General features: G+C 36.9%; 1 long non-coding RNA gene and 1 other non-coding gene across 2 annotated transcripts; one reads left to right on the top strand and one right to left on the bottom strand.

The window, feature by feature from the left end:
* Positions 1-33,630: 33,630 nt before the first annotated feature.
* Positions 33,631-34,620, bottom strand: LOC150031752 (uncharacterized). Its single transcript, XR_016525626.1, has 2 exons — positions 34,433-34,620; positions 33,631-34,287 (listed from the first exon to the last, which is right to left on the bottom strand). It is a non-coding gene; the product is annotated as an uncharacterized LOC150031752 (long non-coding RNA).
* Positions 34,621-67,762: 33,142 nt separating this feature from the next.
* On the top strand, positions 67,763-67,869 carry LOC120068605 (small nucleolar RNA R71). The gene has a single exon (XR_005479243.1). It is a non-coding gene; the product is annotated as a small nucleolar RNA R71 (small nucleolar RNA).
* Positions 67,870-72,089: the final 4,220 nt, after the last annotated feature.

The following is a 72,089-nucleotide window of genomic DNA, read 5'->3' on the forward strand; positions in this document are numbered from 1 at the left end:
AATCTTAATAGTAAGTTTCAAACATCAAAATTGAAAGTTGAGAAAAACATGAAAAGAAATCTAAATCTCATGAGCGGAAGTATAAAACTAGTCCCAGTGGCTCGATCACGAATTCTGCTTGTTCATCGCCGGTGCATCTCTACCCTTACCTGAAATAACAACAAGAGAAAGAATGAGTATAAAATACTGAGTAAGTAACCCTACTACTGGGGTCAGGTTAGGCATCTATGTCTTCTAGATGCCTACCTCTTGTGGAGCATATAAACTGTCCTAGTCCTCATAGGACACATTCATACATGAAAAACTGAGTTTTATCCTACTGTAGCTAAATATGCCCACTATCTCTCGTGCATTCCGAAGGAAACACAAACTGGTGAATCTCAAAGGAAATACAAACTGGTGAATCCCAAAGGAAACACAATATCTGGTGAATCCCGAAGGAAACACAAAATTGGTGAATCTCGAAGGAAACACAATATTTGGTGAATCTCAAAGGAAACACAAATTGGTGAATCCCAAATGAAACAAAAACTGGTGAATCCCGAAGGAAACATAATATCTGGTGAATCCCGAAGGAAACACAAACTGGTGAATCCCGAAGGAAACACAATATCTGGTGAATCTTGAAGGAAACACAAACTAGTGAATCCCGAAGGAAACACAATATCTGGTGGGCATTATAACTAATCAGTAAAATCACTATCACAATCTCGACATCACAATCTCAACATGGTTCTATAACATACATATACATCTCATCATCATGATTCTAAAATAGACATATAAATTTCTTCATCATAGCTTTACAATATATGTATGCATCTCATCCTCCTCAAATTCAGCAGGATCTCCAATAAAAATAATATACTCAAATCATACTGGTATTCAAACATCTCTATGCTCAACTAGCCTTTTAAACTCTCATATCAGCAAGACATACATAAACATCAAACTATCAATATATCCTCAGTAAATCATATTTGTCAATTCCTAACTCCAGTCATTTCAAACCTCAGTCAATGAAGGAAGACATAAATATCAAGCTAACTAATAATCCTCAATAAATCATAATTATCATTGTCGAGCACTAGGGCAATTCCAGTAGTAAGATTACTTACCTCAACTTGGTAAAAAACATAAAACAAAATCTCCTTAGAACTTCTTTAGCACACTTGAATCAACCTAAAGTTGTGGCTTGGTCCAAGACAAATTCCAATACTCGATTTAATTAGTCAATCGATCTTCACCAATTTTTTGCAAAACAAAATGGTATCTAGCTTGATGGTCAATGCCTCAAAACTTTCAAACATTGAATCTAAGTTTCAAACCAAAGAGAGGTTACTAATTTAACCCAAAATCAAAAGGGTGAACTTCACCTCCCAAATTATAAGGAAAAATAAGTCCTACCCAAGGTTTTCCTCAAAATTCTGGCAAAGATCGGGGCAATGGCAGCCGACGACACATCGACTTGTGGCTGCCATAGATAGGCAGTGTGTTGCTGTCGGACGACATAAATTGTTTAGGCTAGCGGCTGGTAGTGAGGGTCTTGTATGAGGAGGGTTTGCGAGAGTGGGAGAGAAGGGGAATTTCTAGTTTACAGATTTTATTCAGCAGTGATTACGAACAAATCATAGTTTCAAACAACGATCCAACCGTTCAAAATGAAATTCTATATGTCTTGAACAGACTGACCAAATTTAAGCATGATCCAACGGTTCAAACTTTGGTAATCGACAATTTTATAGAAGCTGTCGCTGAAAAATCGAATTGTTTTCTCCCTAATTTTTTACCTCTTTTCACTCTCTTCGAAAAAATTCTCAATTCTTTTATTTTTTTTCCAAATTTTGAAAAGATAAATAAAATCTTTTATCACAATATCTCCAAAATCTTCAAAGATTCTATTAAATATATAAATCAATTAACTTTTCAAATTATCTTAATTTAGGTTTCAAAAACTAAAATTAAAGGCATAAGATCCATCAATTTATTACAAATTAAATCCTTCTAAATATTTAAATCAATTCAAAACCACATGAAATTAATTATCTCTTTTTTTTTTTAAGTTGGCCCTAAAATCCAAAATCAAAAGGAAGCAAAATTCAATATTTTCAAGATAATCAGTTCGAATATCTAATCAATTAAATTCAATTTAACCAATAAAAGTTTTTCAATTATTTCAATTTAACCCCAATTTTCCAAATGAAAGGAAAATTTAAACTCAATAATTTTAGATAATTAACTTAAATTTTCCTGAAATTCGGGATGTTACATTCCGAGGATAGTGTTTGGCCAAAAATGTTTGTTTTAACGAAGGAGTATATGACTGCCCCTCGGTAGCATATATTCTGACTCACTAAAATATCGTTGCAAATCAATAATATGGGTACATTATTACTTTTGCTAAAATTTGATTTTGGATTTAGTTACAATTTGCTACTTAGAATTTGTTTGAATTTTATCAGCATGTCGAATTCTAGAATACTCGCTTCCGACATACATAACAGTAAAATCAAATCAACAAACAAATTACTAGTGGTTGATTATACAAAAAGAGTTTTAACATAGTATTGTCCTCTATCTCCCAACTCATCTAAAATTATGAATTATGTAGATGAGAAAGCTGAATTCGAACAACAAGATAAATATGATTTACTTGTTATCGAAGCATGTTTAGTGGAAAACGATAAAATCTGGATAATTGATTCAGGTGCCGTTAATCATGTATGTACTATCTCACAGGAAACAAGTTCCTGGAGACGGTTGACAGAAGGTGAAACAATCTTTAAGCTAAAGCAGTTGGAGATATGAAGTTATTTATAGGAGATAAGTATATTTATTTGAAAAATGTATATTATATTCCTTCTATGAAAAGGAATCTAATATCTATCTCCTGTTTGCTAGAACAAAATTATAAAGTTTATTTCGAAAATGGTGAAGTGTTCATCAATATGGAAAATAAACAGATCTGCTCTGCAAAATTAAAAAATAACTTGTACATGTTAAAACCAACTGAGATCAAAGCTGTTTTGAACATAGAGATGTTTAAGACTGCTGGGACTCATAAAAAAAAGGAAGATTTCTCTAAATGCCTATCTTTGGCACTTGAGACTGGGACACATAACAGGATTGAGAGATTGGTTAAGAACGGTTTTTTAAATAAGTTGGAAGACAGTTCATTACCACCATGTGAGTCCTGTCTTGAGGGTAAAATGACAAAAAGATCTTTTTATGGAAAAGGTCTTAGAGCCAAAGAACCCCTAGAGCTAATTCATTCAGAACTTTGTGGGCCTCTAAATGTTAGAGCAAAAGGAGGCTATGAAAATTTCATTACTTTTATAGATGATTATTCCAGGTATGGGCATGTTTACCTAATACACCAAAAGTCTGAAACTTTTGAAAATCTTAAAGAGTATAAGGTTGAGGTTGAAAATCAATTAGGTAAAAAGATTAAAACGCTTCGATCAGATTGAGGCGGTGAGTATATAGACATAGAATTCCATAACTATTTGATAGAACATGGAATTCAATATCAACTCACAGTCCCTGGCACACCTCAGCAGAACAGTGTGGTAGAGAAGAGAAACAGAACCTTGTTGGACATGGTTCGTTCCATGATGAGTTACGCTCAGTTACCAGATTCATTTTGGGGACACGCAGTTGGGACTGCAATATATATTTTGAACATAGTTCCCTCGAAAAGTGTTTTTGAAACACCTTACGAGCTCTGGAGAGGATGTAATGGAAATTTATATCACTTCAGAATTTGGGGTTATCCAGCACATATGTTGATGCAAAATTCTAAAAAGCTGGAACACCATTCAAAAGTATGTCTATTTGTAGGCTACCCAAAAGAAACTAAAGGTGGTCTCTTTTATGATCGTCAGGAAGATAAAGTATTTGTATCGAAAAATGCAACCTTCCTGGAGGAAGATTATATAAAGAACCATCAACCTCGCATTAAGCTAGTAATAGAAGAAATGTCCAGAGAAATGACAAATGTATCAATAAGAGTTATTGATCGAGCAGGTCCTTCAACAAGAGTTGTTGATAGAGAAGGTCCATCAACAAGAGTTTTTGATGAAACTGATACTTCACATCCTTCTCAAGAGTTGAGAATGCCTCGTCGTAGTGGGAGGGTTGTGCAATAGCCTGACTGGTACATGGGTTTAACAGAAACTCAAGTCATCATACCAGATGATGGTTTAGAGGATCCGTTGTCTTTTAATCAAGCAATGAACGATGTGGACAAAGACCAATGGATTAAAGCCATGGACCTTGAAATGGAATCTATGTATTTCAATTTTGTCTGGGATCTTGTAGATCAACCGAAAGGGGTAAAACCCATCGGTCGCAAGTGGATCTACAAGAGAAAATAAGACCAAGCTGGTAAGGTACGAACCTACAAAGTTAGACTTGTGGCAAAAGGGTTTACCCAAATAGATGGGTTAGATTTTGAAGAAACCTTCTCTCCAGTTGCCGTGATAAATTTGACTTCAATGACCAATGCCTCAACGCATTTATGATTTTGAAGAACGAATTAACAACTGCACTTATGTTGATCGCACTGGACTGGACACATCCCTTTGAATTAATGTGCGACGCAGGCGGTTATGCGATGGGAGCAGTGCTGGCACAAAATAAGAAAACAATACTACATCCCATTGCATATGCGAGTAAAACCTTTAACCTTGCTCAAACAAACTACATGACCACAGAAAAAGAATTGATTGCGGTGATATTTGCGTTGGAGAAATTAAGAGCTTATTTGCTGGGAACTAAAGTTCTCATTCACACTGACCACTCGGTGATAAAATATTTGATGATAAAGAAAGATGCGAAGCCGAGATTGATTAGATGGGTTCTCCTCCTCCAGGAATTCGATATGGAAATCATTGATTGCAAGAGGATGGAGAACTAGGTTGCGGACCATTTATCCATATTAGAAAATCCAGAAGTTGACTGCAATCAGCCAGAGGTGAGTGCAACGTTCCCAAATGACCAGCTATTTAAGATTGAAGAATTACCATGGTACACAGACGTGGTAAATTTTCTGGTTAGTGAGCAATTTTTCGAAGATTATACCGATCACCAAAAGATGCGGCTCAGACATGAATGCAAATCATATTATTGGGATGAGCCAAATCTTTATAAGAGGGGGTCAGACCAGATTCTATGGCTATGTGTACCAGATGCTGCTCACCAATGCATATTATCACAATGTCATGACTCGCCATATGGAGGGCACTTTGGAGGCCAGCGCACAATAATGAAAGTATTACAAAGTGGGTATTATTGGCCAACATTATTCAAGGATGCAAAAGACTACACGATGAAGTGTGACCGTTGCCAACGCACGGGTAATATTTCATGGAAGCATGCGATGCCCATGAATATCATTTTAGAACTGGAATTGTTCGACGTTTGGGGTATTGACTTCATGGGACCATTTCCACCATCGAATGGTCACAAATATATTCTATTAGCCATCAACTACGTTTCCAAGTGGGTAGAAGCGATAGCATGCACCGCAAGCGATGTGGTGATAGTCTCCAAATTCCTGAAGAAAAATATTTTCACTCGTTTTGGCACTCCACGTGCCATAATAAGTGAAGAAGGTTCCCATTTTGTCAATCACATCGTCAAAAATTTGCTGCTCAAATATAATATCCTCCATAAAGTGAACACCACATACCATCCACAGACAAATGGTCAAGCTGAAGTGTCCAACCGGGAAATCAAGCAGATATTGGAGAAGGTGGTAAAACCTTCACGAAAAGATTGGGCAACAAAGCTGGACGATGCACTATGGGCATACAAGACCGCCTATAAAACACCTATAGGCATGTCTCCATATGCGCTGGTGTTTGATAAGGCATGCCATTTACCACTTGAGCTGGAGCACAAAGCACTGTGGGCGGTGAAAAAGCTTAACTTCGACTTAAAGGCAGTAGGGGAAGCAAGGAAACTCCAGTTGGTCGAGCTTGATGAATGGAGAACGCAAGCTTATGAGAATGCCAAAATTTACAAAGAACGAGCAAAACGTTGGCATGACAAACAGCTATACGGGAAGAATCTCCACGTCGGACAAAAGGTCTTACTTTTTAATTCGCGACTACGACTCTTTCCCTACAAATTAAAGTCACGTTGGTCCAGACCCTTTTTAATAAAAAAAGTATGCCCGCATGGCACGGTCGAACTGATTAATAAGGAAGGGACCTGCACGTTCAAGGTTAATGAGCAAAGAGTCAAGATATATTGTGGAAGTGATTTTTATCGGGAAAAGACCTTTGTAGACCTGAGAAATCTGGAATGAGAAAAATCGAGTGGCCCCTATGCTGGCATGCGACAGAAAATCATCAAGGGCGCAAGTCTTTTGGAATATCCTTTTCTTACCAATGATTAATGACCTCTCACTACTCTTCTTTTATTTCGATTATCATTTATTTATCTTTAAAAAAAAGAGAAAAATTTTGTTAACTTTGTTTTTTTTATTATTATTATTTGACCCTCTCAATGTTTTCTTTACAACGATCGAGGTGAACGATTGCGGAGGCGCTATACGAAAGACGCAACTACTTTATTCTATCACCGCAATCAAAGAAAGAAATTTGGCGCAAAGAAGGATGCGTTCAGAAGTAATGCAGACGACAGAACAAATTTGGGGGTTGTATTTTTCCTTGATTTTATTTATTCGAAATTTTGCTTTATCGCATATCATTTTAACTTTGATAATTTTATCATCGCATCCTCTTTAGTAGACGCAATCATTACACATTGATTAGTTTGGTAAGTCACCGCATTATTTCTCTTTGCCAATTATGCTTTCAATGATGAAATGCATGCCTCTATTTTTTCGTTTATACTAGAGTCAACTTAATTTTAGGATAGTCATCTCGTGAAATATTTCGAGAAGTTAGTGGTTTGCCAGCTTTCTTTCAAACTGACTATTTTACGAAACTTCCTAAGAGCATCGCATGACTTCTTTCAATCTTTCAGCAATGAGGACATTGCTGCATTTTAAATTTGGGGGTATAATATTCGTTTTCGACCTTGCTATTTTTAGGTAAAAAAAAAAAAGGTTGCGATCGGATCTTACTCATAGTTGGATGTCCGCATGACACCCATGGGGGTAAGCCAAAATGAAGGTAGGAATCGTGATAAATGCATAAATAAATGATCACAACTCTGCTGCCAAATGGGCATGAGTTTAGACGTAGAAAGAGTGCCTTGCTCGTAGTTGGATGTCCGCATGACACCCATAGAGGCAAACCAAAACGAAGGCTAGGCACTTAGATCAGCGCAAGGTCTAATATATATATATATATATATATATATATATATATATATATATATATATATATATATATATGTCTAAAATACGTAAGGATAAAAATCATTTGAAAACACCCCAGTTGGAAAAGTTTTTTTTTTATGAAATAAATCATGCAATTCCCTGGAATCTAGTAAAGTCTTTTTGAAGGTTAAATCTGCGGTCCCTAAATTTTAGAAATATGCCTGGATAAAAATTAAGGAGATTTTGGTGCATAAGATTTAAATAAGGCATCCTTGAGAAATCTAGGAAAGAAAAGACGGTTGACTTTCTAAAGAAAATCTTTAGTTTATGCTTGGGGACAAACATTGTTTAAATTTGGGGGTGTGATAACGAGCAGAAATGCACGTTATTACAGCACTAAGTTAGAAAATAATGTTGGATTGTGATGGTAAAAATACACAATATTGCATTCAAAAGCACTAAGTTCACAACATTGCAATCACATGCGTCCATCGCATTAAACAGCTAACTTACGAATTTTTGTGCAAAAAATGCATTGGCGCAAGGCGAAAACGCGATCCAAAGAAATTAATGTCTGAGCACATTAAGAGATTGCGACCGCAAGACTATACAATCATTTACGCTTGTGAAAATTTGCTCAAGAAGGTGGTCGCATAGAGTTGGCGCATCAAGATGTGAGCATCTGGGTAAAAGCTTAATAAATCACGATGGGACAGAAAACTAATGACGGTTGGTTCCTAATTAAGTTGACAAGCCGTTAACGACATACTGTAGTAAGTACACTCAACTTTTTGGTGACAATTATTCGGCCCATCAGACAGAGAATTAATGTCATCCCATCAGTGCAATCATAAGAGAGAGAAGTTCTATAAATACTAAAGGCCACCTTCATTGAAGGAGTTCGCCCACTTTACAGAGTTCACCATATAGATAGAAGTTAGCCTTGTTCATAGTTTTTCTTTTACTTAGAAAGTGAGTGAAGGAAGATTACACCGAGAGATCGTCCCGATGAACTTGGAAGAGTGTCGGAAAGCGTTGAAACCAAAGAGAGGGCCAACTCTTGCGGAAGCAAGAACATCTTTTGGACAGAATAGAGATAACACAGTGTAAAAGCATTGGAAAGCAAGGAATTGCTACCAGGCTCTCTACCCTTATTTTCCATTGTCATTTTGTACTCTGAACCTATTTATAAAATGGAAATTGCATCTTCTGTCCACTCTCTTTACATTACGCATGACTAGCTAAATCTGTTGAATGGTTTGAGAAGCACTTAGCTAGCATAACCTGGGATCTTCATTCTATGTGATCATCTTGTATTATGTATGCGTCATTCGTCCATTAGAAATACTCACGAGGGTAGTCTAAGGATAGAATCTAGGTTTGGAAAAGTCATATTAGAATCTAGGCTCGGGAGAGTCAGATTAGAATTGCATAATCAAGAGATTGAAGCTTAGGAATAAGCTCTGTTTACTATTAACGCATGGCATGCACCCTAGAGATAGGATATGATTGTATGCGGTTACCTTGTCCTTGTGTGCATCTTTCATCATCGCATGGGCAAGAAGTAGAGACTTAGGAATAAGTTCTATAGACACTATCGCATTCATCGCATGCGTCCTAGAACTAGGAGCTATCGCATTTGCATTGGAAAATGATTTGCTATAGCATGAGTGTAGTATGATCGCATAGCTTGAACGCATTCTCGGGAAACGCTAGCTAAAGACCTTCTCAAACGTTCCTCCGCATACTCAGTGTATCTGTCGCATAATTACTCTTTTCTTAAATTCACCGCATTCATTTTATACCTTAAACAATAAACCAACCAACACTTTGATTTATTTGTTACCGCAAAGTAATCTAATTTTACCATCGCAAACTGTTTTCCTTAGTCCCTGTGTTTGACCCCGAGCTTACCAGGCAACTCAATAGGATTTATACTTGGGTCTTTCTGAGAAAACTTGCATGCACAACGCATATTCCACCATCGCATTCTACACCATTATTTCATCGCATAAAATAGTGCATCGATGGGCATGACACGGTGCTGGTAGATCGCGCGCACAAGGGCGGGGTGGTGTGATGCGTGCAAGCGTGCACTAGGGCACTCAGTCGCATAGTCGTGCATGCTGACGGGCATCCACACGTGCCTGGCAGTAGGCATTCATGCGTGCCTGGCGATAGGCGTCCGTGCGTGCCTGGCAATGGGCGTCTGTGCACACTTGGCGATGCGATCAGTTGGGCCTCCTGTCTTCCAACGCCAATTATTCATTCTTCACAACTCCAATCCGAATGGCAGCCTAGGGTCACTTTCCACACTCCCTTCTGGACACTCTCACACTAATTTTTCTTAATTTGCATGAGTAACTTGTGAAAACCAACACCCCAAAGTTGTCCTATTTATAGGCGTCCAAACTTACCCAAGTCTTAACACCTCCACCTCCTTGCATGTACAAGTGCTTCTTCTTTGTGTTTCCAATGGTTCCTCTTGACATCTCTTCCCTGAAGTGTCTGTATCTCTCTTGGCCAATGCAAAACCTTCACTTTGCATGTCTGCTTGTGCATCCACCTCACCTTTGTTCAAGCCTAAATCAGTTTAGTTAGCCACTTGTCCGGATTAGCTGTTAATCTAATCTTGTTCTCCAAGTCACTTTTTGTCAATGCATAACCCACCCTATGGCCGCATACCCCTTTTGATCGCATGGCATCGTCCAACGCTCGGCTCCTCCTTGTTCCTACACTAACCTCAAGACCATCGCATGCTCCCCCTTGGCCGCACATTTCTTCCTATGCATGGCTCTCCTTGGTGCATACCCTCTTCAACCAACGCATCTCCTCATGCATTTATCATCCACATTTATTAGGTCATTGCAAGGTCTCTTCATCGCATGCCAACTCAATCCAATGCCAAATCTCCTTGCCTAGGCCATCATTGTCGCATGCATCCATGAGGTTTCTCAAACTCAAGATGGCTTAGGCATCACATTACTTCAACACAAGGAACTAGCCTCGCCCCACTATTCTGCTCAACTAACCTCGAGTCACTTGGTTGCCGCACATCCTACCATTTCTAGTTCTTGACAAGGGCTCGGCCAGATAACCCCAAAGAATCCTTGGTGATCGCATACCTCATGCGTCCACTAACCTCCACGCCTTCCTCCTCCACCCTTAACCAACAAACTTAACTCCTCTAATGACAAGGTCATCGCCAAACCTCCAAATGACAAAGTCATTGCTTTCCATGTCCTCATACAACGCATGGTTCCCACACTTAACCAAATTTTTGTCCTCTTTACTCCACTTACCTACAACTTTTGTTTTAGACCTTAAAGTCTAGTTTCAACACTTAAGGCCTTTTTCTCCTCTTTTATTCCTCTCCAAATGTCCTTACTATCCAAGTTCTAACCTAATTTACATCGGTGAAATTACGAGGGTTTACACTTTAGGACACAAATCTCCACATATAAGGAAATTTCTTTTACCGATACTTTTACCCGTAAACAAGAAGATGAAGAAGAATACTTGTTATATCTGTAACGTTCTATGCTACCAACTCTGTTACCGAGAGAACAGATCACTATGCTATTAACTCTGACTATTGTAATGATTGTACCTATAAAGAAGAATATTTGTTAAACAAAGTCAAATACTATTAGACCTTCATTTTACCGAGGTGGAAAAATAAATGAAATAAGAAGTAATGCTCCATGTTACAGAGATGTTACGGTTATAACAAGTAATAGTAACTCTTCCATATACCAGGAAATCATCATAAAAGTTCTAGCTGTAATGCTCCATGTGCCAACTCTCTTACCGAGAGTGAACATACCTGGAAATAAGATGTAATGTTCTATTGCGAAATGCTCTAGGTGCAATCCCTATTACCGTTGGAACAAGTCACTCTGATTTTCTTGGATTAACAACTATTACCTACATGTATGTATAGTATATATATGTCTGGCGATATAGAAAGTAAAAAAATTTAATCTCTAATCTCAAAGTTGATAGTATAAGTATTTTGTCAATTGATATCTATTTGATCTCTGAAGTTTTAAAAATTATATTTTTATTCTTTAAACTTTGGAAAATAGTTTCAAGTGATATTTAAATGCTGTTTGGGGTGTCGAGTTGAGTCATAAAGTCTAGAGTTAATATGTCTGCAGAGTCAATATGTTTATGAAGTTAGGAAGTACGTATTTAGGATACAGAGTTGCTTAGTCTATGTTTGGAATACAAAGTTGAGTTATTAAGTTAAGGGATATTTTGTGTAGTTTCTTTCTTTCTTCATTATTTTTTTTGTAATCTAAAATGTATTTTTTGTTTGCTTAATTTTTTTAACCATTCAATTGGAAAAATTGTAAAAAATAACTCCAAATGTTTCTCCTTTTTACAACTAGCACAACTTTTTTTAACTCATTGAAGTAATTTTTCATGGTCCTTCTCGGCCGAGATCGAGACCAAGATTTAAATAAAAAAATAATATTTCCATCTTATATCCAAACTATTGATTCATTTGGGCTTTCTCAATGAAATTTTACCTGGTATAATCACCTAGATCTACATAATATTTCTAGATATTTTGCAATTTTTTAAAATCTTGTACCAATTCTTACCTCTTTTCAAATTCTCTTGCAGTCTTTCACAAATCTTATATCAATTATTATATAATCTTGTAAACTTCAAATAGTAAACACGATTCAAGTTGGTGAAATTGAGTTATATAACACCAACTTGTGAAACATGTGTGCGAAACACCCCCTTAGAGTTAGTTGGCTAATAGAACTGTGATGCAACTATAATTGGGTTTTTTTAAGGAAAAGATAAGTGATGGTTTCGAAGGTAGCCAACAATGTCTGAGTTGTTGAAGATGGTAGTCTTCGGTAGAGATAGTTATCAATGGTGGATTTTGGCAGCGGTAGCCATGGGCAGATTTATGAAAGCGCTAATGTCTCCCCTCACTTCGCGATGTTTTAAAAATAAATATATTGATTTTCACTAAATATTAAAGATTTGTCGATATGTTGAAGGTACTGTTTTTCTCAAGGATAGCGAAAAGTCCACAGTTCCAATTGGGAGTAGAGATATCCATTTACCTTACAGGGCTGGAACCCTACGAGAACTTGTCCAAAAAAAGGGGGAAATTCCCGATTTGACAGGAAATGGGGAGAAGTGTTTCCTGAATGACTAAACGGGGACGGGGACAAGCCGCTCCAATGGAAAAAGATGTATATATATAAAATATTACATACTCACATCCTGTGGATTTATATATAAACTCTTAGGGCCTGTTTGTTTAACAATTATTCTCATGGGATTTCAGATAAATATTTAATATATATGTTTGTTTCACAATATTTCACTTTTTAAAACCATTTAGGGAACTTTAAACCTATCTAATGTATGTTTTTTAAATACTTGTAGGTTTTTTATTCCTGGGAGATTAATCAAGTTTGATAAATTAATAAATTAACTATTACTATTAATTTTAATTTATTACTAAATATAAATATATATTTACATTTAATCAATTTCAACTATCACATTTATCATTCATATTTTATGTTATCTTAACTATTTAATATAAAATTTTATTATTAATTCTTAATATTCTAATTAATTAATATTTATTTGATTATTTTTATTAATTAAATAAAGTAATTCATACCATGCTTAATTAAAAAATATTCATTTATTGATATTCTAAGTAATTAAATAATTAATTAATTTAACTATATATTAAATAACTAAATTTAATTATGATTACATTACTTCTTCTCTTACATTTGATTAAATAATTGTTTAGTTTTAGTTTCTATATACAAAATTAGTAAATCAAATACATTCACCAGATATTAATTATCTCACAAATTTCAACCAAAGAAATTAATTATAGATATTTAAAATTCTGATATTTAAATTCTAGATATTTAATATTCATACCCATGAAACAATATCTACGATTGGTTATAAACTTAAACTCAAATAGCATGAGTTTATTTTATTTCTATATATAATACTTTACAAAAATCATGGCTTCAACAATTAATTTTTTCTAATTCTCATCTCAATGTTTTTCTACTTCAATATATTTTTTTATATTTAATATTTAATACTTTATTATTTTTAAGACCATAAATATTGTAATATTTAAGTTAAAGTGTTAGACTTGTAATATCCAATTTTTAATTTTTAGAAATTATGAGATTAAATATTTTAATTATATATTTGTATATAAAATATCATTGTTTTTATTAGAAATTCTTATAATTTTATTTAATAAAAATGTATTGAAAATGATACAATTAGTATATAAAATTTTATCAACGTTGAAAATAAAATTAAAAGTTTAAAATAAAAAACTTATTTTCAAAGAAAAAGGAACAAACTAAAAAAAAAAGTTTCTTTTTTTTTTCTCATGAGAACTCGATTTTCGGAAATTCCGAAATCTGATCTCGCAAATTTTTCGTGGGAAATCCCTGTCTCGATCCCTACGAGAAATTTCGTGGAAATAGAGAATGAAATAAGGGCAAGGACGGGGATAGGGAAGCCTTTCCCATTCTCGATCCGCTCCATGGACATCTCTAATTGGGAGAAGTCTAGTTTTTATTTTAATTTTTAACATATTTCTATTTCATATTTTTAATTTTTCTATATATATAATATAAATATAAATAAATTAGTCACCAAATATATTTACATTTTATTTTATTTTTATTTTTTTAAAAAAAATATATAATATTTTAATTTTTAATAGACTTGAAACAAGTCTAAAAAAACTTGATTTAACTTTAATTTTCTCTCATATACATATACAAAAATAATGGATCTTTATAAAATTATTTTACAAAAAATGATTGAATTATTTTTGCTTATATATTTAAATGGATAATTCTATAAAAATTTATAATAATTTTGCAATTAATATTACTTTATCTAGATATCAAATGTATCAATACATTTAAAATTACATTTATATGAAGGTTAAATCACGACTTTAATCTCTAAGTTTTGAATTTTTTATACTAATAAATCTCTAATAAATTTCTAGACTTTTAATTTTTTATTCTAGTCCCTAAAATTGTCTAATAAATATATGAACTTCAATTTTATATTTAATAGATTTTAAAAATATTAAAATGATTAAAAATTTAACTATATTATAAGAAAAAAATAGTTTGTGTCTAATTGAACCTTTAAATTTTAAATTATGTAGTTAATAGACAAAATTAATTTTCAAAAGATGTCTATTTTGTACATATTAAGCCAAAGTTAAATTTAATGTCTAATATAATATTTAATTTTTAACATCTTCAAATATGTAAGAGACTTATTGGATGCATAATTGATATTTTAGGAAATCTATTAAACACAAAAATTGGAAATTCATAGATCTACTAAATATAAGTATGTGAACTATATATAAACATAAATCTAGAAGTTTATGAGCTATAGAAGTGATGTAGTGTGAGAGTATTTTGGTCATTTTCATATGTCGTGAAAATTTGGAAGAAATTCCTAGTTAATACTCAATTATTATAAATACTATGATAATAGATGCTCATTAGATGCTCATTAGATGCTCATGCTTAGTGACTATTGACCATGTGTCATACCCTCATTTCCCAAAATGTTGTTCATATGTCTCAATATGACATATTATTAGTGTCTATGCAATCTACCTTTTACTTGCCAAACTACCTATAAATAATAACATTTGGTGGGTTTTAAAAGATACATACATTGGGCAAAGTCCATAAAAATTGGAGAAAGTGAAAAAAATAAAGAAATTTCTTAGTTTTATATTTTGTTAATTTATATATTATGTTAAATTTATTTTAATATTTATTATTAAGTTATTATATTATATTATATTTATTTTAGTATTATATCTTATTGATATTCGTGTTCCTAGTGTGCTCCTCAAATGCACAACATGTTATCAGCACGAGCTCATATCATTTTCCTCACTAAAAGTAGGTCCTAAAAGTATGTCGATTTTTCCTTCTACATTATAATTAATAAATTTAACGTTATTTTGTATATTTAATATCTATTAAATTTTTAATATAAATACAACATTTTACGATAGTGCTACCATGACAAATGTCAAAATTAGAATTTGCCCTCCTTGATATTAACGACATGTGAAACTCGAATTTCCATTTTCCCTACTTAAGAAGGTAATTAAGGAAATTACCTAAGTGAAAGTTAAATCCTATGTTGAAGAGAAGGAAATTTCTAAGTGTTGAATAGATTTTCCTTGAGTAGTTTGGAGATAAGCCTTAACTAGTGTAATTTGGCTAAGTATAAGTCAAAAGGAACCATGTGTTGAGTGTTAGGAGACATTAATGCATAAGATGAGTAGAAAGGCAACCATGCGTTTGTGAGGTTGGACGCATGATTGGCCGAAGCGTTGGTAAGAGGCGTTGCCAAGAGTTGCTCATACGTTGAGTTTATATGAGCGATAGTGGAGAGAACGAGATGTTGAGCGCAAGGCGCTAGGCAGACTATCGTATAGTATTGAGTGGTACTACATGATAAGGTAGGTGATCGTGTAGCAAATGTGTGGAGCTCAGTGATGCAGTAAGCGATCGTGAAGATGCACGCGGCGTAAAGCGATGAGAAGTGTCATGCTAGATGATCGGCTATACGATAGGCAAAGACACTACACGATAAGTGCGAGCACTAGACGATAAGCATAGAAGCTGGATGAAAGCATTAGACAATAGCACTAAACGATAGCGTTAAGCATTGAGCGGGCACTAGACGATCAGTGTAGACGCTAGACGATGTGTGGCAATAGACTACACGATGGCACTACATGATGAACAGATGTGTCATACGATAGGCGGAATACTAAGCGATGGGTGTTACGCAATGGACGTGGACACTAGGCGATGACGCTCTACGATGGGTATGATGCGTTAGGTGATAGGTGTCAGCACTACACGATGGGCGTGGCAGTTAAGCGATAGGTTATGCACAAGATCGTTGAGAGCGAGATCATTTACTAAACGATTGAGCTACACGATGGGGCGTTGGAGCTAAGAAATAAATGCAAGAACTGCACGATGGAGCGGTGCTAAGACTTGTGTTACGCAAGGTTGACGGACAAATGGCTATACCAAGAGATGGATAGACTTAAGTTAGTAGAAGCTGGACAAATTAAGTTTCATGCAAAGGAAGTCTTATGCATGAGGAAGACAACTCAAGTAGGTGTATGGCATAAGAGTAGGTGGATGTCAAGAGAGTAGGTGGTGGCAAAACATAGTGCAAACACCCCAAAGTAGGAGGTGTCTTGCGTTGAGACTTGGTAAAGATGATAAGGATCGTTTCCTTCGGTCTATAAATACCACCGCAAGATGTCTCTTCCATTCATAAGAAAAAACCTCTTCAAAGAACGTAAGGAAGAATGTTAGAAGATGGATTTTAAGGAGACCATGCGTTGGGAGTAAGATCATGCGTCAGTCCTGAAGTTCCAAGAGAAGGAGATGCTATCGAACAGTGAGGTCTGGAAGTAGCATCAAATTGGGACGAGAATTTCTCCTAGAATACTCGTGCGTTTAGAGTGATTCCAAAGCCAACTAAAAGCTCCAAGAGTCTAGTTTTTATGGTTGGGCTGTCAGAGAAGAAGTTCTAAGGAATTGGGCTGGAGATTGAGAAAAAAAATAGAAGGGTCGAGCTATCGGGTAAGCTTGAGCCAGTCTTGAATATTTGATGATACCAGCCAGACCACGAGAAGTTCTGAGCTAAGATTTTAAGGTAAGCTTGCTAAGATATTTTAGAGCATGTTTTCAGAAGGAAGTATCTCGAAATAAGACTTAGAATTGTGAATAATATGAGCTTTAATTTGAATCTGGATCTTAGGGTTCAAAAGGGAGCCCGGGGTGATCAAGGAACTTGTAGAAAGGAAGATTCTAATCAAAAGGAAAAAGGACCTTGGCCAAGGTGAGTGGTGAGACACATACACAGCGGAAAAAGGACCTAATTACACTCTAATTACTTCTAATCAAAAGGAAATTAGCATGCAAAATGAAGAAAAAATAGTAAATAAAAGGGATGGGATACAACTTTTATAGCTCCCGAACATCGCTTTTCCTCCCTGAATCTCGACCCAAACTCTTCCGGACCACCACTAGAGTTGACCTACTATCCTCTGGACTCATAACCGAGTTGTGGGACCCGATGAATGAAGAACACCAAGAGAGAGAAAGAGATGAAAAATAAGAATGAATTTGGATTTGGGTTTTTATTTTTCCAGCCAAATTTTGAAAACTAAAATTAGCAAAAATGTCAAAAGTTTTTAATCCAAAATTGAAAGCCCAATTTATAGAAAAAAGTCATGCAACAATTGCATGAAACAAATCCATAAACACCCAATACCTAGAATCCACTAAGTGGGCTTAATGTCTCCACTATAAGCCAACACTTAGCCCACTATTTTGTTAGTGGAATTATCCAACAAAAGTTTGGATTTTCCCACTAACTATAGTCAAAGGGAAAAATAGTCATTTTGTCAAAGTTAAGCTTTGACTTTTTATGAATTTTTCTGTGTGGACTAATTTTGACCCCCCGAGCATGAATCCGCATTCATTTTCTCCAAATTCAAATCACATTTGAATATATGGTCGGTCAAAGTTTGACTTTCAAAGTCAAAAGCCAACTCTTTGACTTTTTACATCTTTGACCATTTCCATTATTTCCGAGCTTCCGAATATGAATGTATTCATATTCTTGATATTTAAATCATATTTAAATATTAAAGCTATATCTCTAAACTGAAAAACCCGACCATTATATCACATATACTTGTCAGTTTCTCTCTCTTCACCTAATTCGAACAATTTGAATCATTCTATCATACTGTTCTAAGTTTATTCCATATGAGCTAGTAGGGAAACCTAATGGACCTACAGATCATGGGCTCCAAAAATTCGAGATTAATCGGTAAAACTCTTTAACCTAATTAATCAACATTTGTTAACTAATAGGTCATTCCACTAAAGTGTCGTAGTTGCACTCCCCTCACTGTAGATATATTTGTGTCCATTTGATATAACCATGATTAGTAAGCTAATCCTTCACAGGTTGTTCGTAATCTCGGCTGGGTCATAAAAACCATTTTATCCCCAAGACTACATCTTGTTCCTTAAGTTCCATTAATCCTCTGATGAACAATTGGTTTAAGGTATAACCTATAAACTGAACCCCTCTCGGGCCAAGGAGAGGATGGGGCCCCTTGTTCAAGACCTAGATTCAGTACTAAAGGGAACGACCTATCTACTATCTCTATAACGGGTAGGAGTGAATTCCATCTTGCACCCTATGTTCCTAACTATCCATCTGATCTTACCCCTGAAATAGGAGGCTTATTGGGCCAGCGATGAGAGCTGCACTCACCTATGCAGATCTACAAATAATTCTGAGTGAACTGGAGTTTATAGTTAGCTCAGGATTAAGATTAAGTTACCTAGATCATCAACTAACGAAATAGTCAGTTTTATACATAAAACGGTATTTAAAACGTAAAAAGTGACTATTTCATGGTTCAGTCTTATGCAAACTCATTGCATAGGATGCCCCACTCACATATTTCTATATGAACGGTTTAGGATTACATCGTTTGTACTAACTAAAAAGTGGACCGCATCTATAGTGTCCCCAGAATAAGGCACCCAACCTTATTCATATACTATAGACCATTTTGGCTATATATTTGAACTTGATCCACATTTATGTCACTACATAAAGTTCAAACTACATTAAATAACCTCAGGACCTTAGTTTATTGGATTCAAGATTACAATTTCAATAATAGTTTTATCGAAAAACAATACAGAATATGTTTATTAATTTACAAACTATGAGTTTTAGGACATAAAATGCAACAAACTCCCACTTGGACTAAAACTTTTAGTGAAGTATCATAGTGTTGAATTTAAGTGAGAAACATATGAGTATAATAAACATATGAATACAATAAACTAGGGCATATACCCAGAAGTTCTCCCACTTTTCCTAGTTTATAAACTTCGTAGACCTAGACTCTTTAAGTGACCTTCAAACACTTTAGTCGTGAGGGCCTTCGTAAAAGGATCAACAATATTTTGCTGAGAAGATATATGGGTTACTACAACGTCTCCATGATGTACAATCTCCCGGATAAGATGGTATTTGCGCTCAATATGCTTGTCGCGCTTGTGGCTTCTTGGTTCTCTTGAATTTGAAACTGCACAACTATGATCACAGTATAAGGTGATAGGTAGATGCATATTTGGAACAACTTCCAAATCTATCAAGAATTTCCTCAACCATACTGCTTCCTTTGTTGCTTCACATGCAGCTATGTATTTAGCTTCCATTGTGGAGTCCGTAATACAGTTTTGCTTCACTTCTCCACATTACTGCTCCTCCATTCAGAATGAACACTGATTCTGATGTGGATTTTTTTGCATCTTTATCGGTTTGAAAATCAGAGTTAATTTATGCAGTAAGGATTAAATCCTTAGTACCATATATGAGCATGTAGTTCCTCGTTCTTCTAAGATACTTGAGGATATTTTTAACGGCAGTCCAATAATTATATCCAGGATTGGACTGATACCTATTGACTATCCCTACTGAATAGCATATGTCAAGTTTAGTACATAACATTGCATACATCAAGCTCCCTATTACGGAAGCATAAGGAATGTGTCTCATATCCTCAACCTCTTGAGGTGTCTTAGGACATTGATCCTTTGACAAATGAATTCCATATCTGTAAGGTAACAAACCTCTTTTGGAATTCTGCATCTTATATCTAGACAACATTTTGTCTATATAAATTACTTGAGACATGTCTAGTGTTCTGTTCTTGCGGTTCCAAATAATTTGAATTCCGAGAACATATTGCGCATTTCCTAAATCTTTCATTTGGAACTACGTTGCTAGCCATTTCTTGATGTCAGTTAGGTAACCTACTTCATTCCCAATGAGTAGAATATCATCAACATATAAAATCAAGAACGCTGTAGTAGAATTGACAATCTTCTTGTAAACACAAGGCTCGTCAACATTCTATTCAAAGCCATAAGATTTGATCGCAGTATCAAACTTTATATTCAAGATCTAGAAGCTTGTTTAAACCATAAATGGATTTTTGAAGCTTACAAACCTTTTGTTCTTGACCTTGTGCAATAAACCCCTTTGGTTGAGCCATATAGATACTCTCCTCAAGATCGCTGTTTAGAAAGGCTGTCTTGACATCCATCTGCCAAATTTCATAGTCATAAAAGGTGGCAATGGATAAGAGTATTCTAATCGACTTAAGCATGACAACAGGAGAGAAAGTTTCTCAATAGTCCACTCCCTCTCTCTGGGTATAACCCTTTGCCACAAGTCGAGTCTTAAAAGTCTGTACTTTACTGGCTCGGTCTCGTTTTCTCTTGTAGATCCACTTACAACCAATTGGTTTTACATCATTTGGTTGATCTACAAGTTTTCAGACATAATTGAAGTACATAGACTCCATTTCGAGGTCCATGGATTTGACCCACTGATCACAGTCCACATCTTTCATCGTCTATTTATGGGACGATGGATCCTCTATGCCGTCATTAGGTATGAAAACTTGTGTTTCTGTTAAACCCAAGTAATGGTCAGGCTGATAAACAACCCTTCCACTACATGGAGGCATTCTCAACTCTTGAGAAGGATGTGACTGACTAGATGTACTAGTTTTATCTACTACTTTAGTAGATGAACTAGCTCTAACTGTAGCGTTTTTGTAAATTTCATTCAATACTAGTCTACTGCAAGGTTGATGACTTCTTATGTGGTCTTCCTCTAAGAATGTGGCATTTGTCGATACAAACACCTTATTCTCCTGAGGATCGTAAAATAGACCACCTTTTGTTTCTTTTGGATTAACCTATAAATATGCATAGTTTTGAACGACGTTCCAATTTTTTAGGATTTTGCACCAACACGTGTGTCAGGCATCCCTAAATCCTAAAGTGACGTAAACTGCATTTACGCCATTTCCATAGCTCATAAGGTGTTTCTGAAACACTTTTAGAGGGAACGTTATTCAAAATATAGACAATAGTTTCTAATACATGTCCTCAAAAGGATCAGGTAACTCAGCAAAGCTCATCATTGAGCGAACCATGTCCAACAAGGTTCTGTTTCTTCTTTCAGATACATTGTTCTGCTGAGGCATATTAGGTGCAAAGATTTGTGACTTGATTCCGTGTTCTATCATATAGTCCTGGAATCTTAAGTCTATATACTCCCCACCTTAATCTGATCGTAGTGTCTTAATTGTTTTATCTAACTAGTTCTCAACCTCAGCCTTATATTCTTTGAACTTTTCAAAAGAATCAGACTTGTAAAGCATTATGTAAATATGATCATACCTTGAATAATCATCAATAAAACTGATGAAATATTCATACCCACCTCGAGCTTTGACATTCATCGGTCCACAGAGGTCCGAATGTACGAGCTTTAAGGGTATTGTGACTCTGAGACCTTTTCTAATAAAAGATCTCTTAGTCATTTTTCCCACAAGACAAGACTCACATGGAGGTAAAGAATTGTCTTCTAACTGATTTAGGAGTCCATTATTAACCAATCTCTCAATCCTTTTGAGATTTATGTGGCCAAGTTTTAAGTGCCATAGATAGGCATTAGAAAAAACTTTTTGTCTTTTATGCTGAGTTTCGACTGTTCTAAACATCTCAGTATTGAAGACAAATTCTTCTTTAGTTGGTCTTAACTTATATAAGTTGTTTTTAAGTATAGCCTTTTCTGAAAATGATCGCTTCATTAACTTCAAAAGATATTTTATACATTTGTTCCAATATACATGTGATAGATATTAAATTCCGTCTCATTTTAGGAGCATACGAAACATCTTTAAGTATGATATATCTATCATTGAAAAACAACTTCAAGTCTCCCATTGCTTCGGCCAAGATAACCTCTCATGTTCCAACCTTTAGGGTGATCTTGCCTTCTTCATGCTTTTTTCAGGAACTAGTTTTCTGAAAAGAGAAGCAAATATGATTAGTGGCTCCTAATCCAATATCCAGGTTGAGGTATCATACTCCACTAAACATGTTTCAGCAACCAGTAAATCATATTTACCTTATGCTTCTTTCGAGGCAAGGGCCTGAGGACATTCCTCAGTTAAGACAAATCTCAGGTAATCTATTACTAGTGTTGAATTCATATTTGTTTTCCATGTTGAGTAGTTGTCATCGTTAAGTTTTTCAGAAGCTAATAGTTGAACTAAAAAGCTAGTCATGCTGAATAGAAAAACATATGCTTTTTAGTAAAAAAAAACATTAATCTTTTAAACCCAATCAACTTTATTAAAAACAACTAATAATGTACCCTTCATTATTATATTTTGCAACGATACTTCAATGGTTTAGAATAACCTCCACCGAGGGGTGATTCGACTATTCCTTCATTGAACCAAGACTATCTTGATTAAAAACTATCACCAGAATAACTCTTATCCCTATAGTAACTCAGTTATCGCTACTTTGGTGAAGAATTTACTAACACTTAGTCATTCTCGTAAGTGTGACCCTCCATTTTTAAGACCTCAAAGATCGAAATCATTATGTTCGCGAAGTTGGAAAGACAAGAATGAAAATGGACCTGAGAGACCCTACCTATTTCTAGAGTTTGCGAGTTCCGAATCCTATAATACAACCCTCTGATTGGTAAGGTCACTCCAGGGTAGACATGCAGGCACATTATAGGAATCTCTCGATGCGACCTAATGGAAGAGACTGTAGGATGTGTTGACACACTTCCTTCTCCCACTTACTATGAACAACTTCCCTCATTCACCTTGATATTGACTCATGCAAACACTCTCCTATGGGGTCCACTCCCAGGGCGGCCCAAAGCCAAGCATGAATCTCATGGTGTGAACTCTTACGGACGCTAGAGCTAAAAGTACATTACTTCTCTCCAGCTGAAGTGTTCTAGATGGTTAGGTTATAAAATACTTAGCGATACATTTCGGCTAACTAAACATATCCTAAGTCTAGGTGATTCATCCAAGTATAACTTTTATACTGGATTTTTAACCTACAATGTCTAGGTGATAAACAAATTTTATTACCTTACACCGCTCACGCATGCTTATAAAACCGGTTTAACCTAACTCAGACGTCGGCTCGATCTCCAGGTAGTAGGTGTTCTGTAAACCTTCAACTTAAAAACCTTCAACCTTAGTCATCTTATCTGACTTTTTGCCAAAATCTTGCTGGGTGAGTTTTCTTGTAATTTCAATTTTACAAGATATCGACCTATTTTCTATGAAAATTGGGATTGCTCAATGGTTAACCCTAAATGAGCATGCATCTTATCTTTGTTATTGATTTTAGAAGTCTAAGTTATTTTATAACAATTATAACCCTAGAGCATTCATCCATGACATGCTTCCTTCAATCAAACATGCTTTAATATAACACTTATATTAAAACTAGGCATGCATAGTATATATTTTATAACACTTATAACATATAACAAATGCATGTCACATGCTTTTCCTATGGTGGGGTTTTAAAACTATATGGCATACTATATGCACACATAATCAAACAACATTATACATCACATGCATAATAGGTAAACAACACTAAAGTGGACCGATTTTGCCATTAAAAACAAACAAATAACAAAATTATTACAAAAATCAGCAATAAGCTTCCCAGAACCGACTTCAAACACTTTGAACCATCGGGAACCGCTCAGAAAACTCTCGAACCGGCCCAAAAACTCCAAAAACCAAGTTGAACCGGTCAAACCGGCTCAACCAGGTCAAACGAACTGGTCCAGATCGTCTGGACCTACTGGTCAATGCTCGCTGGTGCGATCGACGGAGGCGCGGGGCGAGGTGGGTCGATGGAATGCGTGGGTCGCGAGAAGGCTGGCGCACGGGCGCGCGGGTGGTAAGCTGGTCGGATCGCGAAACGGGTTGGAAATTTTTGTCAACAGCTGGCACGCGTGCGAGGCTTCTCCAAACCGGGTCGGACCGCTACTCGGGTTGGGTCTGGGAGCTCTCTTATCGGGTCTGGTGGCTATTTCGGGTTTGTGAGCAAAATTCCTTCAATTTTGCTGCTGTTCTCTCTCCCGGAATCAAGTAATTTCAACCTAATTTTAACTCTAATGACTTTAACAAATTTACAGACCCTTTTTCACACATTAATGCTCATAAACATATGAGCAATTATAAATTTCCACAAGAAATTTAGAGAAAAACAATGCCAAAATCATAATAAGTTCACTTTATCTATATTTCATTCAACCTTTGAATAAAAAGGAAAAAAACACCCGCCAAAAGCAATTGAGCAAATTAAAGCATGCTTTGATACCACATGATAGAATATGAGACATATGCAGCAGAAAAAAGGACCTAATTACACTCTAATTGCTTTTAATCAAAAGGAAATTACCATGCAAAATGAAGGAAAAAACAGTAAATAAAAGGGATGGGATACAACCTTTATAGCTCCCGAACAACGTTTTTCCTTGCTGAATCTCGACCCGAACTCTTTCAAACCACCACTAGAGTTAATCTACTATCCTCTGGACTTAGAATTGGATTGTGGCACCTAATGAATGAAAAACACCGAGAGAGAGAAAGAGATGGAAAATAAGAATGAATTTAGGTTTGGGTCTTTATTTTTCCAGTCCAATTTTGAAAACTAAAATTGGCAAAAATGTCAAAAGTTTTTAATCCAAAATTGAAAGCCCAATTTATAGAAAAAAGCCATACAATAATTGCATGAAATAAATCCATAAAAATCCAACACCTAGAATCCACTATCTAAGTGGGCTTAATATCTCCACTATAAGCCCAAACCTAGCCCACTATTTTTTTAGTGAAATTATCCAACAAAAGTTTAGATTTTCCCACTAACTATAGTTAAAGGGCAAAATAGTCATTTTGTCAAAGTCAAAATTTGACTAAAAAGTCAACACTTTGACTTTTTATGATTTTTTTCATGTTGGCTAATTTTGACCTCCCAAGCATGAATCCGCATTCATTTTCTCGAAATTCAAATCACATTTGAATATAAGGTCGGTCAAAGTTTGACTTTTCAAAGTCAAAAGTCAACTCTTTGACTTTTTACGTCTTTGATTATTTCCATTATTTTCGATCTTACAAATATGAACGTATTCATTCTTGATATTTAAATCACATTTAAATATTAAACTGTATCTCTAAACTGAAAAACTCGGCCACTATATCACATATACTTGTCAATTTCTCTCTCTTCACGTAATTCGAACAATTCGAATCATTCTATCATACTATTCTAAGTTTATTCCATATGAGCTAGTAGGGGAACCTAATGGACCTACAGATCATGGGCTCCAACAATCCGAGATTAACTGGTAAAACTCTTTAACCTAATTAATCAACATTTGTTAACTAACGGGTCATTCCACTAAAGTCCCGTAGTTTCACTCCCTCACTGTAGATATATTTGTATCCATTTGATATAACCATGATTAGTAAGCTAATCCTTCATAGGTTGTTTGTAATCTCGGCTAGGTCATAAAAACCGTTTTACCCCCAAGACTACATCTTGTTCCTTAAGTTCCACTAATCCTTTAATGAACAATTTGTTTAAGGTCCAACCTATAAACCGAACCCCTATTGGGCCAAGAAGATGGTGGGGCCCCTTGTTCAAGACTTGGATTCAGTACTAAAGGGAACAACCTTCTACTATCCATATAACGGGTAGGAGTGAATTCCATCTTGCACCCTATATTCCCAGCTATCCATTTGATCTTAACCCTGAAATGGGAGGCTTATTGGGCTAGTGATGATGAGCTACTCTCACAGATCTAAGGATAATTCCGAGTGAACAGGAGTTCATAGTTAGCTCAGGATTAAGATTAAATTACCTAGGTCATCAATTAACGAAATAGTTAGTTTTACACATAAAATGACATTTAGAATGTAAAAAGTGATATTTCGTGGTTCAGTCTTATGAAAACTCATTGCATAGGATGCCCCCACTTATATATCTTTATATGAACAATTCAGGATCACATCGTTTGTACTAACTACAAAGTAGGCCGCATCCATAGTATCCCTAGAATAAGGCGCCCAACCTTATTCATATACTATAAACCATTTTGGCTATTATTGCAACTTGATCCGCATTTATGTCAATACTTAAAGTTCAAACTACATTAAATAGCCTCAGTACCTTAGTTTATTGGATTAAAGATTACAATTTCAATATCAGTTTTATCGAAAAACAAATAGAATATGTTTATTAATTTATAAACTACGAGTTTTAGAACATAAAATCCAACAAGTGGTAATTTCCTTTAAGTCTTAAGCATATCCTTTAGAGTAAATTATATATGCTTATGTTATGAATGAGTAAATAGCATGAAAATGAGAATATATGATCGGGATGGTTAGGGGGTCAATAAACCTAGTTCCTGAGCCCAAATGGAACCTCACGGAATGGTTAAGGGACCGAAAAGTCTAGTTCCTGAGCCTTTGGGAGGAACCTCGTATAGGATGGTCAGAGGGTTGAAGGACCTAGCTTCTGAGCCCATAAGCGGGGAGCTATGTGCACATAGGAATGCAAAAGAGTAAACGTTGGTAATTAGTAACAGTTAACTATCTACCATATGTGTAGATAAAAGTTTAAACCAGACTCATTCAAAGCTGAGGTTTGAATGTAACCTCGTAGCTGTGATATGCTTGTATTTTTATGAGCTGAAATATACTTTAGAAGTTGCTTACCACTCACTGAGCTCTGTGAAGCTCATCCTTTTTTTTTTAATGTTTTCTTCCCAAGTAGCGAAAGGTGAGGAGTTCTAGAGTGCTGCTAAGGTCAAGTTCTGCCACAAGCCACAGTCACACTTTCGGGGGTTTTAAGAGTTGTTGTTGTAAACTTTGTTTTAAGTCTTGGAGTTGTATAAACGTTACATTGTTGTAATAAAATCGGCCTACTTAATCAGTTGTTGTTTATCTCGTTGACTTAAAGTTTACTGAGAGTAAAGATGTTTAGATAAGCACTAGGTTACAAAAAGGTGGTATCTGCAGTCCCTTACGCCTTTCCTCGGGCTCAGAAGGTGGGCTCGGGGTGGGGTGTGACATGACAGTAATTTTTTATCATGGGTACTTGATGTCGAAATCCACCTAGATGCTATGAATCTTGGAGATACTATTCAAGAAGAAAATAGGACATCCAGTCAGGACAAAGCAAAAACTATGATTTTTCTTACAATAAAAGATCCCCGTATCTTGTGAAAAAATTTGAAAGAGAGGTATAATCATTAAAAGACAGTTATTCTTCCTAATAAAGCTCGTTATGAGTTGATGCACTTGAGGCTACAAGATTTCAAACCAATAAGTAATTACAATTCTGCATTATTTAAAATAAGTTTGAAATTGTTGTTATGCAGAGAGAAAATTACTGATGCTAATATATTAGAGAAGACATTTTTTACATTTCATGTCTCGAATATGCTCTTGCAGCAGCAATATCGAGAGAAATGTTATAAACAATATTCTGTACTAATTTTATGTCTTCTCGTGGCAAAAAAAAAAAAAATAACGAGTTAATAATAAAAAATCATGAATTTCATCAAACCGAGACAACACCATTCTCTGAAGTGAATACTATGAATTTTAATAATAGTCGTGGTCGTGGTCGAGGTCGTGACCGTGATAGAGGAAGAAATAATTTTTATTTTCGTGGTAATCATTCTAATCATTTAAATTTCAAAAGAACCACACAAAATGATGATCACAAAGGAAAAGCACCACAGGATAAGAGTTCAAAAGTGTTGAAAATAAATGCTTCCAATGCAAAATGACTGGACAATGGTCACGTACCTGTCGTACGTCAAAACACTTAGTTGATCTCTATCAAGCAACCCTGAAGGAAAGAGAAAAATGTGAAAATAAATTTTGCATACCAAGATAATGACATATTTGACCATCCCATATGACAAATTTAGATATGACCAGACTACTTTGAATCTTCAGAAGATAAAATCGGTAAAATTGATGGAACATTAAGTGTTTCCTTTGACTTTGAAAATATCTAGACTTAATGTTGTTTTTATTCAATTCCATATTTTTTTTCGCTTACAAGAAGTTAACCTTTGTATATTCAAAATTTTGTCTTTCTTATTGTAGTTATTTCCTTTTGATGAAGAAATCTGGATCCTTTTCATATGTTGGGTGACTAAAAAAGGAGTAAAGAAGATCTATATCTGGTAAACAGTGCAACTACACATAATACTTACAACTAGAAAATATTTTTCCAAACTAACTATGCTGGAAGCAAAGTCAATATCAGGTTGTGCAAACTTAATTGAAGGGTTTGGAAAAGCAAATATTATTTTGCCTAGAGGAACAAAATTTACAATTTACAATTGACAATGCATTATTCTCTAGTCACTCTAAAAGAAATATACTTACTTTTAAAGATATACATTGCAATGGTTATCATATTAAGATTGGTAGAAAGAATAATATGGAGTATCTTTATATCATGTCTACTATCTCGTATGAAAAATATATATTGGAAGAGTTGCCTGCTATATCTTCTGGATTATATTATACTTATATACAAGTAATTGAAACGTATCCAACAATGAATGTGAAATTCATGAATCTAGACATATTTACAATTTGGCATGACATATTAGGTCATCTAGGGTCTATAATGATGAAAATAATTATTGAGAATTCAAATAAACATCCATTGAAGAGCCAGAAAATTCTTCAATCTAATGAATTATTATGTGATGCTTGCTCTTAAGGAAAATTGATAATTAGACTATTACCAGCTAAAGTGGGAATTGAATCACTTGTATTTTTAGAATGAATTCATGGTGATATATGTGGAACTATTAACCCACCAAGTAGACCGTTTAGATATTTTATAGTATTAATAGATGTATCCAGCAGATGGTCACACGTATGCTTATTATCAAGTCAAAATCTTGCATTTGAAAAATTACTTGCTCAAATAATTAAGTTAAGAGCACAATTTCCTATACAATTAAGACCATTCGTCTTGGTTATGTTGGTGAATTTACATCTCAAGCTTTTGATAATTATTGTATGTCAATTGGGGAAAGTGTTGAACATCTTATAGTTCATGTTCATATTCAAAATGGTTTAGCAGAATCATTCATAAAACGTTTGCAGTTAATTGCTAGACGATTGTTTATGAGAGCTAAGCTTCCTACATCTATTTAAGGATATTCTATTTTGCATGCAACATCACTTGTACGCATTAGGCCTGTAGCTTATCACGAGTACTCGCCATTACAATTAGGTTATGATCATGAGCCAAATATTTTCCATCTGAGAATTTTTAGATGTGTAATATATGTTCCAATTGCTTCACCACAACATACTAAGATGGATCCTCAAAGGAGGTTAGGAATATACATTTGATATGATTCCCCATCAATTATCAAATATTTTGAACCCTCTAATGGGTGATGTATTTACTACACGATTTGCTGATTCTCATTTCAGTGAGACAAAATTTCCAACATTAGGGGGAGGAATTAAGAAGTTGGAAAAAGAAATTACATGGAATACATTGTTATTATCTTATTTAGATCCCCGTACATATTAATATGAATTTGAAGTTTAAAAGATAATTCATTTGAGAAATATAGCAAATCAGTTATCAGATGCATTTATAGATGCAAAGAAAGTAACTAAGTCATATATACCAGCTGTAAATGCTCCATTGAAAATTGATATCCCAACACAGCAAGTTGTTACCAATGAGCTCGAATACGCTACAAGCATTGTAAACGAGTGGGTTCCAAAGATAAAAATTCTCGAAAAAGAAAAATAATTAATAGTCAAGAAGACTTGATTGAAGATGTAAATACTTATGAAGAAATACATGACATGACTAACGAGGAAGATGAAATACCTAAAGATAATAATGAGATTTCAATAAATTATGTCATGACAGGAAAAAGATAGAACCGAACTCATGTAGTGATTGACACAATTTTGCGTACAATGTTGCTTTTGATATCATTTGAAAATGAGGATTTTGAACCAAAATCTATTGAAGATTGTCGACAGAGAAAAGATTGGCTTCAGTGGAAAGAAGTAATGAAGGAAGAATTAAACTTACTTTGAAAACGTTAGGTTTTTGGACCAGTAGGCCGAACACCAGAAGGTGTGAAACCTGTGGTATACAAATGGGTATTTATGTGGAAAAGAAATGAAAATAATAAGTTCACAAGATATAAAGAAAGACTAGTTGCATAAGGTTTTTCAGAAAGACTTGGTATTGATTATGAGGAGACGTATTCTCTGGTGGTGGATGCAAATACACTAAGATAATTAATTGGTCTGACTGTGTATAAATGTCTGGACATGCATCTGATGGATGTAATCAAAATATATTTATATGGATCTCTTGATGATGATATTTATGAGAATCCCAGAAGAATTTAAGGTACTTGAAACATATAAATTAAATTCCCAGGAATTGTATTCAATAAAGTTACAGAGATCGCTATATGAATTGAGACAATCAGGATGAATGTGTTACAATCACCTAAGTGGATATTTGTTGAAAGAAGGATATCAAAACAATCCAATATGTCCTTGTGTTTTATAAAGAAATAACAGTCAAGATTTGCTATTATAACTACATGTGTTGATGATTTAAACATAATTGGGACTCATTAAGAGCTTTCAAAGGCAATAGAATATCTTAAGAAAGAAATTGAGATGAAAGATCTTGAAAAAATAAAGTTTTGCTTGGGTTTGCAAATTGAACATTTAGAAGATGAGATATTTGTTCTTCAGTCAACTCAGGAAAAGTTTTGAAAATATTTTATATGGACAAATCATATCCATTGAACATACCAATGGAAGTTCGTTCACTAGATGTGAAGAAAAATATATTTCGACCTCGAGATAATAATGAAAAACTTCTTGGTCCTAGAGTACTATATCTTAGTGCAATTGATACACTTATGTATCTTGCTTATAATACAAGATTAGATTTTGTATTTTCAAAAAATTTATTAACAAGATATAGATATTCTTCAACAAAAAGACATTGAAACAGGATTAAGCATATACTCAGTTATCTCCGAGGAAGGATCGATGTGTTTATTTTATTCAAATAAATCAATTTTTTAATCTAGTTGGTTATGCAAATTCTGGATATTTATCTAATCTACACAAAGTTAGATCTCAAATAGGTTATCTGTTCACATATGGAGGAACTGCTATTTTCGCCACGTGCCCGAGACGATGCAGAGCGGCCGATGTCCTTAAAAAGGATTAATTTTAAAAGAAAATAAAAAGAAGTTGCCACCAATCATTTTTACGGTGTGATTGGAGACCAAATAAAATAAATATTTTTTAAATGAATTCAATAAAAATGGTCTGTTCAAAACTAAAGTTGAGTTCGGGAGTCATTTGTGTATGGGAAAGTGTTAGCACCCACAACACACGTTTAAAAAACGGTGGCCAAGATTCAAATCTTGTATTGAAAATATTCTTATTTTGGAAAGAAAAAAAGTTTTAAAATAAATGTCTTATCTTAGCCCTCATTACTCTAATATTTGAAGTAATGATCCCATAAAATAAGTGGAAAAAATTCTATCAATTTGACTATATTAGAATTGAGAAAAAATTCCTCACTTCAAGAATGTGAGAAATTATTACAATTTCTCAAAATTTGTCATAGAAATAGCCTTTTAATAAATATTTAAAAAAATATTAGTTAAATTCATTTTTTCTTGGGATCAAATCTCATACTCCCAAAGATATGATCCTTAACCTCAAGAATTCTAGGAAATCGGACTCCCAAATTTCCTAGATTCTATCGTAGAAATTTTTTAAGGAAAAAATATGATCATAAAAAAAACAAATTAATAAAAACCTTTTGAAATAATATATTAATTTTTCCATGTTTTAAAACACGCGAAGAATGTAGCTTAAAGAAAACAAAAATAGATGACTTAAGAAGAGTTTTAGAAAATATTTTAAAAAAACTTAGATAAATTTAAGTAAGAAATAAAATAGGATTTGATATGAACATTACACAAGTAAAAAAAACATAACTTAAGAAACATGATAATAAATTGAGTAAATATAAAATAACATATTAAGATTTTAACAAAAAAGAAATCTATTAGAGATCGAACTCAGACTCCCAAAAAATCGATACATCACCTCAAGAATTCTAGAAAATCGGACTCCTAAATTTACTGAATTCAGTCATTGGAAATTTTAGAACGTCCTTAAAATAAATATTTAAGAAAAAAAAATAAAGCTCATTTAATAAAACTCAAAAGGAGTTAATTTCAAAGATTTGAAAATAAACCTAAAAATATTGAAAATGCTAGAAAATTTTTAATAAAAACAACAATATTAATTTAAATATGCAAAGTTTAACATTCCTCACCCCAAGATTCTAGAAAATCGGACTTCTAAAAATTCCTAAAATCTATCATGGATTTGTTTTTTGTTTTTGTTTTTTAGGGAAAAAAAACTAACAAATATGAATATGATAAAGTGACGACAAAGTAAATATCCTAAAAGAATGGTTAAATGAATAACGGAAAATAAGATAGATAAATATAACTACATGAAATGAAAATTTGAAATTAAGAAAATAAAATAAAATAAATCAGAACAAAATAAATGCAAATAAAAAAATTGAAACTAAGATTAAAATTTAAGTAATTAAAAGTGAAGAAAAAACATATATATATAAATATCACACATAAGATAAAACCAAACAATTTAAAGAAAAACAAGGGACTGATGTAATGGCCGACAGATTAGCCACCCCCGTTATCCTATTGATGTGCATTTTGCACAAAGCCACACACCATACTTACATATATATTAAATAATAATAATAATAATAAATAATATAATTAAAATTAATATTTACATTTACTAATTCACTCTTCTTCCTTTCTTCTTTCTTTCAACTCTGTACCCTTTTTCATTTCTTCTCTTCTTCCACATTTTCTCTATTCTTCGTCAACTGTAAACTTTCTTTTCTTCCAATCTATTTTATTTTCTCAATCCTGCAAGCCTCCTCTCACCATTTTTTTTAATCTCTCCACTGGTTTTATTCTAAAACACACATGTGAAGCTCTCCACCACTCCTCAAAGCTATGCTAATATTTTTTTTTTACATACATTTAGACCTTTTTTTTTGTAAATAAAATGAAAATAAAGAAGAACCATACGAGAGGAGCAATGAACAACAATACAAATAATAATAAAGAAAAAACAGTAACAGTGAGTCTAAAACAAACGCTTATGGGGACAGAAAAATTACTTGATAAAATGAAAATAAAAGAAAGAAGAAATAATACAAGAACAATAATTTTTCCTTGCACCCTTTCTTTCTCTCCATTTTTCAAGATCTCTAAGAGGAAAAAAGAAAGTTGAAGATTGGGTTCTAGACGTTCTTATATGAGGTGAGATCATGGAATGAATGTCCTACCAAGTGCAAGCTCCCACGAAGCTAGACTTTCTCGATGTTTGATTTTCGAATTTTATGGGATCTCAAAGAAGCTCATTGATCTCTTTTTTTAAGATTTATTAGGACAGAGGAAGAGAACGATTTAGGCTAGTGTTTTTTTATGATGAGAAGTGGGCTCAGGTAGGGTTTTTTGGTTGAGTAAGATCGGTTTATAAAACCGAAAATATTATTTAATTAAAATTTGTTCATATTAGTGATTTAAATTAATTGATCTTTTACAAAAATAATAATAATAATAATAATAATAATAATAATAATAATAATAATAAAAGGGCAAAAACTTCCATGCGGATAACTCGATTCTCGCGAATTTCCCGAGAATCCCCGTTCTGATCTCGTAGAGAATTTCATGGGGATAAGAAATGCAATGGGGAGCAGTGATGGGATGGGAAATGACATCCTGACCCTGCCCCGCCCCGTGAACATCTCGAGTTGTTACTGCTCATAAATCAAAAGATCAAGAAGAAAGAAGTTATTAGAAAGCTGTATAAATACATGCATTTAAAGAGAGGAAAGTGAGGGAGATTCATTTTGTAATCTACACTCGACCAATCTGAAATTTCTGCTGAATAAAAGCTTTTACCTGCTGCTTTCATGGTGGATGTAGGTGTTTAATATCGAAACAGTCTAAACCAATGAGTTTCTTCTTTCTTCCCCCTGAGCTCTTTCTATATCCACTAGTTTAATCAAATTTCTCGTCTGCAATTCTCCTTCCATTTGTTTCTTTCTTCAAGTATAGTGAGAGAGTATTTTTCTTTACATGCCCAAAACGAGAGAAATGGGAAGTTGTCTTCAACTTGAGTATGAAATGGAAAAAGAAAAGGTCGATGTGTAATAATTACCTTCGGCAAAGTCTTCACGTGGGTTAGAGAAAAAGCAAGACAATTTCTTATGTGATTTCTTTTTAGTTGGGCCACTCACAACTGGTATAAGAGACAAGTTCTTCTGCAAGAAATAAATCAAGAAAACTCAAGAACTCCAATCTTGAAGAAGATGGCAACTACAAGATACGAAATTGACAAATTCAATGGCAATGGTGATTTTGGCCTATCTTGTATCAATGAAAGGCACTTAAAGCTCTTGAAGACCCGAAAACTCTGCCAAACACAATTACAGTAGAAGAAAGATAGAATATGGAAGAAGCACAGTGCAATTATTTTGGATGTATCAGACAGTGTGTTCAGGCAGATTCATGAAGATGAGACAACTTATGCAATCTGGACAATGTACATCAGAGAAAAACTTTTTACTTACCGAATGAACAGTGCTAAATCTTTTGATGAGAATCTGGATGAATTCAAGAAACTTACCGACGAATTTGCAGCAACATGAGATAAATTAGGAGCTGAAAATGAAGCTGCAATTCTTATAAATTCTTTACCAGAAGCTTATAAGGATGTGAAGACGACACTAAAATATATGGAAGAAATTCCATTACCTTAGATTCTATAATTTCTACATCAAATTAAGAGAACTTGAATTCAAGATAGAAAGTAAAGGAAATTGGGGAAGTGGACGAGTTGAATCACTGTTTTCAAAAGGAAAGAACCATTTCAAGAGAAACAAACCATTCTTCAAGGGTCACAAAAATTCTAAAGGAAAATCAGTGTTGAAAAGTTACATTTGTCACAAAGGGGATCACTTCAAAAGAAATTGTCCAGAAAATAAAAACAAAAACTATTGATGAGACAGAGAATATAGAAAAGACAAAGAATATGGAAGAAGTAGGGAATATAGATATGGAAATGTTTCTATTAGGGAAGATGTATTTGTTTTTTCAGAGATGCTAGTTACCACTTAGGAAAAGGTCGTGAAACAGGATGTGAAAATTTTGAAAGAAGACTAGGTCCTAGACAAGGGTGTACCTATGATGTGTGAATTGGTGCATGCCGAGTATCGTTCTTAGGGATCAATTCAATAGTTATTGTCTAGCTATCTTAGAATTATGTCAATTTTAACTAAGAAATTGAAATTGAGTTGAGTTTGAAATTTTATAAAGCAATAAAGAAAGCAATACAAGAGTTTTGAAAATCCAAGAGTAAAAGTATTCTAGGGTGTTGCATTCATTAATTATTTCACTAGGTCTACTTTAGTCAATTCATGGAGTGATGTATGAACAATATGCCTAAGTCTAGAAACTTAATTCAGGATTACTTTCTCTAAAACATAATCTATCTCATGAAACTAAAATTGATGGAACACGAGAAATACGCAGCGGAATTAGGATCCAATTACACTCTAATTGCTCTTAAATTAAAGGAAATAAGCATGCATCATGAAGGGAAAAACAGTGAATTAAAAGTGTAGGATACTACCTTTGAAGCTCCCGAAAACCGCTTTTCCTCGTTGAATCTCGACCCGAACTCTTTCGGACCACTACTAGAGTTGACCTATTATCCTTTGGACTCAGAACCAAGTTGTGGGGCCCGGTGGATGAAGAAAACCGAGAGAGAGAAAAGAGATGGAAAATAAGATGGAATTTGGGTAGGTTTGGGTTTTTCTCTTTTTTTCAAAGTTGTGATTTTTCTAGCCCAAATATGAAAACCAATTTCCAAAATTACAAAAACTATTTTCATTCAAAATGAAAGCTCAATTTATAGAAAAATCTATGCAACAATTGAATGAACTAAATGCATAAAAAAACCAACACCTATATTCTACTATCTTAGTGGGCTTAGTGTCTCCACTATAAGCCAACACCTAACCCACTATTTTGTTAGTGAAATTATCCAATAAAAGTTTGGATTTTCCTACTAACTATAGTCAAAGGGCAAAATAGTCATTTAGTCAAAGTCAAACTTTGACAAAAAATCAACATTTTGACTTTTTATGATTTGTTCTGTGTTGACTAATTTTGACTTCCCAAGCATGAATCCGCATTCATTTTCTCGACATTCAATCAAATTTGAATATAAGGTCGGTCAAAGTTTGATTTTTCAAAGTCAAAAGTCAACTTTTTGACTTTTTACATCTTTGACCATTTTCATCATTTTCGAGCTTCCGAATTTGAACATTTTCATATTCTTGATATTTAAATCACATTTAAATATTAAAGTTGTATCTCTAAGCTGAAAAATCCGACCACTATATCACATATACTTGTCGGTTTCTCTCTCTCTACATAATTCAAACAATTCGAATTATTCTATCATACTGTTCTAAGTTTATTCCATATGAGCTAGTAGGGGAACTTAATGGACCTATAGATCATGGGCTCCAACGATCCGAGATTAGCTAGTTAAACTCTTTAGACGGAGCTAATCAACATTCATTAACTAACGGGTCATTCCACTAAAGTTCCGTAGTTGCACTCCCCTCACTATAGATATATTTGTGTCCATTTGATATAACCATGATTAGTAAGTTAATCCTTCACAGGTGGTTCGTAATCTCGGCTAGGTCATAAAAATCGTCTTACCCCCAAGACTACATCTTGTTCCTTAAGTTCCACTGATCCTCTAATGAACAATTGGTTTAAAGTCCAACCTATAAACCGAATCCCTCTCGGGCCAAGGAGAGTATGGGGCCCCTTGTTCAAGTCCTGGATTCAGTACTAAAGGAAACAACCTATCTATCCTTATAATGGGTAGGAGTGAATTAGGCCTTACACCCTATGTTCCCAACTATCCACCCGATCTTATCCCTGAAATGGGAGGCTGACTGGGCCAGCGATATTGAGCTACCCTCACCTATGCAGATCTAAGGATAATTCCGAGTGAACAGGAGTTCATAGTTAGCTTAGGATTAAGATTAAGTTACCTAGGTCATCAATTAACGAAATAGTCAGTTTTATACATAAAACGGCATTTAGAACGTAAAAAGTGACTATTTCATGGTTCAGTCTTATCTAAACTCTTTTCATTGGATGCCCCCACTCACGTATCTCTATATGAACGATTGAGGATCACATCATTTGTACTAACTACAAAGTGGGCCACATCCATAGTGTCCCCAGAATAAGGCGCCCAACCTTGATACCACATGATGAAACACGAGACATACACAGTGGAATTAGGATCTAATTACACTCTAATTGCTCTTAAATTAAAGGAAACAAGCATACATCATGAAAGGAAAAACAATGAATTAAAAGTGTAGGATACTACCTTTGAAGCTCCCGAAATCCGCTTTTTCTCGTTGAATCTCGACCCAAACTCTTTCGGACCACCATTAGAGTTTACCTACTATCCTCTGGACTCAGAACCGAGTTGTGGGACCCAATGGATGAAGAAAACCGAGAGAGAGAAAAGGGATGGAAAATAAGATGGAATTTGGGTAGGTTTGGGTTTTTCTCTTTTTTTCAAAGTTGTGATTTTTCCAGCCCAAATATGAAAACCAATTTCCAAAATGGCAAAAACTCTTTTCATTCAAAATGAAAGCCCAATTCATAGAAAAATCCATGCAACAATTGCATGAACTAAATGCATAAAAAACCCAACACCTATATTCCACTATCTTAGTGGGCTTAATGTCTCCACTATAAGCCAACACCTAGCCCACTATTTTGTTAGTGGAATTAGCCAACAAAAGTTTGGATTTTCCCACTAACTATAGTCAAAGGGCAAAATAGTCATTTGGTCAAAGTCAAACTTTGAGCAAAAAGTTAACATTTTGACTTTTTATGATTTTTTCCGTGTTGACTAATTTTGACCTCTCGAGCATGAATCCACATTCATTTTCTGGAAATTCAAATCAAATTTGAATATAAGGTCGGTCAAAGTTTGATTTTTCAAAGTCAAAAGTCAACTTTTTGACTTTTTACATCTTTGACCATTTCCATCATTTTCGAGCTTCCGAATATGAACATTTTCATATTCTTGATATTTAAATCACATTTAAATATTAAAGCTGTATCTCTAAGCTGAAAAACCCAACCACTATATCACATATACTTGTCGGTTTCTCTCTCTCTACATAATTCGAACAAACTACGGCATATACCCAACAAACAAAATAGAACATGTTTATTAATTTACAAACTACGAGTTTTAGGACATAAAATCCAACAAACTCCCACTTGGGCTAAAACTCCCAGTGGAGTATCACAATATTGAATTTAAGTGAGAAACATATGAGTACAATAAATATATGAATACAATACACTAGGGCATATACCCAAAAGTTCTCCCACTTGTCCTCGTTTACAAACTTCGTAGACCTAGACTCTGTAGGTGACATTCAAACACTTTAGCCGTGAGGGCCTTTGTAAAAGGATCAGCAATGTTTTGCTCAGAAGATATCTGGGTCACTACAACGTCTCCACGATGTACAATCTCCTGGATCAGATGGTATTTGCGCTCAATATGCTTGTCGCGCTTGTGGCTTCTTGGTTCTCTTGAATTTCCAACTGCACCACTATTATCACAATATAGGGTGATAGGCAGATGCATATTTGGAACGACTTCCAAATCTGTCAAGAATTTCCTTAACCATACTGCTTCCTTTGCCGCTTCACAAGCAGCTACGTATTCAACTTTCATTGTGGAGTCCGCAATACAGTTTTGCTTCACACTTCTCCACTCTACTGCTCCTCCGTTAAGAGTGAACACTGATCCAGATGTAGACTTTCTAGCATCTTTATCGGTTTGACAATCAGAGTCAGTGTATCCAGTAAGGATCATATCCTTAGTACCATACATGAGCATGTAGTTACTCGTTCTCCTAAGATACTTGATGATAATTTTAACGACAGTCCAATGATCATATCCAGGATTGGACTGATACCTACTGACTATCCGTACTGTGTAGCATATGTCAGGTCTAGTATATAACATTGCATACATTAGGCTCCCTACTGCGGAAGCATAGGGAATGCGTCTCATATCCTCAACCTCTTGAGGTGTCTTAGGACATAGATCCTTTGACAAATGAACTCCATATCTGTAAGGTAACAGACCTCTTTTGAAATTCTGCATCTTATACCTAGACAACATTTTGTCTATATAAGTTGCTTGAGACATGGCTAGTGTTCTGTTCTTGCGGTTCTGAATAATCTGAATCCCGAGAACATACTGTGCATTTCCTAAATCTTTCATTTGGAACTGCATTCTAGCCATTTCTTGATGTTAGTTAGGTAACCTACTTCATTCCCAATGAGTAGAATATCGTCAACATATAAAACTAAGAACGCTATAGTAGAATTGACGATCTTCTTGTCAACACAAGGCTCGTCAATATTCTGTTCAAAGCCATAAGATTTGATCGCAATATCGAATCTTATATTCCAAGATCTAAAAGTTTGTTTCAACCCATAAATGGATTTTTGAAGCTTACGAACCTTTTGTTCTTGACCTTGTGCAATAAACCCCTATGGTTGAGCCATATAGATACTCTCCTCAAGATTGTCGTTTAGAAAGGCTGTCTTGACATCCATCTGCCAAATTTCATAGTCATAAAATGTGGCAATGGATAAGAGTATTCTAATCGACTTAAGCATGGCAACGAGAGAGAAATTTTCTTCATAGTCCACTCCCTCTCTCTGGGTATAACCCTTTGCCATAAGTTGAGCCTTAAAATTCTATACTTTATCGGCTTAGTCTCGTTTTCTCTTGTAGATCCAATTGTAACCAATTAGTTTTACATCATTTGGTTGATCTACAAGTTTCCAGACAGAATTGAAGTACATAGACTCTATTTCGAGGTCCATGGCTTTGACCCACTGATCACTATCCACATCTTTTATCGCCTGTTTATAGGTCGATAGATCCTCTATGCTGTCATCAGATATGACGACTTGTGTTTCTGTAAAACCTAAGTAGTCAGGCTAATGAACAACCCTCCCACTACGTCGAGGCATTCTCAACTCTTGAGAAGGATGTGACTGACCAGATGTACTAGTTTTATCTACTACTTTAGTAGATGAACTAGTTCTATCTGTAGCGTCTTTGGAAATTTCATTCAATACTAGTCTACTGCGTGGTTGATGACTTCTTATATGGTCTTCCTCTAAGAATGTGGCATTTGTCGATACAAATACCTTATGCTCTTGAGGATCATAAAATAGACTACCTTTTATTTTTAGGATTTTGCACTAACACGTGTGTCGGGCATCCCCAAATTCTAAAGTGACGTAAACTGCCTTTACGCCCTTTCCATAGCTCATAAGGTGTTACTGAAACACTTTTAGAGGAAACGTTATTCAAAATATAGACAGCAGTCTCTAATACATGTCCCCAAAAGGAATCAGGTAACTCAGCAAAGCTCATCATTAAGCGAACCATGTTTAACAAGGTTCTGTTTCTTCTTTCAGATATACCGTTCTACTGAGGCATATTAGGTGCAGAGAGTTGTGACTTGATTCCGTGTTCTATCATATAGTCCTGGAATCTTAAGTCCATATATTCCCCACCTCGATCTGATCGTAGTTCTTAATTGTTTTACCTAACTGGTTCTCAACCTCAGCCTTATATTCTTTGAACTTTTCAAAAGAATCAGACTTGTGATGCATTAGGTAAATATGACCATACCTTGAATAATCATCAATAAAACTGATGAAATATTCATACCCACCTCGAGCTTTGACATTCATCGGTCCATAGAGGTCTGAATGTACGAGCTCTAAGGGTATTATGGCTCTGAGACCTTTTCTAATAAAAGATCTCTTAGTCATTTTTCCCTCAAGACAAGACTCACATGGAGGTAAAGAATTGTCTTCTAATTGATTTAGTAGTCCGTTCTTAACCAATCTCTCAATCCTATTGAGATTTATGTGACCAAGTCTTCAGTGCCATAGATAGACATTAGAAGAAACTTTATGTCTTTTATTCTGAGTTTCGACTGTTCTAAACATCTCAGTATTTAAGACAAATTTTGCTTTAGTTGGTCTTAACTTATATAAATTGTTTTCAAGTATAGGAGAACAAATTTGAATACCTTTTCTGAAAATGAACGCTTCATTAACTTCAAAAGATATTTTATACATTTGTTCCATAATACAAGTGATAGATATTAATTTCCTCTTCATAAGAGGTGCATACAAAACATCTTTAAGTATGATATATCTATCGTCGAAAACAAATTCAAGTCTCTCACTGCTTCGGCTGAGACAACCTCTCCTGTTCCAACCTTGAGAGTGATCTCGCCTTCTTCAATCTTTTTCCAGGAACTAGTTTCCTGAAAAGAAAAGAAAATATGTGCAGTGGCTCTTGAATCTAATATCTAGGTTGAGGTATCATCCTCCACTAAACATGTCTCAGTAACTAGTAAATCATATTTACCTTGTGCTTCTTTTGAGGCAGGGGCCTGAGGACATTCCTCAGTTAAGACAAATCTCAAGTCATCTATTACTAGTGTTGAATTCATATTGTTTTTCCATGTTGAGTAATTATCGCCGTTTAGTTTCTCAGAAGCTAAGAGTTGATCTAAAGAGCTAGTCATGCTGAAAAGAAAAATATATCCTTTTTAGTAAAAACATTAATCTGTTAAATCCAATCAAGTTTAGCAAAAAAATCTAATAATGTACCCTTTATTATTATATTTTGCAACGATATTTCAATGGTTTAGAATAACCTCCACTGAGGGGTGATCGACCATTTCTCCGTTGAACCAAGACTATTTTTACTAGATACTATCACCAGAATAACTCTTATTCCTATAGTAACTCAGTTATCACTACTTTCGTCAAGAATTTACTAAAACTTAGTAATTCTCGTAAGTGTGACCCTCTATTTTCAGATCTCAAAGATCGGAATCATTATGCTCCCGAAGTTGGAAAATCAAGAATGAAAACGGACCTGAGAGACCCTACCTATTTCTAGAGTTTGCGGAGTTCCGAATCCTATAATACAGCCCTCCGATTGGTAAGGTCACTCCAGGGCAGACATGCAGGCGCATTATAGGAATCTCACGGTGCGACCTAATGGAAGAGACCGTGGGATGTGTTGACACACTTCCTTCTCCCACTTAATATGAACAACTTCCCCTATTCACCTTGATATTACTCATGCAAACACTCCGAATGGAGTCTGCTCCCAAGGCGGCCCAAAGCCAAGCATGAATCTCACGGTGTGAACTCTTAGGGACGCTAGAGGTAAAAGTACATTACTTCTCTCCAGCTGAAGTGTTCTAGACGGTTAGGGTATAAAATACTTAGCGATACATTTCGGCTAACTAAAACATATCCTAAGTCTAGGTGATTCATCCGAATATATCTTTTATATTGGATTTTTAACCTACAATGTCTAGGTGATAAACAAATTTTATTACTTCACACCGCTCACGCATGCTCATAAGATCGGTTTAACCTAACTCAGATGCCAGCTCGATCTCCAGATAGTAGGTGTTCCATGAACCGTCAACATAAAAACCTTCAACCTTAGTCATCTTATCTTACTTTTTGCCAAGATCTTGCCGGGTGAGTTTTCTTGTAACTTCGGTTTTACAAGAAATCGACCTATTTTCTATGAAAAATGGGATTGCTCGATGGTTATCCCTAAATGAGCATGCATCTTATCTTTGTTATAGATTTTAGAAGTTTGGGTTATTTTATAACAATTATAAAATAAATTATAACAATTATAACCCTAGGGCATTCATCTATAACATGCTTCCTTCAATCAAACATGCTTTAATATAACACTTATATTAAAACAAAGCATGCATAGTATATATTTTATAACACTTATAAGATATAACAAATGCATGTCACATGTTTTTCCTATGGTGGGGTTTTAAAACTATATGGCATACTATATGCACACATAATCAAAGAACATTATACATCACATGCATAATAAGTAAACAACTTTAAAGTGGACCGATTTTGGCATTTAAAACAAACAAAAAACTATTTTATTACAAAAAACAGCAACCAGCTTCCCTGAATTGGCTTCATACACTTTGAACCATCAGGAACCACTCAGAAATCACTCAAACCGGCCCGAAAACACCAAAAACCAAGCTGAACCGGTCAAACCGGCTCAACCAGGTCAAATGGACCGGTCTAGACCATCTGAACTGGCTGGTCAACTCTCGCTGGCACGGTCAACGGAGGTGTGGGCGTGCGGGTCGTGGAACGGGTCTTAGGAAAGCGAGCGAACGGGCGCGCGAGGCTGTATGAAGTGGAGCGGGCGAACGAATTGAACCCAGTCGGGGCAGGCATGCAAAGCCAGACGCGCGTGCGAGCTTCCCAAACTGGGTCAGATCTGGACTGGAGAGTTGGGTCTGGACGCTTCTCTCGGGTCTGGAGGCTGAATTCGGGTCTGTGATGCAATTTTTCTCCAATTTGCTGCTGTTCTCTCTCCTGGAATCAAGAATTTACAGCCTAAATTCAACTCTAATGACTCCAACAAATTTACAGACCCTTTTTCACACATTAATGCTCATAAAAAAGTGAGAAATTATAAATTTCCATAAGAAATTTAAAGAGAAAAAATGCCAAAATCATAATAAATCCACTTTAGTCCCCATTTCATTCAACACTTGAATAGATAGGAAAAAAACACCCACCAAAAGCAATTGAGAGTAGTTCTAGCATACTCTGATACCACATGATGGAACACGAGACATGCGTAGCGGAATTATGATTTAACTACACTCTAATTGCTCTTAAATTAAAGGAAATAAGCATGCATCATGAAGGGAAAAACAGTGAATTAAAAGTGTAGGATACTACCTTTGAAGCCAAACGAATGGCATCTTCCTCTGGAAATCCTAGCTATTCTTAGCCCGAAAACCGCTTTTCCTCGTTGAATCTCAACCCAAACTCTTTCGGACCACTACTAGAGTTAACCTACTATCCTCTGGACTCAGAACTGAGTTGTGGGACCCGGTGGATGAAGAAAACCGAGAGAGAGAAAAGAGATGGAAAATAAGATGGAATTTGGGTAGGTTTGGGTTTTTCTCTTTTTTTCAAAGTTGTGATTTTTCCAGCCCAAATATGAAAACCAATTTCTGAAATTGCAAAAACTATTTTCATTCAAAATGAAAGCTCAATTTATAGAAAAATCCATGCAACAATTACATGAACTAAATGCATAAAAAAACTAACACCTATATTCCACTATCTTAGTGGGCTTAATGTCTCTACTATAAGCCAACACCTAACCCACTATTTTGTTAGTGAAATTATCCAATAAAAGTTTGGATTTTCCTACTAACTATAGTCAAAGGGCAAAATAGTCATTTGGTCAAAGTCAAACTATGACAAAAAATCAACATTTTGACTTTTTATGATTTGTCCCGTGTTGACTATTTTTGACCTCCCGAGCATGAATCCGCATTCATTTTCTCGAAATTCAATCAAATTTGAATATAAGGTCCGTCAAAGTTTGATTTTTCAAAGTCAAAAGTCAACTTCTTGACTTTTTACATCTTTGACCATTTCCATCATTTCCGAGCTTCCGAATATGAACATTTTCATATTCTTGATATTTAAATCACATTAAAATATTAAAGTTGTATCTCTAAGCTGAAAAACCCGACCACTATATCACATATACTTGTCGGTTTCTCTCTTTCTACATAATTCAAACAATTTGAATTATTCTATCATACTGTTCCAAGTTTATTCCATATGAGCTAGTAGGGGAACTTAACGGATCTATAGATCATGGTCTCCAACGATCCGAGATTAGCTAGTTAAACTCTTTAGATGGAGCTAATCAACATTCGTTAACTAACGGGTCATTCCACTAAAGTTTCGTAGTTGCACTCCCCTCACTATAGATATATTTGTGTCCATTTGATATAACCATGATTAGTAAGTTAATCCTTCACAGGTTGTTCGTAATCTCGGGTCATAAAAATCGTTTTACCCCCAAGACTACATCTTGTTCCTTAAGTTCCATTGATCCTCTAATGAACAATTGGTTTAAGGTCCAACCTATAAACTGAATCCCTTTCGGGCCAAGGAGAGGATGGGGCCCCTTATTCAAGTCCTGGATTCAGTACTAAAGGAAACAACCTATCTATCCTTATAATGGGTAGGAGTGAATTAGGCCTTACACCCTATGTTCCCAACTATCCACCCGATCTTACCCCTGAAATGGGAGGCTGACTGGGCCAACGATATTGAGCTACCATTACCTATGCAGATCTAAGGATAATTCCGAGTGAACAAGAGTTCATAGTTAGCTTAGGATTAAGATTAAGTTACCTAGGTCATCAATTAACGAAATAGTCAGTTTTATACATAAAACGGCATTTAGAACGTAAAAAGTGACTATTTCATGGTTCAGTCTTATCTAAACTCTTTTCATTGGATGCCCCCACTCACGTATCTCTATATGAACGATTGAGGATACATCATTTGTACTAACTACAAAGTGGGCCGCATCCATAGTGTCCCCAGAATAAGGCGCCCAACCTTGATACCACATGATGAAACACGAGACATACACAGTGGAATTAGGATCTAATTACACTCTAATTGCTCTTAAATTAAAGGAAATAAGCATGCATCATGAAGGGAAAAACAGTGAATTAAAAGTGTAGGATACTACCTTTGAAGCTCCCGAAAACCACTTTTTCTCGTTGAATCTCGACCCAAACTCTTTCGGACCACCACTAGAGTTGACCTACTATCCTCTGGACTCAGAACCGAGTTGTGGGACCCAATGGATGAAGAAAACCGAGAGAGAAAGAAGAGATGGAAAATAAGATGGAATTTGGGTAGGTTTAGGTTTTTCTCTTTTTTTCAAAGTTGTGATTTTTCCAGCCCAAATATGATAACCAATTTCCAAAATGGCAAAAACTCTTTTCATTCAAAATGAAAGCCCAATTCATAGAAAAATCCATGCAACAATTGCATGAACTAAATGCATAAAAAACCCAACACCTATATTCCACTATCTTAGTGGGCTTAATGTCTCCACTATAAGCCAACACCTAGCCCACTATTTTGTTAGTGGAATTAGCCAACAAAAGTTTGGATTTTCCCACTAACTATAGTCAAAGGGCAAAATAGTCATTTGGTCAAAGTCAAACTTTGAGCAAAAAGTTAACATTTTGACTTTTTATGATTTTTTCCGTGTTGACTAATTTTGACCTCTCGAGCATGAATCCACATTCATTTTCTGGAAATTCAAATCAAATTTGAATATAAGGTCGGTCAAAGTTTGATTTTTCAAAGTCAAAAGTCAACTTTTTGACTTTTTACATCTTTGACCATTTCCATCATTTTCGAGCTTCCGAATATGAACATTTTCATATTCTTGATATTTAAATCACATTTAAATATTAAAGCTGTATCTCTAAGCTGAAAAACCCAACCACTATATCACATATACTTGTCGGTTTCTCTCTCTCTACATAATTCGAACAAACTACGGCATATACCCAACAAACAAAATAGAACATGTTTATTAATTTACAAACTACGAGTTTTAGGACATAAAATCCAACAAACTCCCACTTGGGCTAAAACTCCCAGTGGAGTATCACAATGTTGAATTTAAGTGAGAAACATATGAGTACAATAAATATATGAATACAATACACTAGGGCATATACCCAAAAGTTCTCCCACTTGTCCTCGTTTACAAACTTCGTAGACCTAGACTCTGTAGGTGACATTCAAACACTTTAGCCGTGAGGGCCTTTGTAAAAGGATCAGCAATGTTTTGCTCAGAAGATATCTGGGTCACTACAACGTCTCCACGATGTACAATCTCCTGGATCAGATGGTATTTGCGCTCAATATGCTTGTCGCGCTTGTGGCTTCTTGGTTCTCTTGAATTTCCAACTGCACCACTATTATCACAATATAGGGTGATAGGCAGATGCATATTTGGAACGACTTCCAAATCTGTCAAGAATTTCCTTAACCATACTGCTTCCTTTGCCGCTTCACAAGCAGCTACGTATTCAACTTTCATTGTGGAGTCCGCAATACAGTTTTGCTTTACACTTCTCCACTCTACTGCTCCTCCGTTAAGAGTGAACACTGCTCTAGATGTAGACTTTCTAGCATCTTTATCGGTTTGACAATCAGAGTCAGTGTATCCAGTAAGGATCATATCCTTAGTACCATACATGAGCATGTAGTTCCTCGTTCTCCTAAGATACTTGATGATAATTTTAACGACAGTCCAATGATCATATCCAGGATTGGACTGATACCTACTGACTATCCGTACTGCGTAGCATATGTCAGGTCTAGTATATAACATTGCATACATTAGGCTCCCTACTGCGGAAGCATAGGGAATGTGTCTCATATCCTCAACCTCTTGAGGTGTCTTAGGACATAGATCCTTTGACAAATGAATTCCATATCTGTAAGGTAACAGACCTCTTTTGGAATTCTGCATCTTATACCTAGACAACATTTTGTCTATATAAGTTGTTTGAGAAATGGCTAGTGTTCTGTTCTTTCGGTTCCGAATAATCTGAATCTCGAGAACATACTGTGCATTTCCTAAATCTTTCATTTGGAACTGCATTGCTAGCCATTTTTTGATGTTAGTTAGGTAACCTACTTCATTCCCAATGAGTAGAATATCGTCAACATATAAAACTAAGAACGCTATAGTAGAATTGACGATCTTCTTGTAAACACAAGGCTCGTCAATATTCTATTCAAAGCCATAAGATTTTATCGCAGCATCGAATCTTATATTCCAAGATCTAAAAGCTTGTTTCAACCTATAAATGGATTTTTGAAGCTTACGAACCTTATGTTTTTGACCTTGTGCAATAAACCCCTATGGTTGAGCCATATAGATACTCTCCTCAAGATCGCCATTTAGAAAGGCTGTCTTGACATCCATATGCCAAATTTCATAGTCATAAAAGGTGGCAATGGATAAGAGTATTCTAATCGAATTAAGCATGGCAACGGGAGAGAAATTTTCTTCATAGTCCACTCCCTCTCTCTGGGTATAACCCTTTGCCACAAGTCGAGAAATTTTCTGATGTGGGATTATGGATGAAATCCGATGATGAAAATGCGTAGAAATTTTCTTCATAGTCATAAAAGGCGTCATTTTATGATGTGGGATTATGGATGAAATGCGATAATGAAAATGCGTTGAGCACTTAAGTTTTCTCAGTGGAATCCAAGTGTAAACCCCACTGTGTTTCCTGATAAGCTCAGGGTCAAACTCAGGGACTTGGGAGAATAGGTTGCGGTTGTAATTTTTAGGAAAACCTTGCGGTAACTGGTAAATCAAATAGTTGTTGGTTTTGTTTGTTGCGGTAATGAAAGTAAACAAATGTGGCGGACTTCGAAAAGAGTTGACAAACAAAAGATGCGATGAGTATGCGGTGAACAGGTTGAGAAGGGTTTCGGCTAACACTTCCTAGGATGCGTTCATGCTTTGCGATCATGCAACACACATACAATAGCAAACCATCTCTCGATGCGAATGCTACAACCTATAATGTTAGAATGCATGCGATATATGTGATAAGTCTATAGGAGCTACACATAAGCCTCTATTCTTATTTATGCAATGACAAAATGAAACACACACAAATAAGGCGACCACATAATATCATTCCTATCTTTAGGATGCATGCGATGCAGGTTGGCAAACAGAACTTATCTCTAGGTCCCTATCTCCTGTTTATGCAGTTCTAATCTTGCTCTCTCGAGTCTAGATTCTAACCTAGCTCTCTTAAATCTAAGGTTCTTTCTTTAGACTCTCTCTCGAGTAGCTCTAAAGAGATGTTTGGAACAACATAAAACAAGATAATCGCAAGCAATGAACATCCTAGGTCATGTTAGCTTAGTTCTTCTCAACCCATTCGACAAGTTTAGCTACTCATGCATGCTAAGAGAGTAAACAGATGTAGAATAAGAACTTCCATTGTATGAATATAAAGATGAAGTACAAAATAACAATTTAAGAATAGAATAAAGAGCCTGGTAGCAATCTCTTGCTTCCCAGGCTTTTACACTATCTTTCTACTCTTGTTCAAAAGATAATCTCGCTCTCGCGAGAGTCGGCCCGCCCTCTACTTTTATGCTTCTAGGTTCTCTCTCGAGTTGCCTTGAGCAATCTTCCGGCGTCTCAACTCTTCCCGTGCTCTGCCTTAAAAATAAAAGAAAACTATGAACACGGCTAAAGCTACTAAATTGGTGAATAGGTGAACTTGTTAACCCCTTTTCTGAAGAATGCCTTCGGTATTTATAGAGCTTCTGGGGTGAAAGGCGGCTTCTCTCTTATGATTACACAGATAGGATGGCTTTAATTCTCTGACTGATACGCCGAATATTTGATAACTTGTAGAAATACAAGTTATTTATACTGTATTATCTAGATATTGCAGTCAAAAGAGAATAAATATGCACCAATTGTATGAAAATTAGCTTCGGAATACAATAATTATAAATTATTGCAATTACACCCACTTACATCTTTAAGATGGAAGAAAAGTAGATTTTACTCTATTTTGCAGGAAACCGAGTCACTGCTTGCGCTCAAGGCTCAAGAAGAACTGATCAATACATCTCTGTCACAATGCGCCCGTAAATCAATAATGAAGAGACGATTAACGCAATGACGGCGCAATGCGACAATCGATCTAGAGCTGACTTTCAACCGCATGCGGTAAAAAAAAACAACATCGCATGCGAACTCGATCGAAACATGCAGCTGAGCAATGCAAACACGGAGGATTGAGACACGTGTACAACTAACGGTTGTGCATAATTGAGGGTCTGATTGCATAACAGAAGGAATAATATCCCTCCATCTTCAGAATTTCCATAACAACAAGTGGGGACCATAAGGCTGGAGTCAAAGAGCCTCACCTATCAATATCTCATAGAATTAAGAGAAAAGATATACTACTGGATACGGGGCTAATTGCTGCTAAAGTGTTGAGAGGAAAGGCTGAGCTGAGTGCTTAACTGAAGAAATCCGGGAAGAAGACGAGACAAGGCCGAGAGGTGAGTCACAGTTCTATTCTGCCAAATACCCACCGAGAAGCTCTGTGTTGAGAACCTTGCTACTGGTTGAGCAAGCCTGAGAGGGATGCTCATCCATCCATCTGATCCATCCAATCCAGCAAGCAAATCTCCACCCGAATCGGTGCCAAGACATTGGCGCTTGTTTGAATATGTTCTATCTCTTTTCATCATTGTATTTCACCTTCTTTATCTCTTCATTCACACAATGTATCAAACACTTAATAGATATATTTAATGTTTCGATTGCTTTCATTTCCCATTTTCTGTCTACTTCTGTTCCTCCGTTAATCACTTTCTCCATGATGTTTTCCTAATCCCCTGGTAGTTAATATGAATCAAACGAGTATTAACTTGTGTTCAAGAGATAAATGCGTTTAGATAAGGCATGCTAGACGACATCTTCACCTACGAGAGCATAAGTGAAGATGCCATTCTAATCTATCGAGAGAATGTTAGAAGAATGTGTTAACTAAAGCGAGTAGTACTTCTAGACATGAAAGCAACCTTACGTTCATTACGTTCGTCTCTATTTCACCACAGACATGTGGGAGCGCAGCCGAGCACTGAAAGGTGTACAACAAGAGAAAAACAGAACTATACTTATAGCTTCAACGCAATTAAGAAACTTGCGCTATTTGTATTAGTTATCTTTCTCTTTCTATGTTGTACATAAGACTTGCCGCCGCATTCTCTGTTCTTCGCATAACCTTCACAGCCAGCCTAGACCTCAGCATCTTGTATCATGAAGTTTGTATCTTGTATCATCTAACTTAGGTTTAATGTACTTATTTTATTATCACATTTTTTTTTGCTTCTTTCCTTTACTTTACCGCAATTTTATATACTTATACAAAACACTCTTTAAATATTGAAAAACCTGGTCACATATATCATAAACATACCACAATAACCTTAGATAGTTCCAGTGTTCGACCTCATATCATACTGAGAAACTTGCGGTGGAATTACACTTGGTTCCAACGTAAGGAAACTTGTGACAACGCATGGCATACTACAAAAACATTCATAATTAACGCATATCTAGAAGTAGTATCGCATCATTTCAAGCATAGCATAGCATATCTTTTTAGCATCAATCCTGGCGTTCATCAACAAATTTATGGCACTGTTGCTGGGGAGCTGGTTAACGGTTTATTGTTTGAGTGTGTTTTTGGTATTTTGCAGGACAGATCTCATTGTACTGATTGTTCAACGCGGAAAGCAGCCTGACGGTTTATGAGTCCTGGTGTTGAACCAGAATTCAAAGTTGACCCGGAGATCGAGCATACTTTTTGCGCAAGGTCATGTTAGAACCGAATTAGGCAAAAGAAGGCAGTAAGCATGGTGGACAACAATGATAGTGCGGTATCGGTTGAGAATCAAGGGGCTGTTCGACCAGCATAGGATCCTGTCTTCCTGGCTGCTGATCGCAACATCCCGATGAGGAATTATGCGACACCCAATTTGTATGATTTTTCTCTTGGAATATCGAGGCCTACTGTGGAGGAGAACGTGCAGTTCGAGATTAAGCCGGTCATGCTGCTAATGATTCAAAATGTCGGGCAGTTCGGGGGTCTGCAAGATGAAGACCCACACGCCCATTTGACCAGCTGTGTCGAAATGTGCGGCAATTTTTCCTTACCTGGCGTAACCCTAAAGAGTATGACTGTATTTGTTCCCTTACACCTTGAGGGACGAGGCTAAGAGGTGGGCTCACTCGCTGGAGCCAAATGAGATCGCTTCATGGGATCAACTGGTAGAGCGGTTCAAGAAGAAGTTCTTCCCACCAGTCGTTAACGCAAGGCGAAGAAAGGATGTGCTGAACTTCAAGCAGATGGAGAATGAGACCCTAAGCACCGTCTGGGTGTGATTTAGGAGACTATTGAAAAACTGCCCGCATATCGGGATCCTTGATTTCATCTTGATGGAAACTTTTTATAATAGCCTGAATCGAGCAACGCAGGCTGTTGTTGATGCCTCCGCGACAGGAGGTTTTATAGACAAAACATACATAGAGGCTAAAGTCATCCTCGACCGCATCTTGCGGAATGTGGATGACTAGATCAACGATGGATATGAAGGCCGAGGTGCTGAGAGAAGGAAAAATGAAACAGCCATTTCGCCTACGGAGACAATGACCACGTTGGCCGCTCAGATGGCCGCGGTGACCTCGATCAGTCAATGGCAATTAACCAAGGAGCCATTGCTCAAAAATCAGCGCAACCTGCTGCACCGGCTCAAGTGGCCGCAATTAGTTGCATTAATTGTGGAGGGGCTCACGAAGCTGACATGTTCTCATTGACTCTTCAGCAAGTATGCGCCATCCAGAATAACCCCTTCAGCAACACCGATTATCTGAGCTGGAGAAGCCATCCCAACTTCCGTTGGGGAGGCAATCCCAACCAAGGGGGCCAGTTAACCATCAAGGGGGTAGTAGAGGGAATCCTCCTTTTCACCACAATCAAGGGCAACCAAGGCAACCGCACAACCAGCAGGAATCATCGTCAAACACCTTGGGAAGCTCATTAGAGACACTGTTGAAGCAGTACATGGATAAAAATGACGCAGTAATGCAAGCACAAGCGTCTTCAATAAGGAGTCTGGGGATCCAAGTGGGCCAGCTGGCCTTTAAGCTGAGAAATCGAGCAATGGGAATGTTGCCCAGAAATTCAGAAGCCCCAGGATCTACAGGAAAGGAGCAATGTCCTTAGAACATTGGGCAAACAAGTCTGATCGCCTGCGGAGATATGGATTGCGATCACTCATGACAACGCAAATTTTTGGTCCATATCTCAATACTATGTTTTATGCTTTCTTAAATTTCTATCTATTTGAATTTTGAATTTTGTCTTTTATTCTGCATTTAATTCATTCTTGACTTTATGAATTTATGTCTTCATTTACTTCTTTGCATTTAATTCTGTCTCGTCTTTAATTCTTTGAGTTTTTATGTAATTAATGCGTTGAGCTTTAAATGGTGAATGATTGAGTAATAAAGAGAAAATGTATTGCCGCAAGTCATAACAATTTGTGTTGAAAATAATAATAATAATAATAATAATAATAATAATAATAAAACAATTAACATCAAGTATGCAAGACGATAATGAACGCATCTCAAGCTAATAAGAGCTGCTTTGCGTTCATCTAACTCAACTGTATTGAGTTGAAGGGTGTGTTGCGCTCGTATATGTTCTTTGCCGGTCCTTAGCTAAATGCACTATGTTGAGGTAACCTCCAGAAATGCGTTTGGTTAAGGGGTGTGTTGCGGGGATATATGCATTGTTGCCCGTCCTCAGCGAAAATGCATTTGCGTTGGTGAGCACAATGCGTTAATCTTCATCTTGCGTCCATTCGAATAAAATATTAAAGAAAATTCCTTTTGTAATTTGGGTGAAGTCCAATCGTTTCGTATCCCCAAGCAATTATGATGTGGCAGACGAAAGGACAGCTTTATCTAAAATTCCATAAATGAGAGAGGTGGAAAGACGCGCCTTTTGAGTTGCTCGAGGCTTGTTGCCGCAAAAATCGCATTGGGTGCACCACGAACCAACCTATAAAAATAGTCCCTTCCCTCGTTGTGAATCTTTACCTCATTCTGCAAATCAGAAACTCTAACGCCTTTGCATCCCTACCTTTCTCCTTCCCCAGCTTACAGCGTTTTACCAGTCCTCCCAAGTTTGTATCCATGGCTAACCAAACTCCCAACCAATCTGCTTCACCATCCACCCTTGACTAAGTAGCCATGCAAGAGGCAGCATTTTTGGCTGCCAGTTGGAGACTCGTCGCCCAAGCCTACATTGTCCCCAGACTTGCCGAGAGATCCCGGAGAAACCCTCTGGTCGTTAGGCCTCCTTTGTTCAAAAGAGGAGGAAGCACTGAGAGCATTCTTGTTACAATACCTGCCATCTCGACTGAGAGTGAAAAGAAGAGATGCAATGATATAGAGGTGTTTGGCAATATTCTAAGTACCTTGGAGCTAGGAGGTGGACTCCCTAAGGCTGGGGTTGTAAATCAACCACTGCCTACAGAGGAGGAGACAATGTGGTGGCGGAGGTAGTGGCGACTGAAGAAGAAACGGGAAAAGGTGTTCTAGCCCCAGAGATTCCTGAGGCGATTGCCAACGTAGAAGCCTATGACAGACCTCTAAGAATAGAAGAAGAAGAGTAGAAATACAAGTTATTTATACTGTCTTATCTAGATATTGCGGCCAAAAGAGAATAAATATGCGCCAATTGTATGAAAGTTAGCTTTGAAAAACAATAATTATAAATTATCGCAATTACACCAATTAACATCTTTAAGATGGAAGAAAAGGAGATTTTACTGTGTTTTGTAGGAAACCAAGTCACCGCTTGCGCTCAAGGCTCAATACGAATTGATCAACACATCTCTGTCACAATGTGTCTGTCAATCAACAATGAAGAGACGATTAACACAATGATGGCGCAATGCGACAGTCGATCCAGAGCTGACATTAAACTGCTTGCGGTAATAAAAACAACATCGCATGCGAACTCACGATTGAAAGATGCAGCTGAGCAACGCAAACGCGGAGGATTGAGACACGTGTACAACTAATGGTTATGTAGAATTGACGGTCTGATTGCATAACAATAGGAATAATATTCCTCCATCTTCGGAATTTCCATAACAACAAGTGGGGACCACAAGGCCAGAGTCAAAGAACCTCACCTATAAATAGCCCATAGATTTAAGAGAAAATATATGCTATTGGATACGGGGCTAATTGTTGCTAAAGTGTTGAGAGGAAAGGCTGAGCTGAGTGCTTAACTGAAGAAATCTGGGAAGAAGACGAGACAAGGCCAAGAGGTGAGTCTCAGTTCTATTATGTCAAATACCCACCGAGAAGCTCTGTGTTGAGAACCCTGCTACCGGTTGAGCAAGCCTGAGAAGGAAGCTCATCCATCCATCTAATCCATCTAATCCGGCAAGCAAATCTCCACCCGAATCGGTGCCAAGAAGTTGGCGCTTGTTTGTATTTGTTCTATCTCTTTTCATCATTGTATTTCACCTTCTTTATCTTTTCATTCACACCATGTATCAAACGCTTAATAGATATATTTAATGTTTCGATTGCTTTCATATCCCATTTTTTGTCTACTTTCGTTCCTCCATTAATCACTTCCTCCATGATGTCTTCCTAATCCCCTGTTAGTTAATATGAATTAAACGAGTATTAACTTGTGTTCAAGAGATAAATGCATTTAGTTAAGGCATGCTAGACGACATCTTCACCTGTGAGAGCAGAAGTGAAGATGCCATTCTAATCTATCGAGAGAATGTTAGAAGAATGCGTTAACTAAAGGAATAGTACTTCCAGACATGGAAGCAACCTTGCGTTCATTATGTTCGTCTCTGTTTCACCACAGACATATGGGAGCGCAGCCGAGCACTGAAAGGTGTACAACAAGAGAAAAGCGGAACCGTACTTATAGCTTCAACACAATTAAGAAACTTGCACTGTTTGTATTAGTTATCTTTCTCTTTCTGTGTTGTACATAAGACTTGCCGCCACATTTTCTGTTCTTCGCATAACCTTCACAACTAGCCTGGACCTCAACATCTTGTATTATGAAGTCTGTATCTTGTATCATCTAGCTTAGGTTTACTGTACTTATTTTATTATCACATTTTTTTTGCTTCTTTCCTTTACTTTACCGCAATTTTATATACTTGTACAAAACACTCTTTAAATATTGAAAAACCCAGTCGCATATATCACAAACATACCACAATAACCTCAAATAGTCCCTGTGTTTGACCTTGGATCATACCAAGAAACTTGTGGTGGAATTACACTTGGTTCCAACGTAAGGAAACTTGTGACAACGCATGGCATACTATAAGAACATTCATAATTAACGCATATCTAGAAGTAATATCGCATCATAACAAGCATAGCATAGCATATCTTTTTAGCATCAATCCTAGCGTTCATTAACAATAGTTGTCACCAAAAAGCTGAGTGTACTTGTTATCGTTAGTGGCTTGTCAGCTTAATTCGGATTCGATCGTCATCATCTTTCTGTCCCATCGTGTTTAATTATGCCTTTCACTCAGATGTGCCCACCAAATTGCGGGAGGGAATGGTCTCATGAAATTAATACCCCACACGTCGAACAACTCAAGCTCCAAGATGGTGTTCATCGGCACTGCGTGTTTCCATGAAATGTTACCTTTGCGTTGGCACCGATCACACTTCATTACGTAGTCAGCTACATCCTTAAACAATGTTGGCCAAAAGAATCCACTATGTAAAACCTTGGCTGCGGTGCGCTGTCCTCCAAAGTGCCCACCATATGGTGAGTCGTGACATTGAGATAATATGCAATGTTGAGCAGCATTTGATACGCATAGTCGTAAAATCTGGTCTACCCCCCTTCTCTATAGATTTGGATCATCCCAATAATAATATCTGCATTCATGTTTGAGCTTCCTCTGTTGGTGGTAGGTATAATCTTCAGGAAATTGCTCGATAACTAGATAGTTGACTATGTTTGCATACCATGGTAATTCTTCAATATGGAAGAACTGCTCATCTGGGAACACTGCACTCACTTCTGACTCATCACGGTCAACCTCAGAGTTTTCCAATATGGACAAGTGATCCGCAACTTGATTCTTCGTCCCCTTTCGATCAATTATTTCTATGTAAAATTCTTGGAGGAGGAGAATCTATCTGATCAACCTCGGCTTCGCATCCTTCTTTTTCATTAAATACTTTATCACCGATTGATCAGTATGGATGAGTATCTTCGTTCCCAGTAGATATGCTCTAAATTTTTCCAGTGCAAAAATTACCGCAAGGAGCTCTTTATCTGTGGTGGTGTAATTGGTCTGAGCAGGATTTAATGTCTTACTCGCATATGCATTGGGATATAAGATTGTTTTTCTCTTTTGTGCCAAAGCTACTCCCATCGCATACCGCTTGCATCGCACATTAATTCAAAAGGAAGTGTCCAGTCAGGTGCAATTAACACAAGTGCGGTAATTAGTGCATTCTTCAAAATTCTGAATGCGTTGAGGCAATTGTTGTCAAAATCAAATTTTCTGTCAGCCTCCAACAACGCACTCAGTGGTTGTGTTATTTTCAAAAAGTCTTTGACAAAGCGTTTATAGAATCCAGCATGCCCAAGAAACTTCGTACAACATTCACGCTTGTTGAAGGTGGAAGTTTTTTAATTGCTTCTATTTTTGCTTTATCCACCTCCAACCTGTCCTGGGAAACTTTGTGCCCCAACACGATGCCCTCCTTAACCATAAAATGACATTTTTCCCAGTTAAGAACGAGATTCGTCTCTTCGTATCTTTTCAGTTTCTTCTCTAGGTTGACTAGACAGACTTCATAGGTGTGCCCATAGACAGAGAAGTCATCCATGAAGATTTCAATAGAGTTCTTAAGATAGTCTGAAAATATGGCCATCATGCACCTTTGGAATGTGCTTGGCGCATTACAGAGGCCAAATTGCATGCGGCGGAAAGCAAAGGTTCCATATGTGCAGGTGAATGTGGTCTTGTCCTGGTCTTCTGGAGCAATCATAATTTGGTTATACCCGACATAGCCATCCAGAAAGCAGTAAAAGTCATTTCCGGCTAGACTGTCTAGCATTGATCAATGAACGGTAGAAGGAAATGATCTTTCTTTGTGGCCGCATTCAGCTTGCGGTAGTCCATGCAAATGCGCCACTTAGTGATAGTTATTTGCAATATCAGCTCATTGTTTTCGTTCGGGACTATCGTCATGCCACCCTTTTTAGGCACATACTACACGAGGATGACCCACGTGCTATCTGCTATCGGATAAATAATGCCCGCATCTAACCATTTAATGATCTCTTTTTTAACGACCTCTTTCATTGCAGGGTTGAGTCTGCGCTGGTGTTCGATCATTGGCTTGTGGTTTTCTTCAAGACGAATTTGGTGCATACAGTACGCTGGGCTAATTCCTCGAATGTCGGCGAGCGTCCAGCTAATTGCTCGCACATGCTTCCTCAGAATGCTCATCAATGCATTCTCCTTGTCTTCGTTAAGTTCGGAGGAAATAATTACTGGCAGCTTCTCATTCTGCCCCAAAATGCGTACTTTAAGTGGTTCGGCAGGGTCTTTAATTCCATTGTTGGTGGTTCTACTAAGGACGGTTGCGTTGTTTTTTTTCTTCTTTTTTTGTTGGCTCTTCTTCTTGGTTTGTGATCATCTCTTCTTCCTTGCTTGTTTTTGTTATGATCGCATTACAGGCAACAATGGATGCCCTTGTATCCTCTTCTTTATTCTCTTTGTCAAACTTTTCTTCTTGAATCAAATTTTAGTCGTCGTCTGAGTCATGCAGGTCTTCTTCATTAGGAAACTTCATGGCACGGATTATGTTGAGCTTGAGGTTTTGTCCATTGATGCTCAAAGTGATCTCCCCTTTATGCACATCAATCTGGGCACGACCTGTTGATAAAAAATGGTCGCCCCAAGATGATGGGCACATCTTTGTCGACCTGAAGTTGGCTGGTAGGATAAATTTATCGATGGTGATCAGCACGTCCTTCACCTTCCCCTCTTAATGCACCAAAGATCTATCTGCAAGTTGGAGAGTCACGGTCATGGGTGCAAGTTGCCCCACATTCAGCTACTTAAAGATCGACAAAGGCATCAAGTTGATGCTGGCTCCAAGGTCATACAAGGCTTGCTCGATGTACAGTCCTCCTATGGAGTAAGGTATAGTAAAGCTCCCAGGATCGCTCATTTTCGGTGGAATTATTGACTTCGAACTTTGCGTTAAAGCATCGTGGAAAACTTACCAGTACCCCTTTTCTTGGTTACCATTTCCTTTAGAAACTTCACGTATGCAGGCATCTCTTCAATCGCTTCACTGAGTGGAATATTAATATGTAATTGTTTTAACATAGACAGAAAGTGTTGGTACTGTACCTCTTCGTTCTTTTTTCTTTCTGAGTCTTTATGGAAAAGGTGGTAACTGCACTCTCACGGTCCCCTTCTCTGTTGGTTGTGAGGGTGGATCAACTTCTAGCTCTATTGCTTCTTTTTCTCCTTCTTCTTCTTGTGTCACCGCAATTTCAGGTTCCAGCGCAATGGGAGCAATGTGAATAAGGTTCTTCTTTTCTCCCTCCACAGTTTTTCCACTCCGCAATGTCACAACCTGAATTGCTCTTTATCTGATCCCCTCGGATTGCATGGGAGTTCTGTTGAACTCGACAGAGCCCCTTGTGGTCTGTTTTTTAGCTCACTTGCAATCTGGTCCATTTGTAATTCGAGATTGCAGATGGACGTAGTCTGACTATGAAGCATAGTTTCGTTTTTCTCTATATATTGCTTCAATAGTCTTTCCAGGGAGGAGGATTGCAACGGTTACGAGCTACTGGCTTGATTGCTTGTCTGACCGTTATTGTGCAGGAAGAATCTAGGTGGCCTTTCTTCTTGTGCCACAGGTTGGAAATTCTACTGTTGATTCTTCCATGTAAAATTGGGGTGGTTTCTCTACCCAGGATTGTAGATATTCGATAATGGATTATTTTTCACAAAGTAAATAGACTGTGGATTCTGTGGGCATTCTTCCACTATGTGCCCATCACCGCAAGTCGCACACCTTGTGGTGTTTTGACTAATTGCAGTTATTTGCCCATTTTGCGATGTTGGATTGTTGATCGCAATTCCTTGAATTAAGTTCATCATTGCGGTCATCTAATTCTGTAGTGCAACATTACTTGCGTCGTTATCCTTGATTCTCAGTCTCTGATCACTCTCTCTCTAATCCTCATGGTTCTTAGAGATGCGATCCATGTTCTTAGCCTCATCACACGTTTTGTCAAGCAGACCACCGGCGGCTATGTAACGATAAAAATTAATCTTTCAGCATATGGACAATGTGAATATGAATCATACAAGCTCATGTCCCCAGCAACGGCGCCATAAACTTGTGCGAATATGAATTAAATGTTATGTCGTGTTATGTTTTGCATCGCTTATACACACTACTAATGGATGAATGTAATACAAGCTCGTGTTGCCATAAACTTGTGAGGATGAAAATGGAGTGTTATCTTTATCTATTGCGCTGATGAATGAATGAATGATGCTCTATATGCGGTCAAGTGATTTGCGATAAAGACATTTTATGCGATACTACGTTCTAAGTGTATGCGTTGATAGTGATATGCTCGTAGTATGAGATGAAGTAGTGCGTGTCACAAGTTTCCTTACGCTGAAACCAAGTATAATTCCAACACAAGTTTCTCAGAGTGATCCAAGGTCGAACATGGAGATTGTTGTAGTTAAATACGATACTTATGTGATACATGCGATCGGTTACAATAATGAATAAAGAATTTTTGTTTGTACAGAAATATAAATTGCGCTAAAAGTAAAAATGCATTGATAAAGTAAAATGCATTGTAAAGTAAAGATGCATTGATAAAGTAAATACCTAAACTACTATGATACATGATACATGATACAGGGGTCGAGGACTAGCTGTGAAGTTGTACAAAAGAATCGATGAATGAGATGGCAAGTCTTATGAATGAAGCAGAAAGATTGAGAGTAAAGAGTGAAAACATCGTAAGTTTGTCAATCGTGTTAAGGACGCAACTAAGGTTCTGCTTTCCCTTGGCGTACACCTTTCAGTGATCGGCCACGTTCCCATATGTCTATGGTGAAACAGAGATAAATGTGATGAATGCAAGGTTGTTTCCATCTCTGGAAATACTTCTCGCTTTAGTTAACGCATTCTTCCAACCTTCTCTTGATAGGCGGAATAACATCTTCACTTCTGCTTTCATAGGTGAAGATGCCATCAAGCATGCTTTAGCTAAACTTAATTGATTCCTTGAAATAGATTAACTCACTCGCTTAATTCTCGCTATTTACTCCAAGGATTAAGAACACATCATGGAGAAAATGGATGATAAATGTATGGAAAGAGACAGAGAGATGATGACGATGACGATGATAACATTTAATTCTAAAATTAAGCATTTGATACATGTTTATGAATGAGAGATTAAAGAAGATGAACACAGAAGATGAATTATCGAATAGAAACAAATATGGAAAGAGTGTCAACGTCTTGACACAGATCCCGATCGGAGACTTGTGCTTGTTGGCGTATGAATGTGGTGGAGAGGAAAGCTTCCCTCTCAGGCTTGCTTTCTCGGTAGAATTGATCTTTTGCACAGAGCATCAGCTTCGGGAATTGGAAGAATTCTTCGCTCGGAGACTCACCTCTTGGCCTTGTCTCATCGTTCTCCTGGATTTATTCTGTAAGTCGCTTTAGACCAGCCTCTCTTTACTTTCAGTATATCTCTGTATGTATATATCTTTTCTTGTTTTTCCTCTTCTTCTCTTTTTCTCCTTTCCTTAGCTTCTGCTATACTTTGGTAAAATTATGGGTCATTTGTTGACCCTTGCGGCGTATTCTTCTTGCGACACCGCATTTGAGGGGTGATGTCTGGATCCTCTCAGTCTTCAGTCGCAACCGTTCTGATATGTGTTGATGCCTCTTGAAGTTGCGCTAATTTTTTTTGTTGCGTTGACACCCCTTCATCAACCCTTTCGATGGTGGATTCTCCATCGATATCTAGGCTTTCAGCCCTCTTCCTCTTTTCTTCCTTCTTCAGGCACTTCTCTTCTCGTCTGCGCTCCCTTTTTTCACTTGACTTCTTTTCTTTCTTCTCCTTCTTTTCCTTCTTTGGTCGAGTTTCTTCATCTTCTCCTGCCCACTTTCCTTTGCTTTTTCTGTTCTTTTTCCCTTCAGCTGTTTCCGACAGCTTCTTCGCTTCCACCTCCTCCAAAGCAACCCTGATGGGTCCCTCATAAGATTCTGTTTGAACAGTTTGCTTAGGATCTGAAACGACTAGGGCGCTTCTCTGCAAAGATTCCGCCATCTTCTCCTCCGAAGGCAAGGTCTGATTAACAACTCCATCTTCGGGTAGCCCTCTCTCATTCTCCATATTGCTTAGGATGCTCCCAAACACTTCTCTATCGTTTCTTCTCTTCTTCTCGCTTTCTGATGACAGTGTTGGGAGTGGGGCACTCTCCGTGCTCAGCCTCTCTCGGATTTGGAGTGGTTTGTCTACAAAATTTTTTCACCGAGGTTTTTCGACGATTCTTTGGATGGGCTTCGGCTGGGCAGCGATGCGGCGGCTTGCTACGAGGAATGTCACTGCCCTTGAAGTTACTTGGGCTTCAGAAGGTGATGAAGGTAGGGAAGATGGATGTGAGGATTGCTCTGCCATGGTTCCGGTGAGTGATAGGGTTGGAAAATTCTTTGGGACTTAGAAAGAAAGTTCGAAGGTTTGGGTATGCAGAGGTTGCGCTTAGGGTTTTCTTGTTTGCAAAAGATTCAAATAGACTTTCTCAGACGAAGGAGGAGGGAATTTATAGGTTGGACCTTGATGGGCTCAACGCAAATTCTGCATCGCAGGCCTCGAGATACTCAAAAAGCCTACTCGTCGTGCTCCTTGCATTTATGAATTAGCAGAAAAAGACGTCCTTTCATCCGCTAAGTCATCATTTCCTTGGAAGTCTAAGCGATTGGACTACTCTCTTGCAAAAAGAATTTATCTTTTGTGTTTTATTGGGATGGGCGCAAGGTTATAGATCAACGCAATGCATCCATTAACGCAAATGCATATTTGCAAAGGACGGACAACAACGCATGCATTAGCACAAGACACCCCTCAACTCAGCACATTTTTGGAGGAGGGGCACACGATATTTCTACTGGCGCAACAATACCTCGACATAGTGCGCTTTTACTAAGGACGGGTGCAAAATACATACGTGTGCAACACACCCCTCAGTGCAATGCATTTGTGTAAGATGGACGCAAAGTGTATCTTATCAGCGCAAGATGCACCCATCATCGCAATGCATACCAAATGTTTATTAAAGTTTATTGTTATTATTATTTATTTATTTTATTTATTTATTTTTATTTTTTTCTCATCAACAACGCAAGTCGTGAACACTTTGCAGTGTTCATTTTCTTTTAGTCAGTCATTCATAGAGACTTAAGAACAATGCAACTAATGCAGAAAAGTAAGTAAATTAAACATGGCATGGAAATAGCACAATTGAATTAAATTGCAAGTAAATTCATAAAGCAGTAAAGGCTAATTTTAGAAAGCATTAAATAATGCAATGTAGAAAACAGTAAAGAAAAGCTGTAAAGAAAGCAATTAAACATAGATGTAGGGATGCTGATTGAATGAAATTTCTCACTATTACTGTAATCCACACCCCTACAGGCAGTCAAGCTTGCCTGTGCAATGTCATCAAGGATATTGTTCCTTCCCATGAGATCCCGGGGCTTCTGAGTTACTTGGCAGCATTCCCGGTGTTCTATTACGAAGCTTGACTGCCAATTGCCCGACTTGGATCTCTAAGTTCCTTATTGAAGATGATTGCGACTGCATGATAGCATCATTTTTCTCAATATATTGCTTGAGTAGGGACTCCAATGATGATGAATTCACAGAGGTGTTCGATGAGGACGGTTAGTGGCTTTTGATGACTCTAATTCTGATTCTGTGAAAAGATGGAGGATTTCCTCGATTCCTCGAATTGTTGTTCTGATGATTACTTTGGCCCCTTTGGTTGTGATTCCTTCCCCAACCGAAGTTAGGGTGATTCCACCAACCTGGATTGTAAGTGTTGTTGTAAAGGTTGTTTTGGATAGCAAACACTAACTGTGAGTTCGATGGGCACATCTCTGCAGCATGGCCCCCTCCGCATTGGACGCAACTTATTGTGGCCACTTGCGCCGACGCATTAGGTTGAACTGAACTTTGAGAGAGAGCACCTTGATTAATTTCCATTGTTTGAAGGAGAGAGGTCACCACGACCATTTGTTCAGCCAAGGTTGTCATTGTATCTGTAGGTACAATGGCGTTTTTTCAGTTCTTCTTCTCTCGGGGCCTCTTCCCCCATACTAGTCATCCATGTTTCGTGAAATGCGATCAAGGATGACCTTGGCTTCTGTATATGTCTTTTCCATGAATCCTCCTGCTGCGGAGGCATCAGCAATGGCTTGCTTTGATCGATTCAGGCGGTTATAAAATGTTTCCATCAGAACGCAATCGGGAATCCTGATATGCGAACAATTTTTCACCAATCTTTTGAAACGCACCCAAGCGGTGCTTAGAGTCTCATTATCCATCTGCTCGAAATTCAGCACATCCTTCCGTCTCCTTGCGTTGACGGCTGGAGGGAAGAATTTCTTCATGAACCGCTCCACTAACTGGTCTTATGACATGATTTCATTTGGCTCCAACGAATGAGCCCACCTCTTTTCCTCATCCCTAAGTGTGTACGGGAAGAGGTAAAGTCTAATTCCTTCATGGGTGACACCGGGGATGGAGAAAGTGTTGCACATCTCCACAAAGTTGGTTAGATGGGCGTGCGGGTCTTCACCTTGTAGACCTCCAAATTTCCCCTCATTTTGAATCATTTGGAGCATGACCGGCTTTATTTCAAAGCATGCGTTCTCCTCAACCATTGGCTGTGAAATACCGGGCGAGAAGCCGTAAAGATTTGACATCGCATAGTTTCTCATGGGGATATTGCGGTCAGCAACAAGAAAGATAAGGTCTTTCACTGCCCAATTTGCCCCTTGATTTCCTTCGGGCCTCTTATTATTGTTTGCCATATTTACTCTTCTTCGCCTGATTCTGTTCTGGTGTTCCCTCGCGCGAAAAGTACGCTAGATCTCTAGGTCCGCTTCGAATTCCTGATCAGTTCCAGTACTCATAAACCGTCAGCCTGCTCTTCGCGATAACAGACAGTACAGTAGATATCAGTCCTGCAAAATACCACAAAAGTATTCAACACTAACCGGTACCAATCCTCGACAATGGCGCCATAAACTTGTAACGATAAAAATTAATCTTTCAGCATATGGACAATGTGAATACGAATCATACAAGCTCATGTCCTTGATAATGGCACCATAAACTTGTGCGAATACGAATAAAATGTTATGTTGTGTTATGTTTTGTATCGTTTATACACACTACTAATGGATGAATGTAATACAAGCTCATGTTGCCATAAACTTGTGAGGATAAAAATGGAGTGTTATCTTTATTTATTGTGCTGATGAATGAATGAATGATGCTCTATATGCACTCAAGTGATTTACGATAAAGACATTTTATGCCATACTACATTCTAAGTGTATGCATTGATAAGGATATGCTCGTAGTATGCGATGAAGTAGTGAGTGTCACAAGTTTCCTTGCGATGAAACCAAGTATAATTCCAACGCAAGTTTCTCAGAGTGATCCGAGGTCGAACACGGGGATTGTTGTAGTTAAATGCGATACTTATGTGATACATGTGACCAGTTACAATAATGAATAAAGAATTTTTGTTTGTACAGAAATATAAATTGTGCTAAAAGTAAAAATGCGTTGATAAAGTAAAATGTGTTGTAAAGTAAAGATGCGTTGATAAAGTAAATTCCTAAACTACTATGATACATGATACATGATACAGGGGTCAAGAACTACCTTTGAAGTTGTACAAAAGAATCGATGAATGCGATGGCAAGTCTTATGAATGAAGCAGAAAGAGAATGAGTAAAGAGTGAAAACATCGCAAGTTCGTCAATCGTGTTAAGGACGCAACTAAGATTCTGCTTTCCCTTGGCATACACTTTTCAGTGATCGGCCGCGTTCCCATATGTCTATGGTGAAACAGAGATAAACGTCATGAACGTAAGGTTATTTCCATCACTGGAAATACTTCTCGCTTTAGTTAACGCATTCTTCCAATCTTCTCTCGATAAGCGGAATAACATCTTCACTTCTGCTCTCATAGGTGAAGATGCCGTCGAGCATGCTTTAGCTAAACTTAATTGATTCCTTGACACAGATTAACTCACTCGCGTAATTCTCGCTATTTACTCCAGGGATTAAGAACACATCATGTAGAAAATGGATGATAAATGTACGGAAAAAGACAAGAGATGATAACGATGATGATGATAACATTTAATTCTAAAATTAAGCGTTTAATACATTTTGTGAATGAGAGATTAAAGAAGATGAAAATAGAAGATGAATTATCAAATAGAAACAAATACGAAAAGAGTGTCAACGTCTTAACACAGATCCCGATTGGAGACTTGTGCTTGCCGGCGTATGAATGTGGTGGAGAGGAAAGCTTCCTTCTCAGGCTTGCTTTCCCGGTAGAATTGATCTTTTGCACAAAGCATCAGCTTTGGGAATTGAAAGAATTCTTTGCTCGGAGACTCATCTCTTGGCCTTGTCTCGTCGTTCTCCCGGATTTACTCTGTAAGTCGCTTCAGACCAACCTCTCTCTCCTTTCAGTATATCTCTGTATGTATATATCCCCAGTATCTGTATATATTTTCAACGAATTTGAATAAGCTATTTATAGGCAAGACCTTGGCTATTTGAATTTTTTGTCCCCACTGTTTAATTATGGTAGTTCCTGCAATGGCGGAATGGATAATTCCTTTCTGTTTCACGATCAATCCGTCAGAATTGCACAACTAAAAGTTGTACACTTGTAGAATTGTCCGCGAATGCATTGCTCTTCACATCTTCGATCTATCGCCACATGCGATGTTGTTTTTTATTACCGCATGCGGCTGAAATGCGTTGATCGCTAAAGCTCTTGGTCGATTGTCGCATGCGCCGTGATTGTGTTGATCATCTCTTCGTTCTTGATTGATGGGCGCATGCGATGTAGATGCGTTGTACATTTTATCTTCGAGACATTAACGCATGCGGTAACTTATTTCCTGTAAAACAGAAACCGAAACATTATATTTCGCCATAGCAATGGTTTTAATGGGTGAGTTTACGAAATTTCATAATTTTCGTATTTCTTAGCCAATTTGTATACTATCGACGCAACTTTTCTCTCTTTTTGCCGCAATATCTAAATAAAATAGTATAAATAACTTGTATTTCTACATGTTATTAGGCTGCTGCATTGGCAGCAGTCTCGGAAGCGGGATTTAAACCATGATAAAAGATTTCCATATGAAGGTAGTCTAGCAATCCATTGTGTGGACAGTCCCTGACCAACCTCTTAAACCTCACCCAGGCATCACTGAGTGTTTCGTCCATGTCTTGTTCAAAATTAGTCATGAGTTTCCTTCGTCTAGCATTCTTAGTAGGTGGAAAATATTCTTCATAAATTTCTCTACGACCTGTTCCCATGAAGTGATCTCTCCTGGCTCGAGGGAATACACCCATTTTCTTGCCTAATCACAAAGAGAATGGATGAATTAAAAATAATGTTTTACTATATCGCTTATGCACTACTGATGAATGATGATGAATAATTCAAGTTATTATCCCCGGCAATGGCGCCAAAAACTTGTAATATTAAATTTGTAAATCTTTATCTATATCTATTATTATGCGCTAATGAATGAAATTGATGATGCTATATGTGCCCAAGTGCTTTGGGATAAAGACATGTGCGATTCTACATTCTAGGTGTATGCGATGATGATAATATACTTCGTAGTATGCATTCGTACAGTGCATGTCACAAGTTTTCTTATGTTGGAACCAAGTATAATTCCAACGCAAATTTCTCAGATTGACCTGAGGTCGAACACAGGGATTGTTGTTGTTATTTCAATACTAATGTGGTAAATGCGACCTGTTTATCATAGAGAATAAAGAATTGTGTTTGCAGAAAATTAAATTGCGATGAAAGTAAATTGCTCTAAATAAATTGCGTTAAAGTAAAATGCGATGGTAAGTAAATGACTAAACTGATAATGATAAACGGTGAGAACTGGCTGTGATGTTGTACAAAAGAATCTAATGAATGCGGTGGCAGGTCTTGTTAATGAATAAGAAAAAGAATGAGTTGAGGGAAATGATATTGCAAGTTCGTCCATTTCGTTAAGGACGCAACTAAGGTTTTGCTTTCCCTTGGCTTATACCTTTCAGTGATCGGCCGAGTTCCCATATGTCTATGGTGAAACAGAGATGAACGTAATGAACGCAAGGTTGTTTCCATCTCTGGAAATACTTCTCGCTTTCATTAACGCATTCTTCAAACCTTCTCTCGATAGGCAGAATAACATCTTCACTTCTGCTCTCACAGATTAAGATGTCGTCGAGCATGCTTTAGTTAAACTTAGCCGACTACCTTAACAAGGATTAACTCATTCGCTTAATCCTTCCCCTTTTCCCAGGGGATTAATGACACATGATGGAAAAAATGGATGATAAATGTGTGGAAAAGAACAGAGAGATGATAATGATTACGATAATGATATTTAAATCTAAAGTTCAGAATTTGATACATGATTGTGAATGTAATATTTAAGAAGGTTGAACACAGTAGATGAATGAAAGAATGGAAACAAATACAGAAAGAGTGTCAATATCTTCACACAGATCCCGATCGAAGATGTTGTTCTTGCCGGCATGTGGATAAAATGGAGTGGAAAGCTTCCCTCTCAGGCTTGCTTTCCAGGTAGAAGTGATCTCTTGCACAGAGCTTCTTCTTCGGGAATGGAAAGAATTTATTACTTAGAGACTCACCTTTCAGCCTTGTTTCGTTGTTCTCCTGAATTTTCTCTGTAATGTCTCTTAAGACAAACCTTCTTAACATTGAATTCGAGGAAGCTATTTATAGACCTTGGCTCTTTGTATTGGTGGTCTCACTTTGTAATTCTGATAATTCCTGCCATGGCGTAGTGGAAATGTCCGCTCTGCTCCACGATCAATCTGTCAGAATCGTACAATAGAAAGTTGTACACATCAGAAGTCCTTGCGAATGTGTTATTCTTCACATTTTTGATCGATCGCCACATGCGGTGTAGTTGTTTTGAATTATCGCATGCGGTGGAAATGCGTTGATCGCTTGAATCCATGATCGATCGTCGCATATGCTGCAATTGCTTTAATCTTTTTCGATCTTGATCGATTGTCGCATGCTGTGTAGATCGAGAAATTAACGCATGGGGTGACCTATTTCCTGCAAAACAAAGGCTTGGACATTTCATTTTGCCATCGCAATGGGGTTAGCAACTCAAATAATTGTTGGTTTTGTTTGTTGCGGTAATGAAAATAAACAAATGTGGCGGAGTTCGAAAAGAATTGACAAATGAAAGATGCGATGAGTATGCGGTGAACGGGTTGAGAAGGGTTTCGACTAACAGTTCCTAAGATGCGTTCATGCTTTGCGATCATACAACACACATACAATAGTAAATCATCTCTCGATATGAATGCTACGGCTTCTAATGTTAGAACGCATGCGATATATGCGATAAGTCTATAGGACCTACACATAAGCCTCTATTCTTATTTATGCAATGACAAAAGGACACACACACAAATAAGGCGACCACATAATATCATTCCTATCTCTAGGATGTATGCGATGGAGGTTGGCAAACAGAGCTTATCTCTAAGTCCCTATCTTCTGTTTATGTAGTTCTAATCTTGCTCTCTCGAGTCTAGATTCTAACCTAGCTCTCTCAAGTCTTAGGTTCTTTCTTTAGACTCTCTTCCGAGTAGCTCTAAAGGGATGTTTGGCACAACATAAAACAAGATAATCGCAATCAATGAACATCCTAGGCCATGTTAGTTTAGTTCTTCTCAACACATTCAACAAGTTTAGCTACTCATGCGTGCTAAGTGAGTGAACAGATGTAGAATAAGAATTTCCATTGTATGAATATAAAGATGAAGTACAAAATAACAATGCAAGAATAGATTAAAGAGCCTGGTAGCAATCTCTTGCTTCCCAGGCTTTTACACTGTCTTTCTAGTCTTGTTCAAAAGATAATCTCGCTCTCACGAGAGTCGGCCCGCTCTCTGTTTTTATGCCTCCGGGTTCTCTCTCGAGTTGCCATGAGCAATCTTCCGGCATCTCAACTCCTCGCTTACTCCGCCTTAAAAATAAAAGAAAACTATGAACACAGCTAAAGCTCCTAAATCGGTGAACATGTGAACTTGATAACCCCTTTTCTGAAGGATGCCTTCGGTATTTATAGAGATTCCAAGGTGAAAGGCAGTTTCTCTCTTATGATTGCACAGATGGGATGAATTTAATTCTCTGACTGATGCACCGAATATTTGTCACCGAAAAGCTGAGTGTACTTGTTATTGTTAGCGGATTATCGGCTTAATTTGGATTCGACCGTCATCAGCTTTCTGTCCTATCGTGTTTAATTATACCTTTCACCCAAATGCGCCCACCAATTTGCGCCGGCTCTATGCGGAAATCCTTCTTGAGCAGATGTTTACGAGCCCAAATCACCACAAAGGCTTACGGTAATGCTGCGCCCGTCCATTTATTTCTTGTGATCGCGCTTTTTGCCTTGCATCAACGCATATTTTGCATAAAAATACAAAAATCAACTGTTTCTATGCGATGAACGCATGCGACCACAATGTTATGAATTTAATGCTTTTTGGACGCAATCTAACATATTTTATCAGTGGAAGCTAACATTGTTTAAGAACTTAGCACTGTAATAACGTGTATTTCTGCCTATTATCAATACGCGGAAGCCGGGCTATCGCAAGGACGACTGCATGCGGGGAATCTCTCCATCGCAAAGGCGAAGGCATACGTTCGATGCATGGATGTTGCGGCCATCAACCACATGCATCCATCGCATAAAAGTTGCGACCGTCAAGTGAATGCGGTTATCGTAGAGAGTTTAGGGCTACATAATGATAACCGTAATAGAGGGATGAAAGCAAGGTTGGTGGAATGCAAACATGAATGCATGCATTGGGATTATCAAAAGGTGATGTTGACATTCCATGTACCATGCCGTTAGCACCATAGATTCAGAAAAGAACCATCGCGCCGCGAATGTCATATTCATAGCATGTCCATTAATGCTATCGGCGATCTAGCTTTATAAATAGAAGTCGTTGAGCAGAATTTCAAATCATCAAAGGTTTTTCACCTGAGGCTCTCTGCCTTAGGGCGGATCCTTGTGATCCAGACGAAAGTGTGAGAAGATAGCTTGAGAGTTCTTCATCTCCTTCATCTATTCCGAGCGACGAAGTTAGCCTTCGTTGGAGTTAGAGCTCGGGAGAGTCTGCTCCAACGCCCATCTATGGCACCACCGGCAGCCTTGACACACATCTGCTAGAAGCAAGACATTGCTTTCAACTGGCCCTCCATTTCTCTTCTTTCCTTATATTGTATTGTATTACATTTTGGCTTAAGGAATTAATACATTTTGTGCTCAATGCATTTATATATTTTGCTTCGACTCCAACTCCATCTTCATTTACTGAGCATCCTTAACTTTCATTGCATCACTTAGTGAGACTGTTAGAGTGTCGTATACTTAATCTTGCGACATAGGAATATGAAGCATGTAGTAAAC

The sequence above is a fragment of the Benincasa hispida genome, chromosome 12, assembly GCF_027475165.1.
Source record: "Benincasa hispida cultivar pf3 chromosome 12, pf3_genome.v1.1, whole genome shotgun sequence".
Classification (NCBI taxonomy): Eukaryota; Viridiplantae; Streptophyta; class Magnoliopsida; order Cucurbitales; family Cucurbitaceae; genus Benincasa; species Benincasa hispida.